This window comes from Schistocerca cancellata, chromosome 2, assembly GCF_023864275.1.
Source record: "Schistocerca cancellata isolate TAMUIC-IGC-003103 chromosome 2, iqSchCanc2.1, whole genome shotgun sequence".
In the NCBI taxonomy this organism is placed as follows: Eukaryota; Metazoa; Arthropoda; class Insecta; order Orthoptera; family Acrididae; genus Schistocerca; species Schistocerca cancellata.
Genome location: NC_064627.1, coordinates 569072095 through 569144183, shown reverse-complemented (window position 1 = coordinate 569144183; position 72089 = coordinate 569072095). Strand labels below are relative to the sequence as shown.

General features: G+C 42.5%; 1 protein-coding gene across 1 annotated transcript; it reads right to left on the bottom strand.

Moving 5' to 3' along the window:
* Window positions 1-36784: 36784 nt before the first annotated feature.
* LOC126162169 (uncharacterized) lies at window positions 36785-43172 on the bottom strand. Its single transcript, XM_049918481.1, has 3 exons — window positions 43055-43172; window positions 39260-39345; window positions 36785-37193 (listed from the first exon to the last, which is right to left on the bottom strand). The coding sequence occupies exons 2-3, from the start codon at window positions 39332-39334 to the stop codon at window positions 36987-36989; spliced, it is 282 nt and encodes a 93-aa protein (XP_049774438.1). The 5' UTR covers window positions 39335-39345; window positions 43055-43172; the 3' UTR covers window positions 36785-36986.
* Between the last annotated feature and the right edge of the window lie 28917 nt (window positions 43173-72089).

Sequence of the window (72089 nt, the reverse complement as noted above, 5' to 3'; positions counted from 1 at the left end):
GAGAGCATCCCCCAGTTCTGACCAAGTTTAAGCTGCTTGTAAGGCAATTGCAGCATCTGGAAACGCTCTCCAAAATATCCCCAATTGGAATTCCCTCTGCTCCCACCTCTTATTCGCCATGAAATCCCCATTCCGTATTAAAGACTTTTAATGTTGGATCAAGTGAATAGCCTTCTCGTTGACGTCGATCATTCCCTGGAAACATGCAGGACACAGCACAGCACAGCACAGCACAGGACTTTGTACCAGAACAAATGCTCAGTCTTCCTTCTTCGGGTAGCCCCATATGAGTACAGTTACACCAGGACAATCCCAACCACGCAGGATAAACTCTCATCCAGTTGTTGTAACGGACCTGAAACTGTAAAGTATCTTTACTGGTAGCCCAATAAGCAGGGTTACCTGCAATGTCTTCATGAGCTCTTCCTTGACCGAATCTTGAGAGCTGATGTTCGCTTCCGAAAAACTTGTGCAACTGGCTTGACTTGTCCTTCACCGGTATTCCAGATGTATTCGTTCTTACTCGAGTGGCAGTGCTGTAATTGGAAGATGAATTTTCTCGTTGGTGTTAGTTTCATTGGGCTTAAGACGAAGTGATGGGCTTGTGACGTTGACGGGGACGGCAGAGTGCCTGCTACGAACTGATCCCAGCACCCGGTAAAAGTGTATTCAACACAGAAACTGAACTCCAACATCTACGGGCGAAGGATTTACGGCTGTCCACTTCAGGTCTTATTTCTGAGTTTGTAGATGATTCGTTTTCGCGAACTCAAAAACTGTTCAAATGTGTGTGAAATCTTATCGGACTTAACTAAGGTCATCAATCCCTAAGCTTACACATTACTTAACCTAAATTATCTTAAGGACAAACACACACACCCATGCCCAAGGGAGAACTCGAACCTCCGCCGGGACCAGCCGCACAGTCCATGACTGCACCGCCTAAGACCGCTCGGCTAATCCCGCACGGCTCTTCGCAAACTGACTTTCTTTTGCCAATAACTGCCAGGTAATGTGGCTTCTCCAGAAAGTGGGTTATAACGCGTTTCAAATTCAAGCAAATAAACATTTATATTTATATTCTGTAAACATAGCATTATTTTTGCTTAGTAGCTATTAAATTTCAGCCATCGCCATCAGGCAGCTTTTCTTTCGCTGTGACCCAAGTCTTTTGCGTCAGCTCCATTGACACGGCGTGCATCACCGTTTTTCCGTCCGTTCCTTCATGTCATGAAGAGTTCTGTTCGTTCTATGTGGGGACTGTGGGCTCCACGTTTCAGACCATCCAACTGAAAACTTTCCTCCGACTCGACTATTTTCCGTAAGTTGTAGAGTCGAGGGCTGTCGAATAGGAAGCACTCCTTTTCTGGAATATACCTTTTTATTTAGAGCAATCCGACGGAGCATCTTGAAAATTTCGCAGTATCTGCCATCATTTAAGTTCTGCTTGAGAAAACTACTTGTCGATCGAAAAAGAACATTGTCATGACTATTTTTAAACGACCTTCTGCATTATGATTTTATTTGTCGACGAGCATCCAGTGTACCGTCAATGAATCGATTATCTTTCCAGTTCCCGTGTGTAAGGAGCCACACAGATTTCATCCTCTATCACAAGAGAGTGCAGAAATTCTTTCCCTTGCAACTCATAACCCACGAGAAAAGCCGTGTTGTGAAACATTTTTGGCACACACTGATCTCATAGTTCTTTCTCGTCTTCATGCAACAGAACTTGAGCGATTTCTGTCTTTGTGCGATTGTTCCGTAGCTGAATGCCTATGTTTGTCAATCAGCCATTCGCGACTTTTACACTTGCGTCAGGCACAGGCAGCAGTCTTCTGATTTTGTTGAGGCTAGCTGGATCTTTAATCTTAAGCCACTTTGCCATATTATCAAATGACATATTATCAAATGGCCTTAAACAGTGACAGTAGAAAACTAACTTTCCATGTTTCGTGAATGTGAGACAGCGGATGAGGATGTACAATTGACATTTAACATTGCAGGTCAGGCAATTGCCAGGTTCACGTTGAAACGTACCTTCCGTAGCGTTGGGCAAAATCTCACTGGCGGGCCACGGCAGGTACCATGCTCTTCCGGCGCGCGAGAAAAATTGTGCTACGTTTTTCTCCGAAGATTAACTGATAAACTTTTACTGATGAGCCCAGATCCATTCTCTGCACTGATACACACAAAATAGTAATAGTCGACAGCCTTGTTTTGACGCCGGCCGCGGTTGTCTAGCGGTTCTAGGCGCTCAGTCCGGAACCGCGGGACTGCTACGGTCGCAGGTTCGAATCCTGCCTCGCGCATGGATGTGTGTGATGTCCTTAGGTTAGTTAGGTTTAAGTAGTTCTAAGTTCTAGGGGACTGATGACCTCAGATGTTAAGTCCCATAGTGCTCAGTGCCATTTGAACCATTTTGATAGGCTTAAACTTGTCACTGATCCACAATCAACCTTAATGCCCTGTAGCTGTCTAAGTGCATTCAACAGATTCTGATGTCACTGGAACGAAAAACGTACACACCTAACAGTCAACAAACCGCCTCCACCTAGCTCCCCACAACTTCCTTCCATGATCTTCACCAAGATCTGAAAACAACACCTTCCGCAAGGTTTCTGGCTAACGAGCAAGAGTTAACTCGCTAAACCGCAACATTCGCCTAGAAAAGTGGAAAAGGATTAAGCTGATTTCAGTGGCCGCACACGCGGACTAAGTTTAATACTTTCCATATTTAACAAGCAATGTTACGCACAATAAAACACCACCTCCGACCTCAACGCGCGACAACTTTCCTTCTACACAGGTGGGCTCTTGCTCATCTACGTCGTTCTGGAAGCTCCAAACAGCTACAACAAATCCTTTTAGCATCTAAGCGTTGCAGCTATTTGTCTCTGGAGCACTCCCAGTCCTTGCTCTCCCTAACAGCACTCCTTTGCAAAGTGGTGCTTGCTCAGCGGACTTATTTCTGGCAAGTGCTGGAAAACTCCTGTCTTCACAGGAAAGCTATAAGCGAGTTAGCATGATAGGCTCAGACAACCTACTTAGACTGACTCTGAAAAGACCTGTTGATCATCTTCAGGCTGGACGTAGTTCAAATGGACTCTGGAAACCGGCTATGGTGCCCCAGTAGCCAAGGGGCCGAACCAACAGCGAAGCTAGTACTCATATCCTACAATGTCCACACAGTCGCCCCAGCCATCAAGCTGCTGACCTCTATCACAACTTATTCTCTGCGCTACCTGATACTTTCTGATAGGAGTACTAGCTTTACTCAAACAGATGTCCATCGACGGTATAGACACAGTGTTACCTTAAAATTGATGAATCCTTTCAACGTCTTGGTTCCTTTCATCATTTGTGTTTAAGTTAGTTACATTGTTCTTCCTCTTTCTATCCGTTAGCTATATTAACATCGCTTTCGAGTGTGGTTGTCCAAACGGAAGCCACACTGTGGCAACATTATCTTTAAGCTTTCCAATGGGGCCACAGGGACATAGGCAGAATCAGTATTCCAGGGTCGACTGGGGTGAGCAGTTGCACGTTAGGAAGCAGTTATCCAGCTAGGCAAAATACAAATAGCTATGCTTATTAACACTGTCGTATAGTCAGGTAATTTTATGAATGTTATCAGCAAACATCTTCGCCACGTGCTAAGAAAGCAAATAGAGGGTGTCTCTCCTAAGAATCGTCAGATGATTATCTCCATTGTTCCGGCTGATATTTGCTATTTTGTTTCTGTGATGTGTAGCTAGAGTCAGTCCAGAAAATACTACTCGTCACGTCTTTCATGCCACGCTCAGTGTCCACGGAAAGCGTCGGTTTCTTTCCCGTTACAAACAAACTGACTTTTAAAGCGGCATTTTACGACCCCATTCGATAGAGCAACCCCATATTAGTCTAGAGCGACAATCATTTTATCGGTATGTGTTTAATAGAGAAGGTAAGACTCGAAGAAAATCCTGGACTCCAGCCGCGATAACGCCGCCCATGCCTCATTGACTGGTACCGCCACACAGCAGCGCTGCTCAGTCGCTGGAGGAGTACTCGTCATTTTTCGAGTTTTACTATCCCTGTTCATAAATACTGATAAAACGAATATCGCATTAGACTAATTTGGGACTTCAGTATCGAAAGGACATAAAGATTCCCCTTTAAAAATAATTTGTTTTATAATGGGAAACAAAGTAATGCTTTCCACTGACAATGACATCGCATGAACATTATAAGCAATATGTGGACCGACTACAGCTACAGATTGCAAAACGGAAATTGCAAATATCTGGAGAAACATTCGGGGTGCATTCAGCCTCATGATACCAATTGAGGAGTTACTCGACCGAATAGTAGCGGCTCCGGTCAAAGAAAACCATCATAACGACCGGGAGAGCGTTGTGCTGATCACACGCCCCTCCTATCTGCATCCTCAGCTAAAGGTGACAGGGCGGTCGGATGGTCCCGATGGGCCACTTGTGGCCTGAAGACGGAGTGATTTGGAGGAACATTAGAAAAAATTCGTCTAACGACTGTTAGGAGGGACACCCTGTAAATAAGATGCCAGTGACGATGGAAATGAGCTCCCAATACTAGTACAAAAATAAATAATTAAAAAGTAGACTCTGTTGATCAATTTAAATATTGAGTCAGTTTGAATGTTAATTTAGTCGACTCAGTATTTTTAATTGTTCTTGGTTTTGAAAATTTATTCAGATCATTGATCGCGCATTTATGATGGCCAAATCGTAGCAAGTTGCTTATTTGAGTGTGACTGTCACTAGTGATATGGCTCAGAATTAAATGTGGCATCCTTCAGGAAATTTCACAGCAAGAAACATTATTCACTTCAGCTTTTCATGAAGATGTGGGTGCTTTCCATCTATCCTGATGTGTACTACTTGATACACAACTGTAAGGAATGGTGAGCTACGTAGTCTTTATGGACGATGTGGTCAGTAGCAAGGATTTAGGTTCAAGTCAGTCAAGCTCTGTAAAACTATTTCCATAGATGGGAAAGGTTTTTTGGAAGATTTTTTAATTATTAATCGCTTTGCTGGCTACTTTGTGCACTTTTGTGTCCTGTTTGATCTGTCCCATGAACATGTTGCTCCTATGTACGTTTTCATGTACATCTACATCTACATTTATACTCCGCTAGCCACCCAACGGTGTGTGGCGGCTGTCACTTTACGTGCCACTGTCATTACCTCCCTTTTCTGTTCCAGTAGCGTATGGTTCGCGGGAAGAACGACTGCTGGAAAGCCTCCGTGCGCGCTGGAATCTCTCTAATTTTACAAAAAATGGTTCAAATGGCTCTGAGCACTATGGGACTTAACATCTGTGGTCATCAGTCCAGTAGAACTTAGAACTACTTAAACCTAACTAACCTAAGGACATCACACACATCCATGCCCGAGGCAGGATTCGAACCTGCGACCGTAGTAGTCGAGCGGTTCCGGACTGAGCTCCTGAACCGCTAGACCACCGCGGCAGGCCTCTAATTTTACATTATCTCCTCGGGAGGTATAAGTAGGGGGAAGCAATATATAAGATACCTCATCCAGAAACGCACCCTCTCGAAACGTGGACAGCAAGCTACACAACGATGCAGAGCGCCTCTCTTGCAGAGTCTGCCACTTGACGGTGCTAAACATCTCCGTAACGCTATCACGCTTACAAAATAACCGTGTGACGAAACGCGCCGCTCTCCTTTGGATCTTCTCCATTTCCTCCGTCAACCCGATCTGGTACGGATCCCACACTGATGAGCAATGCTCAAGTATAGGTCGAACGAGTGTTTTGTAAGCCACCTCCTTTGTTGATGGACTACATTTTCTAAGGACTCTCCCAATGAATCTCAACCTGGTACCCGACTTACCAACAATTAATTTTATATGATCATTCCACTTCAAATCATTCCGCACGCATACTCCCAGATATTTTACAGAAGTAAGTGCTACCAGTGTTTGTTCCGCTATCATTTAATCATACAATAAAGGATTCTTCTTTCTAAGTATTCGCAATACATTACATTTGTCTATGTTAAGGGTCAGTTGCCACTCCCTGCACCAAGTGCCTATTCGCTGCAGATCTTCCTGCATATCGCTACAATTTTCTAATGCTGCAACTTCTCTGTATACTATAACATCATCCGCGAAAAGCCGCATGTACCAGAGAGCGTACGATGTATAAGTACCCTCTTTTCTGAAGTATGGGTGACCTTGATTCACGCTATGATTCCTCATCGTTATTAAAGACATGATTTATGACCTAGCGTACGGATTACTGTGCCAGTTCACGTCACTGGATGTTTAGAGTACGCCGGCCGCTGTGGAAGAGCGGTTCTAGGCGCTTCAGTCCGGAACCGCGCTGCTGCTACTCTCGCAGGTTCGAATCCTGCATTCGGGTTGAAAGGGCACGGCCGATTTCCTTTCTCATCCTACCCCAACGCGAGCTTGTGCTCCGTCTCTAATGACCTCGTTGTCGACCGGACGTTAAACACAAACCACCTCCTCCTCCTCCTCCTCCTCCTCGAATCCTGCATCGGGCAAGGATGTGTGTGATGTCCTTAGATTAGTTAGGTTTACGTAGTTCTAAGTTTAGGGGACTGATGACCTCAGATGTTAAGTCCCATAGTGCTCAGGGCCATTTGAAAATTTTTTGATATTTAGAGAGCACGTATGTAAAAAATAACTTAACCCATACATGGACTGGTAGGAGGTGGTAGGAGAGAGGCCAACGGTATAAGCGACCACCACACGGTACAATAGGGTACAGATCAACAGATGAAGCCTACTCACAACATGAGCACCGAAGCTACAGGTAGCGATCCTGCAGAAGATCGTTTTAACAGATTACGCCAGCACGATGAGTAATATGACAAGTCAATAATGTCTGAATAGAGTACGGAATAAGAAAATCGGCACAGGAACAACTGAATTGACCGCTTCTAACGGGCGAAGTGCTCATTTCAGACCAAGTCAGCCACTCCCTCAGAACAGATTGGTAGACTCGTCTAGCACTGAGAACAAGAATGCATTTTCGGACACAGGCCAAGTTATTTTGTGCAAGTTGCAGCATAGGTTGATTTCAAAACCAGTTTCAGCAAGGTTAGCTGACGATGTGTCCATGGCCCAAGTACATCAACTAATCCGTCGTGCGAAATAAGACTATCATAGAGCCGCACACTCTTACACGTGGCAGTCTTGCCTTCCGGACACGCCTCGCAGGGCTACCGCCTTGTTTTACAGGCGTCACGAGGGAGTCTGGCAGTGGGCGTGCAGCGGGCGAAGAGCGGCGGCACCGCGCTGGACGTCAGCGGCACGGCCAACGTGTGGCGCAGCCGCGACGGCAGCACCAGCCTGGACGCCGGCGCGTCGTGGCGGCGCGTCTTCCACGGGTCCGGCGCCGGCAGGCCCAGCTACTACGCGGGCCTCACCTTCAAGCACACGTGGTAGCCACGTGCTGGGGCAAAGTCTGGCTGGTCACTTCCAGCACCGCTGTTCAGCACCGTCCGTTTTCCTTCCGGAACGGAACGCCTGTTGTCAGGCCGATGGTCCCTCTGAACGCCAAATTATTATGCCCACTTAATTTTCTGTACCTGTTGTTGTAATGTGAACCATTAGAATTCAATAAAACTTGTATGAAATGTTGGAAATTCAATAAAATGGCTCTGAACACTATGGGACTTAACATCTGTGGTCATCAGTTCCCTAGAACTTAGAACTACTTAAACCTAACTAACCTAAGAACATCATACACATCTATGCCCGAGGCAGGATTCGCACCTGAAACCGTAGCAGCAGAGCGGTTTCGTACTGAAGCGTCTAGAACCACTCGGCCACAGTGTCCGGGTTTCTTCGAGGTGCTTCACAATGTTCGAATACAATATATGTTCCAAACCCCTACTGCAAATCGACGTTAGTGATATAGCCCCGTAATTCAACGGATTACACCTACTTCCCTTTTTGGGTATTGGTGTGACTTCAGCAATTTTCCAATGTTTAGGTACGGATCTTTCTGTGAGCGAGCGGTTGGATATAATTGCTAAATATGGAGCTATTGTGTCAGCATACTCTGAGAGGAACCTGACTGGTATACAATCTGGACCGGAAGCCTTGCTTTTATTGAGTGATTTAAGCTGCTTTCCGACACTGAGGATATCTACACTCCTGGAAATTGAAATAAGAACACCGTGAATTCATTGTCCCAGGAAGGGGAAACTTTATTGACACATTCCTGGGGTCAGATACATCACATGATCACACTGACAGAACCACAGGCACATAGACACAGGCAACAGAGCATGCACAATGTCGGCGCTAGTACAGTGTATATCCACCTTTCGCAGCAATGCAGGCTGCTATTCTCCCATGGAGACGATCGTAGAGATGCTGGATGTAGTCCTGTGGAACGGCTTGCCATGCCATTTCCACCTGGCGCCTCAGTTGGACCAGCGTTCGTGCTGGACGTGCAGACCGCGTGAGACGACGCTTCATCCAGTCCCAAACATGCTCAATGGGGGACAGATCCGGAGATCTTGCTGGCCAGGGTAGTTGACTTACACCTTCTAGAGCACGTTGGGTGGCACGGGATACATGCGGACGTGCATTGTCCTGTTGGAACAGCAAGTTCCCTTGCCGGTCTAGGAATGGTAGAACGATGGGTTCGATGACGGTTTGGATGTACCGTGCACTATTCAGTGTCCCCTCGACGATCACCAGTGGTGTACGGCCAGTGTAGGAGATCGCTCGCCACACCATGATGCCGGGTGTTGGCCCTGTGTGCCTCGGTCGTATGCAGTCCTGATTGTGGCGCTCACCTGCACGGCGCCAAACACGCATACGACCATCATTGGCACCAAGGCAGAAGCGACTCTCATCGCTGAAGACGACACGTCTCCATTCGTCCCTCCATTCACGCCTGTCGCGACACCACTGGAGGCAGGCTTCACGATGTTGGGGCGTGAGCGGAAGACGGCCTAACGGTGTGCGGGACCGTAGCCCAGCTTCATGGAGACGGTTGCGAATGGTCCTCGCCGATACCCCAGGAGCAACAGTGTCCCTAATTTGCTGGGAAGTGGCGGTGCGGTCCCCTACGGCACTGCGTAGGATCCTACGGTCTTGGCGTGCATCCGTGCGTCGCTGCGGTCCGGTCCCAGGTCGACGGGCACGTGCACCTTCCGCCGACCACTGGCGACAACATCGATGTACTGTGGAGACCTCACGCCCCACGTGTTGAGCAATTCGGCGGTACGTCCACCCGGCCTCCCGCATGCCCACTATACGCCCTCGCTCAAAGTCCGTCAACTGCACATACGGTTCACGTCCACGCTGTCGCGGCATGCTACCAGACTGCGATGGAGCTCCGTATGCCACGGCAAACTGGCTGACACTGACGGCGGCGGTGCACAAATGCTGCGCAGCTAGCGCCATTCGACGGCCAACACCGCGGTTCCTGGTGTGTCCGCTGTGCCGTGTGTGTGATCATTGCTTGTACAGCCCTCTCGCAGTGTCCGGAGCAAGTATGGTGGGTCTGACACACCGGTGTCAATGTGTTCTTTTTTCCATTTCCAGGAGTGTATTTCTATGTTTCTCATCTTAGCAGTTGCTCTTGATTGGAATTCAGGAATATTTACTTCGTCTTCTTTGGTGAAGGAGTTTCGGAAAATCGTGTTTAATAACTCTGCTTTAGTGACTCTGTCATCAATTTCACCTTTGTTATCGCGCAGTGTAGGTATTGATTGCGTATTGCCACTGGTGCGATTTATGAATGACCAGAATCTTTTTGGGTTTTCTGCCAGATTTCGAGTCAGAGTTCCGTCGTGGAAAATATTGAAAGCATCTCGCATTGAAGTACGCGCTATATTTCGAACTTCTGCAAAACTGGGGATTTTGCTTTCTTTTAAATTTGGCATGCTTTTTTCGCTGCTTCTGCAGCAGAGATCTGACCCGTTTTTGTGTACCATGGGGGATCAGTACCATCACTTATTAATTTATGTAGTATATATCTCTCAATTGCTGTCGATACTATCTCTTTGAAATCATTCCACAACTTTTCTATTCTTACATGATCATATCGGAAGAGTCCAGACTGTCTCTTAAAAAGGCGTTAAGAGCATTTTTGTCAGGTTTTTTAAATAGATATACTTTGCGTTTCTTTTTGATGGTTGTAGGCGTTACGGTATTCAGCCTAGCAGCTACTGCCTTGTGGTCACTAATCCCTGTATTCATCACTATACTTACTATTTTTCCAGATTAATTTGCTGCTAAGAGGTTAAGTACGCTTTCGCAACCATTTTATCTTCGAGTGGGCTCATGAACTAATTATTCAAAATAATTTTCTGAAAAAGCATTCAGTACAATTTCGGATGAAGTTTTATGCCTGTCGCCAGCTTTAAACGTATAATTTTTCCATCACATCGAGGGTAAATTAAAGCCACCACTGGCTGTGTGCTCCGCCTTAGAGGCGGGTGACCTTGAAAGAGGTTCCGCTTGGCGCCACCAGGCCGCGCGGATCGCGCTCTAGTTTTAACAGAGTGCGATCCGCTGGAAAACTCAGCTTCCGGTGCCGCCATTGCGGTTTATCAGCGCGCTATTTCCTGCCGCGCCCATTTTTCTTATCTCTATGACTTCATGGGACTGTATGTCTAATTCGTGAGGCAACAGCATGTTCATTCGACCCAAGGCAGCTGCACGTTGTACACAGCCATGCCGTACAGGAGGAGAAGAGTATATCGTCGTTCAAGAATGCCTGTTTACAAGACAGTAAGCAGTTTTGATTTCACTCCTAACCAAGTGTCTCAGAAAGAACTTCTTACTGGTCCTGTTACTTTTGTTGGATGTAAGATTAATTTTTCTTGCACTACAAATGAGGTACAGACTGGTAATGCTTGGATGACCTTGGCCATGAGTGGGGTATGAGTGGGGTACTTGTTTGAAATGAGACTCAAGTTTTCTTTGAACTGTTCAGCAACTATATCTTCTGGTTCGGGGGGTCGGTAAAAAGACCCAGTTAATAGTTTAGTCCGATTGTCAAGTATACCTCTACCCATACTATTTCGCAGGAACTATCTACTTCAATTACACTACAAGCAAACTACCTCTGACAGCAATAAATACTCCACCACCAATTGTATTTAATCTATCCTTTCTGAACACTGTTAGATCGTTTGAAAAAAGTCTGGCTGAACTTATTTCCGGCAGCTTTCTGTACCTATAACTATTTGAGCTTCAGTGCTTTCTATTAGGGCTTGGAGCTCTGGTTCTTTCCCGACACAGATATGACAATGGCGCAAGTCAAGGAATTTGCAGCCTACAAGGTCATAGATCCGCCTGAGCCTCTGATTCAGACCCTCCACTTGGCTCTGCACCAAAGGACCACAGTCGTTTCTGTGGACGATGCTGCAGATGGTGAGCTCCGCTTTAATCTCGCAAGCAAGACTGACAGTCTTCACCATTTCCGCTAGCCTTCCAAAACCAGAGAGAATCACCTCCTATCCAAAGCGACATACGTCGTTGGTACCGACATGAGCCACCACCTGCAGTTGGCTGCACCCTGTAGTTTTCATGGCACCCGGAAGCAGCCTTTCCACATCTATGACTCCCCTCGGTATGCACATGGAGTGCACATTGGCTTCCTTCCCCTCTTTGGCAGCCATGTTCCTAAGGGGCCCCTTTACGCGCCTAACGTTGGAGCTCCCAACTACCAGCAAAACCACCCTCTGTAAACGCCCAGAACTCGCACAATATTTCATCGATGCAACTGCTCGACATGACCAGGTGATGTAGCTCTTCTGCCACTGCTGCAAGACGCGGCTGATGATAATCGCGCGGTGGCCTCGAAATTTATCATGCCGGGAGCAGGCAATACGGGTACGCGGGAAGGCGCTCGTAACTGGAGGAATGCGGCGCTCCTGGTGCCCCTGCTGGAAGCCGCAGATACGCCATCCGCCTACCTCAAGCTAAGAGAGGATCCGACTGGCAAAATCCAGAGAATAACATTAGATCTTCACAAGGAGAATTCTGTTCTTTCTGAAGTGACCAAAAGCCTACGTCAACAGGCTGCAATTCCCCCATGACTGCACCGTCAACCCAAGGTACATAAGGATGGGACTCCTCTCCGCCCAATATTGAGCAACATTGGAGCTCCTACCTATTTTCTTGCCAAACATCTTACTGCAATGTTGGGATCTCTCGTACGCAAGTGTGATCACCATATCCGAAATTCAGAGGACTTCATAGGACGCCTGACGACACTTAAGCTACGAGCGTCGAATATTTTGGTTAGTTTTGGCCTTGTATCTTTGTTTACGAAAGTACCTCCGCAGGACGTGTTAGAGCTTGTCAGCATCCAGTTGGAGAAAAACGCTGTGGCATTATTTAAGCATGTGCTTACCTCAACTTATTGCTTATTCAATGACCAGTATTGTGAACCACTAGACGGTGTCGCCCTGGGAAGTCCTCTGTCTCCCATGGTGGAGCTCCCAACTACCAGCAAACCCACCCTCCGTGAACGCCCAGAACTCGCACAATATTTCGTATATGATTTTATGGAAGAGTTTGAGGAAAAAGCACTGCAGTCGGCAAATCTCAAACCTTCCTGCTTCTGGTGGTATGTAAAGGATACTTGTGTGGGTGGCCCCACGGAATAGAGACATTACGTGTGTTTCTATGGCATCTGAACTCGCTCCCTACCAATGTATAGTTCACTATGGAAGTGGAAAAGGATGGCATCTTACCATTCCTGACCGTCAGAAGAAAAACTGATGGTACATTGGGGCACAGCACATATCGCAAAGCAACTCATACGGAGCTACATTTGCAGGCCACAAGTTGTCATCACCCTGCGCAACGGGGTAGTGTCCTACGCTCTTTGGTGCATAGAGCATATGTGGTCTCAGCTGCCGACAGTGTACCTGGTGAGCTACAACACCTGAGAACGGTATTCAAACTATTACGATAGGCAGATACGCCATGCATTCCGTTCTATGCAAACTCGAAGCAAGGATGTAAATAAAGATGCGGAGGCACACGCTGAAACAGCACTCTTCCCCTATTTTGGCGGCATGTCTTAGAGAATTGTAGAATAGAAAGAATCCTCAAAAAGCACGACATCAAGTGTGTTTTTCGGCCATCAGCAAAACTGAGGAAATTAATGTACTCGGTCAAAGACGACCATGGTCTTAGGAAACGTGATGTGTATAAAATCTCATGCCTATGTGGAAAATCTTATATTGGGCAGACATCACGAACCATGCAAGAACGTTGCATCGAACACCATCGTCATACATGCTTGGGACAACCCGATAATCAGTGGTAGTGGAACGTAGCCTGGACACCGGACATTGTATGCTTTACGAACAGACGGAAATTTTATCCCCAGCGTCATCTTCCTAAGACTCTGTTGTTAAGGAGGCCATATATAATAGCATGGCGGACTATCTTATCAACAGGGATGCAGGTTTTCTAATGGTACTTAAAATCCGTCTTGATTGCAAATTTTTTATTATTCATATGACCGGTTTCGGTTCATTCAGAACCATCTTCAGATCTGATATTTCAGTTACAGGAGTAACCCGTCAAAATCCAGCAGCTTTCACATGCTGTGACGTAGCATGTGAAAGCTGCTGGATTTTGACGGGTTACTCCTGTAACTGAAATATCAGATCTGAAGATGGTTCTGAATGAACCGAAACCGGTCATATGAATAATAAAAAATTTGCAATCAAGACGGATTTTAAGTACCATTATAAAATCACTGATTGCGGTTATCCCGTAAGACATTATGTCTGTTTTTGCAAATGCAGGTTTTCAACCAAGCGCCTCCTGGAATCCAGCACTGGCTGCCCTTAACTAAAAAAGGGAAAACAAGAATTTTCGATTCAACACGTGACGCAATGCGTCACTGCGATTGAGTACAGCCTTTAACAGCAGGAGCGTCCGACAGCACAGTCACTGCCCATAGCGCACTCTCGGATGGCCTTTCTGTGGCTCCCAGCAGGGGGCACCACGGGTGCCACTTTCCTCCAACAACGAGCGTCTTCCCGCGCATGCGTATTGCCTACTCCTGGCATGATAAATTCCGACGCCGCCGCTCGGTTATCCCAACTCCCATAGTTTCTATCCCTCTGCCGCCGTGCCCCAAGGCTCCATGCTTTCCCCTCTATCTCCTGTACACTGCTGATATGCCCAAACCTCCCCCGCCTCTAGTTTGCTGATGACACCACCTTCCTAGCCCTTTATCCTATCCTTCAACTGTCCCATCGTACTCTGCAAACCCACCTTGACCAATTTACTGCTTGGTGCAACCAGTGGTTCCTCCACATCAACCCCTCCAAGACCCAGGCAATCATCATCATAGGCCGCACCACCCGCTCCTTCCATCTCCATGATTCCTACCTCATCATTTATGGCCGTCCTATCCACTTCACTCGTACCCTCAAATACCTTGGCCTCACCCTCGACTGCCACCTCACCTGGACTCCCCATCTCCTTACCATGCAACACGAAGCTCACAACAGACTCCACCTCCTGAAGCTCCTGTCCGGCCAGACATGGGGTCTGCATCCTTCCACCATCCTTCACATCTAAAAATCCTTGATCTGCCCCATCCTCTGTTATGCTAGCATGGCTTGGATTTCTGCCCCTCCCAGGTTCTATAAATCCCTCCAAATCCTCGAACGCCATATGCTCTGCCTCACCTTCTGCATCTGCCTTCCATTCCCCACGCACTTCCTCTACGACCTCATCCCCTTCCCCCACCTTCTGCTTTTCCTTGAACACATCCGCACACTATATATTGTCTGTCACATTGATCCCCCTCACCCCCTGGTGTCTCCCTTCCTCTCCACGCCCAGCACGTTGCTGCGCCTTTACCGTTGTGTCCCACCCTCTCTCCATCTCCACAACCTCCTCCTCCTTTTGCAACACAACTTCCACCATCTATACCTCCCAGATGATGCACTTCGCCTGACATCTACCCTTCCTTCCAACTCTAACCGCATCTCCCTCCTGCTTCATCCTCAGGGTTCTGTCTCCTCCCCTTCCCTCCTCCTGAGCAACTTTCCCCTCTTACTTCCCCTCCCTCTCTTGTGCTCCCATTCAGTGTCTCTGCACTCCCTCCTGCCTTGTCTTCCCTTTCCATCTCCTGCCCCACCAGTCTCCTGCCTCTTGGTGTACCTGCTGATGCCCCTACTCTTTCCATCCTGCCCTCTCCTCTGCTGCACCTTGCTCTCTCCTCCTTTTCCATCCTCTCCGGCCTCTCCATCAGCAGGTGCCACTTGGCAGTTTTATTCTTCATCGTGTGTGCTCCAAGAGGGTCTAAACTGTGTTGTTCTGGAGTGTTTTTAATACTGTGGCCGACTTTTACCTGTGCGTGTTTGTGTTTTAAGAATCGCCAACTGTGTTTTTTAACTTTATGTCGACTTTTTTAATTGTCCCCGTGAATGTCTCCATGTCAGTGTATTTTTACTCTGTTTTATGTCCCCCATTTTTATCGCCTTATATGTAAAATTTTATTCTTGTTTTAGTTGTCGTGTCACTCGTCTGAAGAGCGGCGGATTGTGGCGCTGACAGCCCTCCCCTGCCCATATGGGGCAGGGGAATGAAATCAAAATAATGAAAAAAAAAAAAAACTCGGTCATCATCAGTCGCATCTTGCAGCAGTGACAGCAGCAGCTACCAGCAACTGAAGATGTCGAGTAGTTACATCGATGAAATACTGTGCGAGTTACACAATACGATTCGGCGGCAAACCCAAGAAGCATATTTGCAACAAATCTGTTGGGAAAGCATGAAAAGTCTATGCATTTTCTATTTATGTGATTTGCTTTCAACCGATCCTACACATGCAATTCACGTAAGAATGCATTTTATGAGCTACATTTATCTCGACCTTAAACAATCGGAATTCAACCATGGATAAAAATTATTTGCTAAATAAAAATCGTTTTGACTGTATCCATTTATCCTCCCTCATGAAAAGTTTGAACCGACTGTACATATTAAAAGTGTGGATGTGGCGCACTTCAAAAGCTTCACAGAAAAAAGTGTTTTCTGCATGTTTTTCCACCTAAAATCCAAACTGTGCACATACAATCGGCGCCATTGGCTGAGGAATAATGTCAGCCCATTTGAAATGTCTTGCAAAAGTAATTAACTCATTCACACAATTAACCTCAGCGCCAGCTTCGGATCGTTGCTCAGTCTTCCTATAATATCCTGTAACATAGTCACAGTAAGGGAAATGTTCGAATAATTATACAAAAGGTACTGGACCAGGCTAAAACAAAAAATATTTACTCCATGTTCCTAGCTCAAACAGGAACCGAGCACGCAGACCCTATCGCAAACGGCGAGTATATACGAGTGTGGCTTTTTCAGATATATTTCTTACAGTGCTCCCACGCTTTAACGATAAAAAAGGGGATCCATAATTAGCAGACCTCATGTTTGTTTGTTCAAGATCTTGAATGTCCGAACGTTCTTCACTAAGTCCACTGAAATTCAGACACAATTTTGTACTCAAAAATACGCGGTGTTACGTACCACTGGAGGGCTATAATGTATCGAAATGTAATGTATATATAATAGTACACTTATATACCATACGGCGCTCCTGTAGGCGTATGAAAATACACGCATATACGAATGCAATGTCGAGTCAAAAGCTTAAAGACGTTTTACCAATTTATCCACTAAGAAATTATACATACAGTAAAGAGCCAAAGGAACTGGTACACCTGTCTAATATCGTGTATGGTCCACGCGAGTACACGGAGTGCCGCAACACAACGTTGCGTGGACTCGTCCAATGTCTAAGTAGTGCTGGATAGAATTGGCACCATGAATCCTGCAGGGCTCTCCACAAAGCCGTAAGAGCACAAGGGGGTGGAGAACTCTTTTGAATAGCACGTTGCAAGACATCCCAGATGTGCTCAATAATGTTCGTGTCTGGGGAGTCTGGTGGCCAGCGGAAGTGTTTAAACTGGCATGGACTCGACTAAAGTCTGAAATAGTATTGGAAGGAACTGACTCCATGAATCCTGCAGGACTGCCCATAAATCCGTAAGAGTACAAGGGGATGGAGATCTCTTCTGAACAGCACGTTGCAAGGCATCGCAGATTTTCTCAGTAATGTTCGTGTGTGGGGAGTTTGGTGGCCAGCGGAAGTTTTTAAACTCATAAGAGTGTTCCTGGAGTCATTCTGTAGCAATTGTGGACGTGTGGGCTATTGCATTGTCCTGCTGGAATTGCCAAAGTACGTCGGAATGCACAATGGACATGAACGGATGCAGGTGATCAGACAGGATGTTTACGCACGTGTCAGCTATCAGAGCCGTATCTAGACGTATCAGGGGTCACATATCACTCCAACTGTACACGCCCCACACTATTACAGAGCCTCCACCAGCTTGAACGGTCCCTTGCTGACATGCAGCATCCATGGATTCGTGAGGTTGTCTCCATACGCGTATACGTCCAGCCTCTCGATACAATTTGAAACGAGACTGGTCCGACCAGTGGACAAGTTTTCAGTTATCAGTAGTCCTTTGTCGGTGGCGACGAGTCCAGATGAGGCGTAAAACTTCGCGTCGTGCTGTCATCAAGGGTACACGAATGGGCCTTAGACTTCGGAAGTCCCTATCGACGATGTTTCGTTGAATGGTTCGCACTCTGACACTTGTTGAGGGCTCAGTACTGAAATATGCTGCAATTTGCGGAAGGGTTGCACTTCTGTCACGTTGAGCGATTCTCTTAGGCGTCGTTGGCCCCGTTCTTGCATGATCTTTTTCCGGCACGGTACGCTCATGAAATGGTCGTATGGGAAAATCTCCAATTCATCACTACCTCATAATTGCTGTGTCGCATACCTCGTGCGCGGACTATCACACTATGTTCAAACTTTCTTAACTCCTGATAACCTGCCATTTCAGCAGCAGTAACCGATCTAACAACCGCTATAGACACTTTTTGTCTTATATAGGCGTCGCCGACCGTATCACCGTATTCTGCCTGTTTACATATCCCCGAATTTGAATACGCATGCCTATACAAGTTTCTTTGCCGCTTCAGTGTATACATATAGCACTCAAGCATATGTATAAAACATGGTCGTATCTGAACGAAATATTATGTCAAAATTAAAAAGCAATCGAAGTGTCTGAGATTTACGAATCTGAACAAGCGGACATTTACATCGATGTAAATAAAATGTAAATTTTCGTTTGTTGAAAAAAAATCTCCACAAATTCTTCAACCATTGCTTTCAAATTTTTACACAACGTTGCATTCTAATATGCGCATATTTTTGTATATCTACTGAAGCGCCACATATAAAATATACGTATTAATTATAGGGGAAATCTATATACAATATAAAAAAATCTCGAAACGTAATTGATCGATTTACTTTAGATTTTTGCACAATACTCTGATGAGCATTCGGACGGGCATAGGCTGTATATTTTTATATATTCAATATAAATATGTATGTAATATATAAAGGGGAAATACTGTTACCAAAACTCTCAAATTACTCGACCAATTTATTTCAAATTTTTACACGGAAGTATAACAAGCGTATAGACACTTATGGACTATATATATAATAGTGAAATGTTGTTAACAAACAGGAAAGCTGTACTGTTGGCTTATCACCTTATAATCAGAACAACTACAAAATCTACATTTGCAATACCAATAAATAAGGTTCACCGTCAATGAATGGAGGAGGAGGGGGGCGGAGGGGGAGAGCGGATGGACAGATGGATGGGAGACAATAGATACAGAAAACGAAAACAGGATATGAACAGCACAGAGATGGGGAAGGAAGAGGTGTTGGACAAAGAGAGAGGGAGGAGGAGATCGACAGAGACAGGAAGGAAGAAGGAAATTATGACATATATCCAATTCATACTAGAAACGTGTGCTTTCTCTTTTCTTTCTCTTCCATTTTAGCAGTCTGATTCACAATAATACGTAGCCGGGAACAGCTAAAAAGGTAATTAGCATCCTATTCGCCCCACTTTATATAATAGTTTCATGTTCATTTTACACAAAGTATGAAATATTATTATTATTTTGTTTATGTAGATCATAATGGCTGTAAATGTGAAATCACCAATCTTTTTAAATAAACCGAAATGCAGCCAAGGCTGCACATTTTTCGGTTTATTTAGATCCTAAGATCATCGGCCTCCTCCAAAGATCAAAGTTTCATTTGAAACGATATGATTATCCACGCTGTAACTACCAGATTAACAAATGCAAGCATTTAGAATTTTTCGATTTCGGTATTCAGAATGGCATTGACTTAAACAAGAAAAGGAATGAAGCTTACGAAAGTGGTTTAGTAAAAAACAAATGACTAGCAGGACTATTTAGTACATTTGATAAGTCCTGAAGCACCTCATGATGGAAAAAAGTTTATTCATTACACGAAAGTACGTAGCTGGTGCGTATGTGATGCTCATACACTACCAGTAAGCCTACTTCCACCTCAAATCGCGATTCCTTAAAGAATCTAAATTCTACGTTCACCAAAGCGCCAAAGAAACTGGTATAAATACAGAGACGTGTAAATAGGCAGAATGCGGCGCTGCGGTCGGCAACGCCTATATGAAACAACAAGCGTCTGACTCAGTTGTTCGATCGGTTACTGCTGCTACAATGGCAGGTTATCAAGATTTAAGTGAGTTTAAACGTGGTGGTATAGTCGGCGCAGGCGCAAAGGTACACGGCATCTCGGAGATAGTGATGAAGTGGCGATTTTCTCGTACAACCATTTCACGAGTGTACTGTGAATATCAGGAATCCGGTAAAACATCAAATCTCCAACATTACTGCGGCCGGAAAAAGATAATGCAAGAAAGGCATCAACGACGACTGAAGAGAATCGTTCAACGTGACGGAAGTGCAACCCTTTCGCAAAATTGCTGCAGATTTCATTACTGGGCCATCAACAAGTGTCAGAGCGAGAACCATTCAACGAAACATCATCGATATGGACTTGCTCAGCCGGAGGCCCACTCGTGTACACTTGATCTTTGCTCGACACAAAGCTTTACGCATCGCCTGGGCCCGCCAACACCGACATTGGACTGTTGAACTGGAAACACGTTGCCTGGTGGAACGAGTCTCGTTCCAAATTGTATCCAGTGGATGACGTGTACGGGTATGGAGACAACTTCAAGAATCCATGGACCCTGCATGTCAGCAGGGAATTGTTCAAGCTGGTGCAGGCTCTGTAATGGTGTGGAGCGTGTACAGGTGGAGTAATATGGGACCCGTGATACGTCTACATACGACTCTGATAGCTGACACGTACGTAAGCATCCTGTCTGATCACCTGCTTCCATTCATGTCCACTGTGCATTCCGACGGACTTGAGCAATTCCAGGAGGACAGTGCGACGCCCCACACGTCCAGAATTTCTACAGAGTGACTCCTGGTACACTCTTCTCAGATTAAACATTTCCGCTGGCCACCAAACTCCCCAGATATGAACATTATTATGGTGTCCAGAAGAAATATCCACCCCGTCGTACTCTTACGGATTTATAGACAGCCCTGCAGGATTCATGCTGTCAGTTCCCTCCAGCACTACTTCAGACATTAGACGATTCCGGGCCACGTCGTGTTGCGGCACTTCCGCATCCTCGCGGTGCCCTATACGATATTAGGCAGGTGAACGATTGTCTTTAGCTCTTCAGTGTCGAAAACAGCTGTAATAGAGATAAACTTCTGAAAAGATTTGAAATTGTGTTTAAAAACCGATGGAAGTCGCTAAATGCTCCTTTCCGATGAATATAATCTGGATTATTTGGTCGCCGTGATTTACCCTGCCTCAAGATATCTAATATTTGACTTATTGTGTCAAACCTTTAATACCCCTTAATGAACATGTTATGGCAGCATTTTAAAACTTTGAATTCGGTCTGTACAGTAATTGTACGAAACAATGAAAATCAAATTTTCGTTGCCGCAGTAGGCCATAAGGCAACTTGCAACTGTGACTTTGACACTGTTTAACTATTTAGTAAGATAGCTTTCGGAAGTCCCTCCCGGGAATTGGACCTACACAATGACAGTTAAAATACTCCACGTAATCAATAGTCCTCAGAAAATGTGACGTGCACAGTACTTGAGAGATACAGATAGAGTCCTAAAATCACAATGAATCTGCACAGGAATGATCCGTACTATAACTCACTATAATATATTTTTGTCAGCTGCTTGAGTGAGATTCGTATAACAATCCATATACGATAGTAATTCAATAATCTTACATAGGCCTCAGTTTAAGCAGCTCCAAATTTTTACTGTAACATCACTGTAGATCTTCTAGCTTATGAAATTAGTTAGTAAAAGCATAAAATTATTTAAAGGGGAAAACAATGTCCGTCCAGAATACATAGGGTGATTATAATTATTAAAATTCCATTTCCAAAACTGCTCAAAATGACGTCAATTTGAACGGAACGTTTTCGAAGAAGGAGAACCATTATGGAAACAAAAAAATTAACGAAAAAAAATTGTTCACATGGATCTGAGCACTTTGGGACTTAACGTCTGAGGTCATCAGTCCCCTAGAATTATTTTCAGCCATAATGGCTATGTTTGTGGACCGTGACTGTGTGGGATAATTATTTATTTCAAGTTTCTGCTACCAGTCACTTTTTATCTTATTTTATGCTTAATCTAACATAACGCAAAGCGTTTCGAACATGTTCTGTTCATTTTCAAGCGTTAATACATAAATACATACATAGATAAATGTTACTTAAAATTAAAGTCTTAAACTAGAACACTTTGCCCATTGTTTTTTAATTTTGTAATGTAGCTGCTGGTGTGGCATTTGGCGGGAAGGGGGGGGGGCAGTGTATATCTAGAAATCGAAATCAGAGATGTCTTCTGCTGGTTTCCTTCTTTGTTGTTGACTGTGTATATTACAGCCTGTATCGAAAGTAGATAGATTTGCTTCAGTTAGGTGTTACGAAAACAGTGTGAAGGGTTTTAATATGACAGTTGAATAAGCTGTATCTCGATTTCAACTTCTGGCAGAAGAAAGTGGACAGCATACTGAACATATCTTGCGCCAGTCGCACGAGGGTTAAAAACCGATTTCATTGTTGCTTTTTATGCGGTTTTTAGACTAAGGACAAACAAAAACAGATTTTTCCCACCTGATATGGTGCGATCTCGCCGCGGTTGATGGTCTTACCTAAATAACAGAGCCACAACTGCTGAATTCCAACTTGTGCGGTCATACACATGACACAACACCATTAGCTTAATGTGCAGCTCACAGCATAGCTGTCGTATTGCAATTCATCAGTCACTGTAGCCGAAACCATTTATGTTATGACGCTGTAGTGGTGAAGTTCTCTTTTAACTTTTTTGTTTTCATTACGTTCCCCCTCCTTCGATGATATTCCGTTCAACTCTGGCGTCATACTGACCAGCAGTTCTTTGTTTACAGTGTTTTGAAACCTGCAATTTTAAGTACAATCACCCTGTGCGAGACTGTCGTCGATCTTAATTTTGTGAGCGCATCCTTATCCACTGTCAGAAACGTGTTCCTTACAGTAAATACACTACTGGCTATTAAAATTGCTACACCAAGAAGAAATGCAGACGATAAACGGGTATTCATTGGACAAATATATTATACTAGAACTGACATGTGATTACATTTTCATGCAATTTGGGTGCATAGATCCTGAGAAATCTCTACCCAGAACAACCACCTCTGGCCGTAATAACGGCCATGATACGCCTGGGCATTGAGTTAAACAGAGCTTGGATGGCGTGTACAGGTACAGCTAGCTGCCCATGCAGCTTCAACACGATACTACAGTTCATCAAGAGTAGTGACTGGCGTATTGTGACGAGCCAGTTGCTCGGCCACCATTGACCAGACGTTTTCAATTCGTGAGAGATCTGGAGAATGTGCTGGCCATTTTCTGTATCCAGAAAGGCTCATACAGGACCTGCAACATACGATCGTACATTATCCTGCTGAAATGTAGGGTTTCGCAGGGATCGAATGAAGGGTAGAGCCACGAGTCGTAACACATCTGAAATGTAACGTCCACTGTTCAAAGTGCCGTCAATGCGAACAAGAGGTGACCGAGACGTGTAACCAATGGCACCCCATACCATCACGCCGGGTGATACGCCAGTAAGGCGATGATGAATACACGTTTCCAATGTGCGTTCACCGCGTTCCTGAACCCACCGATTCAATATTCTGCTAACAGTCATTGGATCTCGACCAACGCGAGCAGCAATGTCGCGATACGATAAACCGCAATCGCAATAGGCTACAATCCGACCTTTATCAAAGTCGGAAACGTGATGGTACGCATTTCTCCTCCTTACACGAGGCATCGCAACAACGTTTCACCAGGCAACGGCGGTCAACTGCTGTTTGTGTATGAGAAATCGGTTGGAAACCTTCCTCATGTGAGCACGTTGTAGGTTTCGCCACCGGCGCCAACCTTGTGTGAATGCTCTGAAAAGTTACTCATTTCCATATCACGGCATCTTCTTCCTGTCGGTTAAATTTCGCGTCTGTAGCACGTCATCTTCGTGCTGTGGCTATTTTAATGGCCAAGTGAAGGCTCTTTGCTCAAGATTTTTCAAACTTAATTTTTCTTTGCTTCTTATAAAATCATTCTACCAAGTATGTTCAATTGTGTCATCTTTCTGTATTTATTAACAACATGTAAAACATGACAAGCTGTATCGCATAGGGGTTTTCGGTTTAAAAAAAAGTCAGCAAACATTGAATTTGCCTTTCGTAGTCTCCAGCTTCTCTCGTTTTCCCGTATCGTAGTTGCTACACCTACGAGTTACTGACCAACTTATACATTTACACACTGACTGCAGGGGATTTTATACAGACCAGCCTGTACTACAGGTGTCATTGAGGCTTTATTATTGAATAATAATTTAGCTACATCGTTGTTATTGTAAAACACAGGTCTGGAGTTGCGATACTGTTTTCTTCATACCTATCTAAAATTTTTATACCAGTTTATCTAGTTTCTGGTTACTTCCTTTTAGCCAAGCGAAGTGGTGTTACTTTACGTATTTTCTTCTTCCATAGAATGTTATGGTTCAAATGACATTATGGGACTTAACATCTGTGGTCATCAGTCCCCCAGAACTTAGAACTACTTAAACCTAACTAACCTAAGGACATCACACACATCCGTGCCCGAGGCAGGATTCGAACCTGCGACAGTAGCGGCCGCGCGGTTCCAGACTGAAGGGCCTAGAACCGCATCGGCCGGCTAGAATGTTATGAATCAGGTCAGGGCTATATCCATTGTTGAAAGTGATGAGTCTGAGGTCCTATAATTCAGTTTGAAATGGAGGAACACTTGTAGCTCTTATAGTTTGGCATCTCTGTCTCAAAAAATAACGTAAAAATAGTGAAAGACAGAGGACGCGGATTTACACGGTTCGCAGATACACATGACACTCCCTCTGCTCATAAGTGACGTTGTGGGGATATCATCGTTGACTATAAAAGTAAAGTAGCGCGAGGTCGACATCGGTGCCCGTCATGACTTGGTTCCCAGGGATTTCTTTTCCTCATTTCCGGCGGATGCTGGGATGGGTCATCAGCGACTGCCGGCTAACAACGGGGCAATGGCGGATTTCCTTCATCATCATCATCGTCTTAGTGCTCTAGTGAAATGGATATCGACAGAAAATTATAAACATTTCTACCTACTGCCCTGATATGTCTTTATGAGACGAATACTTGCGCTGTTGTCGTGGTACATCCCCGCACTTTTGTTTTCTGAATAGTTGTTTGAATGCACAGAGGGAAGCGGTGTGTACCTCCAGAGCTCCAGCTGATAACGAGCAGTATTCCAAGAAGACACGCACACGTCGGGCGGGATGTCACGCCTTTGTTCTTCAAGCACGCACGGAACGGCGCAGCTTCGCAGTCTGCCGATACCGACATGTTTCCTCTTACATTGCTGCCTTCAACGAATGTTTCTCTCTAGAGGGCAATGCAAATCACATTTGTTATTTTGTAAAATTTAAATGGCACGAGATTCTTCTCAAAGCTTTCTGTATTTTGGTGTGTTCCATTGGAACTACGATGTTTTTACCTTTTTCAAACACAATCAATTTTTGCCCCGTGCATCCTATTATTCAAGTTATATCACATTTACCTACAGAAAACTTTCCATGTACACTTTATTTCAGACATAAATGTCTTGAAAATCATCAACGAAGTCTTAGCATACCGTGTAAGGATTCGTATTTTTTTGCATTTCCAATTATCACAGTAAATGAACTGATTCACTGTATGTGAGCGAGTCTCGTAAGCCACATTTTGCAAAATATACATTTCATCGAGTCTGTCTGAAGTCCTGTAAGATCATAGTCATTTCCTTTACATGCTTTACTGTAATTATTTTGTCTGCTTTTTGTATACTTACAGTCCCTTCGCTCGTTTCATTTTTAGAAATGACTCTATCTAAAGTGTCTGTCTGTCAGTACAGCAGTTTTTTTCCCCTTCGTTTTGGAACGGAGGCAGAGGTGGCACATGCAAAATTTCTTGTAAATATTGTGTAGTACAAGATGAGCCTTTATCCAGATTGGATGTCACTACTCTTTCTGGCAGCTTTCTGTCCTTCAACCTTGCAGGCGCTCTTAGGTCTGCATCTTCGAAGGTATCAGCTCTGCTACTAATACTTATCAACTCAACATCTAAACTCCTGAAAGCTTCGTCCAATATTTTCTGTCGATTAAAGTGGAAAATACCACAAGCCTCAAACCCTGTGCAAGCGTCTGAAGGAGTATCTGCTCTCTGCCATGTCTCTTTTAACTGAGGTCCGAAGTGAAAATGTGAAACTTTTCTGTCAGGGTATGATTGCATTGTCGTCACCTTGTAGAAAAACTATTCAAACGCCTAAAGACACACGCTATAGGGGCTGTAGTAATGTGTCGAGTGAGGTGACAGGCAAATCAGTATGACACTGCGATTAATAGCCAGTTCTAGCACATGTGGATCAGTGTTATGAGACCAGCAGCCGTCCCGAATTGTGGTTACCTCAGGATGGATTGCTCTATCAGCCAGAACATGAAGAGGTCAGAGGACCTACACGTAAATATTGCAGCCGTTGGGAGGAGAATCTATCCATTCATGTTTCTTGTTTTCCCCTTTAAAACAAACCTTGTAGTGAGCTATTACTGTTATTGTCTCTTCTTTCTCCATTCGATACGATTATGCAAAATGTCTCTCAGTGTTTACAACATCCAGTCCGTGATTCATTTGAAAACGTTTTATTGAGGAGGTTTGTTTTGGTTTGGATATCGAATGTACCTCAAAATAATTCGAAATCTCACATCTAAAGGAGCTATATATCTGTCTCTACCCTACTTCCTCTCTATGTCAGATAATCGTCCGAAAAAAGACTGGAGTTAATGCCATCCAGTCATTTCCGCATCACGGTTAAAGCGGTGCAGGATACAGTTACGGCCAGAAAAAAGAAAACGCAAATTTTCGCAGAGCTGCCTGTAGCTGGAAATCCTGAAACTTGAGGACTGCTTACGTGGTTAAAGGGTTGCCCCTCATTTTCCGCTCCAAGAGTATACGGAACAGTGTTTTAGTAATGACAGTAAGTTCCGTTGTCAGTACAATATATCGTAGACATTAGCACTATCGTGCCAAGACATATTTTAAAACAAAGTCAGGATCTGAATTGTAAAATGAGGTCAGTATACATTAAGAAATTAGTATTCCTCGATTTGAGTATTTATTATAGACGCCATTATTTTCTTGGAAGAGTAATGCAGTTTTTAAGAGGAAACAAAAAATTTAAAGATTACAAAAATTTTGCTTTTTACTGCAAAATTAAAATGATTTCCTCTGAAACATAAAACGGATTCTGTCCCAACTCTTAGTCTGAAGTCCCGTTTCATGCTTTTTATCATATTTTTCTCTTTGTGTCATTTAAGGTTAAGATAAGACACAGGTAATTTTTTGATACTCTGAAACAGGTCGTACTCTTGTTCTAATATATTGTTCCATGACCATCTGAAGATGTTCTTTACTGTCTGAGACGCCCTCACGTAAATCCGAATCAGTTTCTGCTATAAGAAAAAAGTCAGATTTCGATGTGTAAATACAATGTGGCATCTTCACTAAGCAACGGGGAGAGACGTCTAGTTGTGTCACATGACCAAACATGGCCTAGAACGTCGGTTGCTGAGGGCAATGAAACTTTGACACTCAACCTATATTCTACATCAATAGTTATTTTAATTCCAGTTTTGATTTTCCTTTGTAATAATGGGGTGAAACGTACTCTTTTAGAAGATTAACAACACGAACACTCGGTGGTAGCCCTAACTTTCCCGTTTAAAAGACAGTATAAACAGTATCGATGCAGGAATGAATTTGATAATTTTCTGTTTCGTACTCACTCAGCCACGCAGAATCTTTGAAGACCACACTCTAAAACTCTCAAGTTCACAGTTTTTTACGGCTACGAGATATTTGAAGATCTTAGTAAGATCTTTGTTTCACAGAGTTCAGTGATGACTAAACAAGCAAGCTAAAATGAGAAAGCGTGTGCCTCAAGCAGAAAACATCTACAGATAAAGATGTAAACAATACTGCGAATCGAATAGTGGCTGCATGCCTAAAGTTCAATCCAGCTACGTTTTCTAGAAAATAAAACTAATGATCATCAAATATAAACATAATTCCAATGTGCATAGAAAATGAGATGGTCTTGCACAAATAAAATGAAGAAATAACGGTGTTGTACTCAGGCCTTCTAAGGTCTTATTAAGTGACCAATTAGGAGCAGGAAATTATCATAATCATCCCTTACAAATATTGAAATCCTTTGTAAATATTAATATTGTAATTTATTGTTTGTCGTCTTTGTATACTTTACGTATCCTTCGGCTGAAGAGCGGTTTGATTCTATCACCCATCCCCACACGTATAGTGCGAGGGGGGCGAAATGACAGTTAAAAAATGTCATCTTATTCATCAGTGCAACTTAATTTGAATCAAGATGGCTTATATTTTGTTGGGAGAAGAATGTTATATCACTTGCATAATTACATAAACTAGCAGAATTACGCTTAAATCAATCTGAAAACATGTGTTTTTGACAGTTGCTCAGAGAGCCTCATATCTCATTCCTTTCATTGTTCTTGTTGAATTTAAAAATAAAGTGAACAACATCGCGATACGTAGAGTGTGTCAAGAGCCGTGGATACACATAATACGAAACGGATGCGATACTAAAACGAAGTTTTCGGCAAGTGATATCACGGTATGGGTCGACTGTTTTGTTGTATGAGATGTTGTTGTTGTTGTGTCCTTCAGACCAGAGACTGGTTTGATGCAGCTCTCCATGCTACTCTATCCTGTGCAATCTTCTTCATATCCCAGTACCTACTGCAACCTACATCCTTCTGAATCTGTTTGGTGTATTCATCTCTTGGTCTCCCTCCACGATTTTTATCCTCCACGCTGGCCTCCAATACTAAATTGGTGATCCGTTGATGCCTCAGAATATGTCCTACCAACCGATCCCTTCTTCTAGTCAAGTTGTGCCACAAATTTCTCTTCTCCCCAATTCTATTCAATACCTTCTCATTAGTTACGTGATCTACTCATCTAATCTTCAGCATTCTTCTGTAGCACCACATTTCGAAAGCTTCTATTCTCTTCTTGTCTAAACTATTTGTCGTCCACGTTTCACTTCCATACATGGCTACACTCCATACAAATACTTTCAGAAATGACTTCCTGACACTTAAATCTATACTCGATGTCAACAAATTTCCCTTCTTTAGGAACGCTTTCCTTGCCATTGCCAGTCTACATTTTATATCCTCTCTACTTCGTCCATCATCAGTTGTTTTGCTCCCCAAATAGCAAGCCGGCCGGAGTGGCCGTGCGGTTCTAGGCGCTACAGTCTGGAACCGAGCGACCGCTGCTCTTCCACGTCCTTTGCTGTCTCTGACAGAATTACAGTGTCATCGGCAAACCTCAACGTTTTTATTTCTTCTCCATGAATTTTAATTCCTACTCCGAGTTTTTCTTTTGTTTCCTTCACTGCTTGCTCAATATACAGATTGAATAACTTCGGGGACAGGCTACAACCCTGCCTCACTCCCTTCCCAACCACTGCTTCCCTTTCATGCCCCTCGACTCTTATAACTGCCATCTGATTTATGTACAAATTGTAAATAGCCTTTCCCTCACTGTATTTTACCCCTACCACCTCCAGAATTTGAAAGAGAGTATTCCAGTCACCATTGTCAAAAGCTTTCTCTAAGTGCCAAAATGCTAGGAACGTAGGTTTGCGTTTCCTTATTCTATTTTCTAAGATAGGTCGTAGGGTCAGTATTGCCTCAAGTGTTCCAACATTTCTATGGAATCCAAACTGATCTTCCCAGAGGTCAGCTTCTAACAGTATTTCCATTCGTCTGTAAAAAATTCGTGTTAGTATTTTGCAGCCGTGGTTTATTAAACTGATAGTTCGGTAATTTTCACATCTGTCAATAGCTGCTTTCTTTGGGATTGGAATTATTATATTCTTCTTGAAGTCTGAGGGTATTTCGCCTGTTTTATACACCTTGCTCAACAGATGGTAGAGTTTTGTCAGGACTGGCTCTCCCAAGGCTATCAGTAGTTGTAATGGAATGTTGCCTACTCCCGGGGCCTTGTTTCGACTTAGGTCTTTCATTACTCTGAACTCTTCACGCAGTATCATTTCTTTCATTTGATTTTAATCTACATCCTCTTCCATTTCCGTAATATGTCCTCAATATGACCTGTGCACAGAAGCTCACTGAAGAACACAAGCAGCAGAGACTAATGTTTGCTCAGTGGGCGGAGGATAGGGAAGAAACTCTCAACAACGTTTGGTTTTCAGACGAGGCGCATTTTCATTTAGACGGCCTGGTTAACAAACAAAATGTACGCTTTTGGGCACTGAAAACCCACAAGTGTTTCATGAATGACAACATTATGCTCCGAGGATTACAGCGTGGGCAGCAATTTCAAGTCACGGACTTATTGGACCCTTTTTCTCTGAAGAAACTGTGAACAGCGAGCGTTATTTGAGCATGCTTCGCAATAGCTTCATTCCACAGCTTCTTGCTACTGCCTTGCCCTTCAACACGCAATGGTTCATGCTAGATGAAGCAAGGCCACATACTCCAAACACTGTGTTTGAGTTTTTACACGAGCATTTCGACATGCGGATCATTTCACTCAGGTTTTCAGGTCACTTCAATGACGGTCAAAATTACCTCCCCCCCCCCCCCTCCCCCCCAATAGCACAGACCTCAATCCATGTGACATTTTTTTCTTTGGGGGTACCTAAAGGAAAAAATTTTCCCGAAACGTCCACGTGATTTAATGAAGCTCAGAAGACTTATTCTTCAAGCTTGCAGTGAAATTATGGAAGACATGTGCCACAGGCTAATCACTAACTTCAGTGTTCGTTTGAAGGAAGCTAGGAAGCGAAATGGTGGACATATTCGACATGTGATGAGTTAGAACAAATCTCCATGGACGGCTCTTCATTGTAGTATATGTTCCTTTCAGATTGTATTGACAATAAAGTTTATATTCAAAAACAAAATGGTAACACGTTTCGTGCGCCACCCTGTACTTTAGAATTTTGTTACGTACACTTAACCACCAAAATACTAGTCACGTTTACAAGTCTTCATGTGTGGAAATTGATGGGCTAAATTTGTCGGGATTATTACGTTTATGAACAGAGCGGAATACACAGCGTATCCGTAAAGATCCGCTATCATTAAAAAAAATAACAACTTAGAAACTTTTAGAGATGGGATATCGGGGTTTGAAGTAAAACTAAGCAGCTCTTTAAAGTGTTTCTTCTGTCTCGCCAGAATTTCAATATGTGCCCCACTTGCCGCTCGCCGAACATGAAGGCGTTATTCGTTTACTGCCCATGTGCGGGTCAGTACTGCAGCGTCAACAGTTCTGACTGCTTCACTGTATTGTGTACATGCGATTCCAAAAAAAGAAGTCTATAGCGTAACTTCGGAAAGCTCAGGGGCCGTGCGGTGGAACCATCAAGACCCATTCGCCTCTCAGGAAATGTGTCATTCAGCACATCCTGCACGATGAAACCCCAACGTGCGGACGATGATGGACGGCTGCAGCTCTTCTATCTGTGGTAGCAGGAACTGTACGAGCACGTTATACATCTACATCTACATCTACGTCCATACTCCGCAAGCCACCTGACGGTGTGTGGCGGAGGGTACCTTCAGTACCTCTATCGGTTCTCCCTTCTATTCCAGTCTCGTATTGTTCGTGGAAAGAAGGATTGTCGGTATGCCTCTGTGTGGGCTCTAATCTCTCTGATTTTATCCTCATGGTCTCTTCGCGAGATATGCGTAGGAGGGAGCAATATACTGCTTGACTCTTCGGTGAAGGTATGTTTTCGAAACTTCAATAAAAGCCCGTACCGAGCTACTGAGCGTCTCTCCTGCAGAGTCTTCCGTAACGCTTTCGCGATTACTAAATGATCCTGTAACGAAGCGCGCTGCTCTCCGTTGGATCTTCTCTATCTCTTCTATCAACCCTAACTGGTACGGATCCCACACTGCTGAGCAGTATTCAAGCAGTGGGCGAACAAGCGTACTGTAACCTACTTCTTTTGTTTTCGGATTGCATTTCCTTAGGATTCTTCCAATGAATCTCATTCTGCATCTGCTTTACCGACGATCAACATTATATGATCATTCCATTTTAAATCACTCCTAATGCGTACTCCCAGATAATTTATGGTATTAACTGCTTCCAGTTGCTGACCTGCTATTTTGTAGCTAAATGATAAAGGATCTATCTTTCTGTATATTCGCAGCACATTACACTTGTCTACATTGAGATTCAATTGCCATTCCCTGCACCATGCGTCAATTCGCTGCAGATCCTCCTGCATTTCAATACAATTTTCCATTGTTACAACCTCTCGGTACGCCACAGCATCATCTGCAAAAAGCCTCAGTGAACTTCCGATGTCATCCACCAGGTCATTTATGTATATTGCGAATAGCAACGGTCCTATGACACTCCCCTGCGGCACACCTGAAATCACTCTTACTTCGGAAGACTTCTCTCCATTGAGAATAACATGCTGCGTCCTGTTATCTAGGAACTCCTCAAGTCCCTTTATTGCTTTCTCTGCGCAGAAAAATGGTCCTATAGTACGTTAGGCCACACCATACTTGTATCACAGTTGTGTTCACGTGTATTGTATGGGTTTTCTGAATCGTAAATCCTAATACTGACTTACAAATTCAGAAATGTGATACGTATCTTCATCTGAAAACAGGCATTTTTCATTTAGTCTTTGTCAGCATTGTGGAGGCTTGTATGGAAGACGCGAATGCATACCGCAGGGGTCGATGGTTTGGCTGCATTGCTGGGACCATTTGTACTTTGTACGCAGAAACGCGTAACCGCTGACGTAACGCTTTATGGCCATCTGATCCTGCTTCCTGGCTTCACATGATGCACGACGATTTGACTTCTAGTGGGCGCGTTCAAATGTAGCTTGCACTCTGTGAACACTTGCTTGTAACAAAGGGGCACAACGACTGAGAGTAAGGTCTTTGGCACCACCTGTCTTGTTAAAGTTTGGAAACGACGTCATTATGCTTGTTTATGCAGATACCAAACTCACATTCATCTTAAGGAAATGTAACTCATCCACGAAGGAAGTGGCTTACAAGGCGCATGCTCGACCGATTCTTGAGTATTGTTCATATATCTGGGATCCCTTCCAGATAGGAGTGATATAAAAGATAGAGAAGATCCAACGAAGAGTGGTGCATTTCCTCACAGGATCGTTTAGCCGGCGCGAGAGCGTTACGGAGACGCTCAACGACCTCCATGGCAGACGTTACAAGAGAGGAGTTGTGCGTCACACAGAGATTTACTTTCCAGGAAGTGTCGTGCAACATATTACTTCTCCCCACATACGTCTCGCGTAGTAACCACGAGGAGAAAATTCGATAAATTAGGGACAACACGGAGGATTACCGGCGACCAAAAATATCCTTTGAGAATGGGAAGAGTTACTCAAAATATAATACCATAAGAGATAAAAGAATGAAAATAAGCAAAGTAGACTAATTTTCGTGTCGAACTGCCACATACTTCAGATATCGTTCGAATAGTAAAAATAGCAGCGTTAAGTCTCTGAACAAGATCCTGAACGTGGGCTTGCCACGAAAGTTTACTATCTATCTGAACATCTAGAAATTTGAACTGTTCAGTTTCAATAATTATAAGACCATTCTGTGAAATTAAAACGTCGGATTTTGTTGAATTGTGTCTTAGAAACTGTAAAAACTATTTCTTACTGTGATTTAGCGTTAGTTTATTTTCTACAAGCCATGAACTTACGTCATAAAGTGCACTATTTGAAACGGAACCAATGTTGCATACAACATCCTTTACTACCAAGCAAGTGTCATCAGGAAACAGAAACATTTTAGAATTACCTGTAATACTAGAGGGCATATCATTTACGTAAATAAGGAACAGGAGTGGCCCCAACACCCCTCGGGCACTCTGCATCTGACCGTGCCCCACTCAGAACACACGTCACAGCCATTCTCAACATTGTGAATAACGAATAAGAGATGAACCAATTGTGAGCCACTCCCCATTTTCTATAAGGGTCCAACTTCTGGAGCAATATTTTGTAATCAGCACAATCAAATGCCTTACTCAAATAAAAGAAATTTGCCTAGCGTTCGAAACCTTCTGTTTAATCCCTCCAGTATCTCACAGAGAAAAGAGATTATAGCATTTTCTGTTATTAAGCCTTTTCTAAAGCCGAACTGTATATTTGATATCAAATTATGTGATATAAAATTATCAAATATCCTTGCATACACAGCCTATTCAATAACTTTAGCAAGGAGTGATACCACAGAAATAGGCCTAAAATTGTCTACTTTACCCCTTTCTCACTTTTTATAAAGCTGCTTTACTACTGAGTACTTTAATCGTTCAGGAAACTGACCATTGCTAAGGGAAAAATTACAAATATTGGTATGTACAGGGCTATTATGTGCAGCACAGTACTTTAATTTCCTACTGGGCACTGTATCATATCCATGAGGGTCCTTAGTCTGCAGTGGTTTAATTACTGAATCAGTCTCCCCGTTGTCAGTATCACAGAGGAGCATTTCCGACAGCAGGCTGGGAAAGGCATTTTCCAAGAGAGTTATATGATCTCCTGTAGAAACAAAGTTTTTATGTAATTCGCCAGCAATGCTCAGAAAATGATTGTTAACTACTGTACGTAGATCTGACTTATCAGTAACAGAAGTATTTTTACTACGAACTGACTTTATATCGTCGACCTTGTGCTGCTGACCAGACACTTCTTCCACAATTAACCATATGGTTTTAATTTTATCCCGTGAATTAATTATTCTGTTTGCGTAGCACACACTCTTTGCCTTCCTAATGACGTGTTTAAGCTTCTTACAGTTCTATCTGTAACGGGTTACTGTAGCTTGGTTGTGACTTCTTCTAACATTTGGATATAATTCCCACTTTGTTCTACTTGATATTCTTATCTCACTAGTCAGTCACCCAAGTTGCCTTTTACTACTAGTACTCCTTTTAGAACGTTCTAATGTAAAGCAACTCTCAAAGAGCATGAGAAATGTGTTAGGGCAAGTATTATATTTGTCACCTATGTTATCGGCACTTTAAACGTCCTGCCACTCTTGTTCCTTAACGAGGTTTAAAAAACTCTATATTGCCGTTGGGTTAACTTTGCTATATAGTTCGTAATTATATATAACATTTGTTTGACTACAAAAGCCTTTTAGTATTGAAATTTGTGCATGATAATCTGAAAGGCAATTCACCCTATAACTAACAGAATGCCCATCTAGTAATGAGGCATGAATAAAAATATTTTATATGGCTGTGCTACTGTTCGCCTGCAACCTGGTTGGAAAGAACACAGTCTGTATCAAATCGTGTGAGTTTAGGAGATCTTACAACTTCCTTTATCTTGCACAATCACATATAAAATTAATATTGAAGTCACCACATACAAATAATTTTTGGTACTTACTATAAAGTGAACCAAGAACCCTTTGTAGCTTGAGCAGAAATGCTCAGAAGTTAGGACTTAGGGGACCTATAAACAACAAGAATTATAAGTTTAGTTTCACTAAATTCAACTGCCCCTGCACAACTGTCTACAACTCGGTGTAACGTTCGACACCAGCTGGCAACTAAACTAGCAACTGAACTATAAGAATGGTACCCAGATGGGAATCGCTGAAAACAGCCTCCTGGTGGTCTTCATTCGTCGGCGGCCTGGAGGTTCTTCATTGCTGGCGATGTCCAAAGTACCGCTAGCGGCACCCGCAGGAAGTTTGAGGTGTCGGCTCCGGCAGTATAACACTGCTCAATATCTTGATGTAATAGATCCCCATGTTCCCTTATAATAGTCCCTAGATTCTCCACTTGCTAATCTAGGTGATTGCAGACAATGTTCATCTTCATATATACGTTTTACCGAAGCTCGCATGTCCACAACATTTCTCCCATCGCGTCTGTTTAATTGTTTTTGTTATCAACAAAGTTCTTCATAGTTTCCTTAAAATAAAACCTAACTGCCTCTTCCTTGGTGCTCAAATTCCTAACGAATTCCTTGTCACTGAGAACGATGCTAGTTTGATGTCCGTTGAACACCCTTGTTTTGATATTCTCGAACGGCTAAGCAGGGAAAGAGGAGACTATGGTGGCAGACAATTTTCACTAAAATTCAGTGTTGCAGTCTAATTGCTACATCAAGTCATCCATTGTGTATAGTAGTGGAAATTTTATCCTGCTAGGGCTAAGAACTAGATAATTAACAATAATTGCCATCTCTGCTTCCACATTTTTACGGATGGGTCACTCCTCCTGTGTTCAGTAATTCTGTTGATCTCCGATAGCGTGAACAAATGGTGACGTGTCTCTCTTCTTAAAGTAGGAAACTGAACATTTTTAAAAATGGTTCAAATGGCTTTAACCACTAGCGGACTTAACAGCTGAGGTCATCAGTCCCCTAGCTCTAGAACTGCTTAAACCTAACTAACCTAAGGGCATCACACACACCCATGCCGGAGGCAGGATTCGAACCTGCGACCGTAGCTGCAGCGCGATTCCGGACTGAAGCGCCTAGAACCACTCGGCCACAGCGGCCGGCGAGAAAATTATCGTAAAGTGACAAATGTTACATTTGTGCTCCTGATATTTTAGCAAATTAGGTTTGTGCATCACTTTTATGCCACTATGGATTGTACAAATTAAATATAGATTTTTTTCTCCATAAGTGCAGCGCGTCTGTGTATCATGTTGTGTTTCGTATGACAGAAGATGTAACTAACCTGGTTAAAAATGTTTTGCGTAAGTTTTGCATGACTTGTTTACACTCTTCCTATTTTTTAGGCCAGGAACACATTTCACCTGCTCGTAGAGTGTAGCACGCATTGCTTTACCTGGAGTGATGGATGTGTGACGCTCTGCCGTCTGTAGATCTGGTACACCATCTTGCCTGTCTGTAATTTTTTGGTGGTTTTCCATATACATTCAGGCAAATGCCTATCTACGACTCAGAAAATACAATAAACGAAAAATTAAAATGCGATGACACACAGAACGTATTAGTGAAACAGGCATGGCAGTCGATGTAAATCAGTAAAGAAGTACAAAGTTGATTTTTGTTAGATTTTTATTAAACTAAAAATGAATAAATTAAGCTTAATACTTTGGTTAACGTAATAATAGGCAGTACTTTGGCATTACGAACATAATGTTGGTTCAACAACTGGCAGTTTTCGGCATTTAGTTTCCGAAGAGAGGTGGGACGCTGGTGAGCGGCGATCACCCACACGCGACGCAGCGGCCGTGCTCGGCTACCACCTGTGGGAGAGGCGGACGCCCGCCGAGTACTTCGGCTTGCCGGCCGCCGGCCCGCGGTACACCCTCTGCCAGGAGCCGTCGGCGTCCACGCGGGTCCTGCCGTCGCCGCTCTTCCACACGTTGCCCTGGCCCTGCACCCCCACCACCGTGCCCACGCCCTTCTCCCTGTGCACGTCCACGTCCACTCCGCCACGGTCCTCCTGGAACGAAATGACGTGCCGGTAAGCAGGTACATCAGCTTCTCCGATTTCAAAAAATTAGCTGCAGCATCTGATCCGAAACGGTGACATATTTCTTGTATATCTTATTCGAATATATCACTGGCAATAGTATGCGATGTCAATGAACACAAAATGAATCAAATGAATAAAACAACCATTCGTGAATTTTTTTATCTGTATTACCATCACCATTTTTATTTCGGCTCTGCTTAAAGAACTTACAGACTAACAGTTTGTGTGTTTTTCCACGAGCCTAGGAGGCGGCCAGCAGAAAACAAATCAATCAATAGGATCGCCAACAAGTCAGCTTCTGAAATATCGCGCCATTTGTACGACGCCATCCGTTGCAAAAACACGACCTAATCTACCCGCCCTCCGAATGGATCCCCACCTGCACTAGTTTATAGACTAATATTTCATGCATCACAGCCTATACAGATCAAAATCACATGATAAAGTAAACTAAGAAATAACCACAAAATCAAACGAACGCTGTAGCACACACACGAACTAAACGACATGTTGGAAAGAAAATACACTAACCACATCTACAGCAATAGCAAACTAGCAAAAGCGTCGTATACATCTGGTATGTAGCTTACGAAGTCATGATTCGAAGAATATATCGATGTATCGCGTTCTTTAGTGAAGGCGACTTCCCTCGAACTCGCACACATATAAAAACGATTACTAAACACGTTCGTTTTAGCACACTCCGCCACTGGGTGCCGTTTGTGTGCTGTACATAGAATACGAAGAGGAACCTGCCACTCTGATAGCACTAGGTAGAAACGTAAGTCCCTACAATCTTGAAGAAGTGTCGTGGTGCAAGCCCAGCGAACTTAAGATACGGCCACTAACGCATTGTAGGCATATGAAACGTGTTTACAGCTACACCATAACTTCGCAAGCACTGAACGCATGAAACTCAGCTTCCTCCGTTGATTCACGAGACTCATAAGACTGTAGACAGCGGACTACAAGTTGTTGCCGTGTTTCTTTCGGTTCAATAAAGGCTTCGGCTTAATGGAAAACTCAAATACGAGCTTGCGCAACTCAGGACGGAGATCGATACATTTAGTAAAGATGGTGAGACATTGTCAGGAGCGGAAGTTGCATCTTGTGTGCCTCAAGTTCGCTTGAAAGTTGCTGTCTGCGATGCACAGGAGAGACATGGCAGACGTCGTCTGCAGCTCTCAGAGACTGGTGACAGAGCGCTAAAATCGTCACAGATTTGGTACGTAATAGGGGAAGACTTGGTAACAACTAGCGCTTGGTGCAAAGAATAAATGTAATAACAAGACGCTTAAATGGACGAAAAGATGCCTGTCTCATTAGACTACACTGTTGGCGTTCAGACATTCGAATGAGACACAATCCTCATGCACCGTCGAGTATGTGACCGGCGTGATTGAGGATGAAACGACTAGAAAATAAAGCTGCGAGAAGCTATTTCCACAGTGAGATTTATCGGAAGGAAAAGGTCACTTTCGAGTCACGTTCGACGGTTTGGGGCTATTACCAAATTGGAGCTGCTCAGGTTTGTGTAGTCGACGCAAGATCTTCAAATAAAAACTCATTAAATTCCAATAGGAGATATCACAAGAAACGCACTGCGTATTTTGGAGAGCTGTTCTTTGAGTAACTTGAGATTCAAAACGTACTACGTCCTGCAACATACAATTTACAGCCTTCAGATTTCTGTGACTACACCTTGCATATTGACCACAGCGTTGAAATTAGATAAATTGTGTGTAGAGACACCGACACATACACTCTCCGTGTAGTAGAAGCACATATAGCAGGAAAGAGGGGGAAGGGGGAAAGCGATTCAGGTACGCTATAGGCCCTCAACCAAAAAAGTGAACAACGGCTTACCGAAATTTAAATGCAAATGAGGATTTAAAACTAACACTGCGAAAGAGCCCCGTTTTGTGTTTGTGTTTATTAATAAATTTCATTGTCACACACCACAGTCGATTACTGGAGGGATTAAGAGTTGTTGCTACCAGAAAAAGGAAGTGTACGAAGAATATGGCACTCACCTTGTCCTTGGGTGAAGGGAACGCGCAGCTGAGCGCTATGGCACTGAGTACGACGAGGAGCACCGCTGCCTTCATACTGGTTCAATCTGGAACGGAAACACTTACGGTTAGGATAGGACTACATTAGCAGGTGAACGAACACTGACCAAAAAACGTCCAATAATGATCACTCTTGCTTAAAGCTTAACATTTACATATGTTTAAATGTCCAGCCGTGCTTTGCATCATGCCTAAATATCCACGTTTTAAAGAAAGGAGTATCACAGTCACTATACACTCTATTCGGACACCCTTACGTAATGTGAAACTGAACACTAGATGTCGTGATAGGCGGAACCGCCAGTGTTAAAGGAGGTGGGGAGTAATCGGATATCGCCTGGGCAAAAAACCCACTATGGACATTTGGGCCCTTCTGAAGCTGCCCAAGTGGACTGTTGCTGGTGTGATTCTTAAGTAGAAAAGCAAAGAAACAACCACAGCCACAGCAAGACCAGGAAGACGTACTGGCGGACAGGGACTGCGGAACATTGCGGAGTGCATTTGTAAAAATCGCATGAAAGCAGCAGAAGGAATTACTCGAGAGTTCCAGTGCTACCTGCAGCACAGCTAGAGAGTTAAAAAGAATTGGGTACAATGGTCGAGCAGCTCATCATCAACCACGTACTTACGTAGTCATTGCTGAGGGACGCTTGAGGTGACGTAAAGACAGACGCCACTGGGCAGTGCATGACTGAAAACGAGTGGAGTGATGAATCACGCTGTACCCTGTATCAGCCCGATGGAAATGTTTGGAAGAACAGACATAATGTCTTGTGGGATAACAGCAATCACTGATTTTATAATGTTACTTAAAATCCGTCTTGATTGCAAAAAGTTTTTTATTATTCATATGACCGGTTTCGGTTCATTCAGAACCATCTTCAGATCTGATGTTTCAGTTACAAGAGTAACCCGTCCAAATCCAGCAACTTTCACATGCTACGTCACATAAAAAATGTGACGTAGCATGTGAAAGTTGCTGGATTTGGACGGGTTACTCTTGTAACTGAAACATCAGATCTGAAGATGGTTCTGAATGAACCGAAACCGGTCATATGAATAATAAAAAACTTTTTGCAATCAAGACGGATTTTAAGTAACATTAGGAAATGTTTGGGTTTGGCGAATGCATGGAGAACGTTACTTGCCATCATGTGTAGCGCAAACAGTGAAATACAAATGATGTGGTGTTAGAGGAGGCCGAGAGTACCGTATTGTGTTGTCAGTAGCAGTGACGGCAGTAAATGGTAAGCGGGTGCTGTTCATGGTCAACGTGTGGTCTTCTCATTAAGTTTATGAAGGATATGAAGACATTTTACAGCACTGTGTGTACTGCGTACCGTAGAGATTACAGTTCGTAGACAATGGTAGTTTGTATCAATCCGACGACGCATTTCCTGTCAAAGAGCAGCATCTACGAGGCAAGGGTTTATGGACTGTAACGTTCCTGAGGCAAACCTGCTTGCCGAGAGTACCGACCTGAACAAAATGGAAGGCATTTGGGATGAGCCTGGACGTCGATTTCGCTCCAGACCCCAGCGTCCAACATCACTTATTACTCTCTGGTTTCGGCTTTTGAGTACGAATGAACTGCGTTTCCTCCACAGGCAATGAAACACGTAACTGAAAGTTTCTCCAGCAATGTTCAAGCCTTGTTAAAGGCGATGTATGAACACACCCCACGTTAATACCGACTAATAGGTGACCGGATACTTTTGCTCAGATAGAGCACCTTTGGTCGTGTGTAAAAACTTATAAGCGCATTCTTTAGGTGGAGAGCCTTGTCCATGTGAATAAAAGAACAGCGAACAGCAGAAGGATACGAAACCATGCGAACTCGACAAAAAAATCTACATTCTATGCTGCATAACGGACATAAATCATAAACAGAGTGACGCGTAATAGTTACGGATTGTCCTTTAAAAAAAAAAAAAAACGAGCTGGCAATCACATACATGAAGTTTCCTCCTTTAGTACGAGTTTGCTAGACTCTCGATTGTATATCGATGGACTGAATTGAGGGAGATCTTGCTGTGATGAGAGAGTATTGCACTCGCTGTTGGACATCTTGATTTGGAAACTTAGTAACACATTAAAATTGTATGCCGGACCGGGACTACAGTATGAGGTCTCATCTTTTGTGGATAATGCTATTGGCATCTGAGCTACTCATGCGTAAGTCACGAGTCTCCTTCAACATATCAATTCTTCCGTCACATCTGTGCTTCGTTCCGCAGGCTGAACCAAGCAGAGTGAAAGTTCCACTAAAGAGCGAACGATGGTCAATCATTGTTTTAATGAACCGTTTCACGTAAACGATAGCGCAATTTATCGGTTGACCACTCACATCTCTCCTATATTTCTGTTACTGATTCGTTCTGAATGACGTAATAAATGCCTGGAAGTTAAGGTCGCCTACCACGCAAATGACTCTTAACTTCTCCATCGTCAACAGTGTGTACCAACAATGAAGTGGACACATTAGGAATAAACAAAGCAAAGACTATATTGGAAACACAAAAATACAAGGTCGAAGAAGTGAAGGAATTCTCTTATCTGGGCTGCACGATCAAGTAATATATCCGAAACAAGACAGCCGTCTGAGGCAGCGGAAGATTGGTTGATTTGGGGGAGGGGACGAAACAACGAGGTCTTTCGTCCCATCGGATGAAGGAAGGATGGGGAAGGAAATCGGCCTTGTCCATCCCGGCATTTGTCTGAAGCGATACAGGAAAATCATGGAGAACCTAAATCAGGGTGACCGGACGCAGGTTTGAACCATCGTCTTCACGAATGCAAGTCCATTGTACTAACCACTGTGCCACCTCGCTCGGTCAACAGCAGAAAAACACATTTTCAATGAAAACGTACGCCACGTTCACACGATTTACAGAATGTTTTTATGAAAAACTGACTGTTGGGGAACATTGTATGCAAGTAGTATGTGGCCTATGGAGGCATTCGAGAAACTGAAATTCTAAGCATCCGATATCTGTCGCAACAGAAGAATTATAAGAGTGTGTGTAATAAGCTTGTTAAGGAATGCATCTAAAATCCTATCACGAGAAGCGATTGGTCACAGAAACGCTCCCAAGGCAGTTAGGAATAGGCAATAGTAAGTAACAATAGCTGGACAAATTTGTAGGGAAAGCCCAAGTTTAAAGATGTGTAACACATTAATGAGTTGTACTAGATACAGATAGATGAAACGGTTCGAGCAGCTTGAAAAGACAGTCGGGGGTATCAAACTAGCCACAATATTGTTGACTTAAATGTTATAAAACAGCTACTATTCATAAATCGCCTCGTGTTCTTTAAACAATCGGATTTTCATGTATAAAACACTTTCAGGATCTGATTACGTCACAAATGAGACAATGTGTTAAATATTTGATGTTAAACATGTAAGCAAGAAAAAGTTTAGGAAAGGTTTGAAATTGTGCTTACAGTTTTTTGAAAGTCGCTAAGTGGTCTCTCTATCAAACACTGGACGAATATATTATGGATAATTTGCGCGCCGTTAATTACGCTGCCTCATGATATGTACACAGTTTCTATTGGCTTAAACCTATGTAATAATTTTCAATTTTCAAATTCGATGAAAAATTGTATGAAATATTGAAATTAAATTTTTGTTGTCCCTGGACGCCGTTACATAGGCATCCTACTACTAGGACGATGCCTCGGGTTAGCCGTTTGGTAGTATAGATAGTGAGGATCTGCGTGTTCACAACGTCTAGTGCTATCTGAACTTACCGGAGCTCCTGGTGCTGCTGCTACTGTGTGCGCCGGGTCCGCTGCCTTGGCTGTACTGACGGTGTACTGCGCCTGCTGCCATTTATACAGGACGGCGGTAGCCCGTACTTCCCGTCGGTTCATCCCCGGCCGGTACCTCGGCGGCACCGCTATTCGAGCTGAGCCGCTCTTGCCCGGGACCGCGTCACCGTGACGTCAACGTGTTCCACCAGAGGCTGCGTTTCACCCGGCGCGCTGACAGGGTCTGACTCAAAGAACGAACGACCTTGGCCTCGCCGGCTCTCCGAAAAACTGGTGATAACTACGTGGGAGAGAGGGGGATTACTATCTTATTAACTCCGCTAGTTTCCGGGACCGTATAACATCAAAAAGCCCAAAGCCCACATCGTTGTTCCGAGAATGGCTTGTGAAAGGAAGATAATGGGTTTCTATGTGAGTTTTATAGCTATCTACGCAGATGTACTGCCCTTATGAGAGAATTCTGCAAGATATCCAGGAGTTCTAACCTACCCATGCATAGCGACCTGCCACTTTTAAATCGTAAGAGACTGAAATCACGCCATCCAACTCTGTGCGATGCTGCTGATATGGTTGCTAAGGATTTCAAACCTCTTGAAGAATGGAAAGGTCGGTGGGAAGCAGTGACAGATGTGCGCCTGCGTAACATCTTCTCAGGTGCTAAACTTCCAAGCGGATTCGACCTACCACACAAGACCTGGACTACTCTCAACAGAATCCGTACCGGCCATGGCCGATGCAGGGATGCTCCCTTTAAGTTGAAGAAGCTGCCTAATCCAGCCTGTGACTGCGGGACTCCATACCAAACTGTTCACCACATTGCCAGCGAATGCAGGATTCGAGCCTATCACGGTGCTGAATGTTACTTCCTGCTAGCAACTCCAGATGCAGTGCGCTGGATTGAAGGACTGGATATTCAGTTGTAAAGGCAAACTTAAGTTTCTTGTGTGTCAATATGTACATATGTATATGTAATTTAATTTTATGATGTGTCTGTATTAGCCATACGCTAAATAAATAAATAATGGCTATCGTTGACGTCACTTACTTCCAGTATTCTGACTTCCGAACAAAAAGTTGCTTGCATAGGTTCATCACACCTCAATCAATCTTATTATCAAATACTCATACTTTCTAATCTATATATTTTAATGTTTTAGCAGTTAATCTAAACCGAAGAAACAATTTTAGGTCACCTTCACTGATATTGTGAGACAGGAGAGGGAAGAAACACGGTTGTATATCGAAAGCGTCCGTTTTGTTGCCGCTTAGGTTAAATACTGGCACCCTAAAATACATAACTTTAGATGAATGACCCTCTTGTATTGCGTTTTGACGCTCGAAACCGAAAACAACACGCCTAACAATATTTTAAAGCGGCGGACTGAGGTTTCATCTATTTTGGACATTTCTGAATGCCGTTACTGTGATTACAATTAAATCTACAGACAAACAACTACGAAAAGTCGCTGATGAAACCCACATCTCTAAGAAGCGGAAGCTGAGTCATAACACAAGGGGTAAAGTTTGGAAGTGTAAATTTTCAGCTTATAACATTTTGTAAGACTGCTGCTGGTATCGTCAATGAAATAATGTGGTGACGACAAAAACAACCATTGTGTTTAGTGGCGAACAGAGACTCAGAACCATGAAATAGTGCGATGTAAGTAACTGTGAAAGAGCTGGATGTGTGAGAACTTCAGCAACATTTGACTAACGCTAGCAGTTTTGTTCAGTACATGTAACAGGGGAATGGGGACGTCATACGAAACTTCCAGTCCATTTACGACACACAGTCACATCGTACATCTCTTCTCTACGCAATTCCTTACAGATAAGTAGAAACAAGGCCCCCGGAGTAGACAACATTCCATTGGAACTACTGATGGCCTCGGGAGAGCCAGTCATGACAAAACTCTACCATCTGGTGAGCACGATGTATGAGACAGGCGAAATACCCCCAGACTTCAAGAAGAATATAATAATTCCAATCCCAAAGAAAGCAGGTGTTGACAGATGTGAAAATTACCGAACTATCAGTTTAATAAGTCACAGCTGCAAAATACTAACGCGAATTCTTTACAGACGAATGGAAAAACTGGTAGAAGCCGACCTCGGGGAAGATCAGTTTGGATTCCGTAGAAATGTTGGAACACGTGAGGCAATACTGACCTTACGACTTATCTTAGAAGAAAGATTAAGAAAAGGCAAACCTACGTTTCTAGCATTTGTAGACTTAGAGAAAGCTTTTGACAATGTTAACTGGAATACTCTCTTTCAAATTCTGAAGGTGGCAGGGGTAAAATACAGGGAGCGAAAGGCTATTTACAGTTTGTACAGAAACCAGATGGCAGTTATAAGAGTCGAGGGGCATGAAAGGGAAGCAGTGGTTGGGAAAGGAGTGAGACATGGTTGTAGCCTCTCCCCGATGTTATTCAATCTGTATATTGAGCAAGCAGTAAAGGAAACAAAAGAAAAATTCGGAGTAGGTATTAAAATCCATGGAGAAGAAATAAAAACTTTGAGGTTCGCCGATGACATTGTAATTCTGTCAGAGACAGCAAAGGACTTGGAAGAGCAGTTGAACGGAATGGACAGTGTCTTGAAAGGAGGATATAAGATGAACATCAACAAAAGCAAAACGAGGATAATGGAATGTAGTCAAATTAAGTCGGGTGATGCTGAGGGAATTAGATTAGGAAATGAGACACTTAAAGTAGTAAAGGAGTTTTGCTATTTAGGGAGTAAAATAACTGATGATGGTCGAAGTAGAGAGGATATAAAATGTAGACTGGCAATGGCAAGGAAAGCGTTTCTCAAGAAGAGGAATTTGTTAACATCGAGTATAGATTTAAGTGTCAGGAAGTCGTTTCTGAAAGTATTTGTATGGAGTGTAGCCATGTATGGAAGTGAAACATGGACAATAACTAGTTTGGACAAGAAGAGAATAGAAGCTTTCGAAATGTGGTGCTACAGAAGAATGCTGAAGATAAGGTGGGTAGATCACGTAACTAATGAGGAGGTATTGAATAGGATTGGGGAGAAGAGAAGTTTGTGGCACAACTTGACTAGAAGAAGGGATCGGTTGGTAGGACATGTTTTGAGGCATCAAGGGATCACAAATTTAGCATTGGAGGGCAGTGTGGAGGGTAAAAATCGTAGAGGGAGACCAAGAGATGACTACACTAAGCAGATTCAGAAGGATGTAGGTTGCAGTAGATACTGGGAGATGAAGAAGCTTGCACAGGATAGAGTAGCATGGAGAGCTGCATCAAACCAGTCTCAGGACTGAAGACCACAACAACAACAAAGTAGAAATACTATTCTTTTTCTCGAACACCCTATTTACATTTGTGAAATCACGAGAACAGGTAAGTGACCTACCCATCAAGCCACGCCTCCTAATCTATGATGTCATTGTTTCCTCACAAGCCATGTCCATTTATCGGTAACGTCATTAACATATGGCGGATGGCGGGAACTATTTTTACACTGGTGGGAGAGCCCACCATGTACACACACACACACACACACTTTTATATATATATATATATATATATATATATATATATATATATATATATATATATATATATATATAGCGAGAGAGAGAGAGAACTTAAGATTATCCGAACATTGTGAATATTTATTTGCACCATATTTAAAAGTATTTATCTACATAAAGGGCATTTATCTACATAAGGGGCGTAACTTGTAGTATTCCAAGGTACTTTACTAGCTGCACACATAGAGCACCCTCTCCTTCAGCATGACAATGCCAGACTACACACGGGTGCTGAGACGTATTTAACAATTCGACACCTTCGGTTCACTGTTACTCATCATCCTCCATACCGTTCCGACTCGGTCCCAACCGAGTTTCATCTGTTTGCAAAACTTCAAGAACACATTCGAAGACTTTAGTTTGATAGTAACAAAGCTGTGCAAAGAAGTCAAACATCCCAAAAAAAATGGTTCAAATGGCTCTGAGCACTATGGGACTCAACTGCTGAGGTCATTAGTCCCCTAGTACTTAGAACTAGTTAAACCTAACTAACCTAAGGACATCACAAACATCCATGCCCGAGGCAGGATTCGAACCTGCGACCGTAACGGTCTTGCGGTTCCCGACTGCAGCGCCTTTAACCGCACGGCCACTTCGGCCGGCTAAACATCCCAACGTGACGGTATCTACAAACTGGTCTCTTATTGGGAGAAATGTGTTCGTCGTCAGCGTCATTCTGCTGAGAAAGAATAAAAATTTAGAATTTTAATAACGCTTGTTTTATTTAAAGCATTAAATATTTTCACAAAAAAAATCTGAGGCATTCCTTCTGAGCACGCCACCATATTTGTCAGAAAATCACATAAAGCCGCACCTCCGTACGTACCAAATTCGAACGAAGCACTCGTATTAATTATTCCACATCTAAATTGTTCTGTGACGATTACCTGGTGTCACAAGGTAGGCAGGCAGGCAGCCAGACATCAGTAAGATCGAACTCACTGACTGGGCGTTTTGCTTGTACATACAATTCTTTTCTTACTGTGGCACGCAAAAGGCGTAATATGACATGAACGTCGCACTGCAAAACACACATGGTCACTACTTTTGAGGTAATTTACGACTTAAAATGCGCTTGTAGATGAAAGTAAGCAGTGTTTTCTCACCTCAAAAACTCGTCTCTCATTGCTCACTCCATACTCTTACTTTTCCATATATTTCTGACGTTGAAGTTAGCATGGAAAAGTACAGGCTAGAGTTGACTACGAAATTCTCACTGAATGGAGTTTTTCTGTCAGGTGCTAATGCATTAGTTCTTTATGGAGCAGCATCAAACACAGATAGTTAGTTAGTCACATGTTCCATATGAGTTGTACAGGAGAAATGATTTTAAGTTAGACCTAAAAACTTTTTTGCTAGCTGTCATACATTTTACGTTATTGTGCAAATGTTCAAAAATGTTTGCTTTCCGAGCCAATTTGAGCTTTACCAGTGGGTAATAAAGGTGATTTCTCCCTTTAGTGTTGCAGGTATGGACATCACTGTTTTTCTTAAATTATGACTTACTATTTATAACGAATTTTATGAGCAAATGTGGGTATTGTGACGGCACAGTTAAAATGGCTAATTTCTTGAAGAAGTAGCTACATGATCTCGATGGGTGAACGCCACATATTATTATTACTGTTCACTTTTGTGCAATAACTAATTTCTTTCTAAATGATGAATTACCCGATAAAATTATTCTGTAAGATATTACTGAGTGGAAATTTGCAAAATATGTCAGCAGGTTGATATACCGGGTGATCAAAAAGTCAGTATAAATATGAGAACTTAATAAACCACGGAATAATGTAGAGAGGTAAAAATTGACACACATGCTTGGAATGACATGGAGTTTTATTAAAAAAAATAAAGGTTCACAAAATATCCGAAAGATCTCCTGCGCGCGTCCTTTGGTGATGATCGTGTGCTCAACCGCCACTTTCGTCATGCTTGGCCTCCCAGGTCCCCAGACCTCAGTCCGTGCGATTATTGGCTTTGGGGTTACCTGAAGTCGCAAGTGTATCGTGATCGACCGACATCTCTAGGCATGCTGAAAGACAACATCCGACGCCAATGCCTCACCATAACTCCGGACATGCCTTACAGTGCTGTTCACAACATTATTCCTCGACTACAGCTATTGTTGAGGAATGACGGTGGACATTTTGAGCATTTCCTGTAAAGAACATCATCTTTGCTTTGTCTTACTTTGTTATGCTAACTATTGCTATTCTGATCAGATGAAGCGCCATCTGTCGGACATTTTTTGAACTTTCGTATTTTTTTGGTTCTAATAAAACCCAATGTCACTCCAAGCATGTGTGTTAATTTGTACCTCTCTATCTACATTATTCCGTGATTTATTCAGTTTTCAAATTTGTACTGACTTTTTGATCACCCAGTATTTGTTTAGAAGATTACCAATTATACGAAGATCAAAAGTAGCTGAAATGAATCGTCTGAGAAGCTCGGTATTATGCTTCTTCCACTTCATGTTTTCATCAATATGTACACCTAAAAATGTGGAGCGTTCTACTCCATTTACTGACTCCTGCTCATGTGCTACATCAGTTGCCGTTGTATAGAGCTGTGTCAGTATTCGTTCTACAGAACGGAATGTAATGTGCTTTCAAAATTTAGTTCTTAGGACAAATCATTTACCAAATTTTCTGTTGCTTTCTCATTAATGAGGCTGATTATTAAACTAGTGTTGCTTGTAAAAAGTACCAACTTTTCTTGATGAGCGTTATGTGAATGATCATTCACATATTTAATGAATAAGAGATGACCCAAAATTGAAACTTGTGGGAAGCTCTTTGTGATTTTCCCTCACTGACTAATTTTTTTTACCTTTTCGACATCGTCTGAATTATTCAGCACAACCCTTTGCATTCTGCACATAAAGCCATCAGTACCATAAAACTTGATTTTTTTCTTAGAGTAACATGATCCACATAGTCAAAGCCCTTGGAAATGTCACAGAAATACAGACTGGCGATATATTATTATTTAAGGCTTGTACCATTTGATGAGTGAATGTATACATTGCCTTTACAGTCGAGGGCCTTCTGCAATCCAAACTGTGGTATGCTAAGTAAATTGTGCCACGTAAGTGTGAAACTACTTTTGAGTACGTTAGTTTTTCGGATATTCTGGAAAAAGTAAGGAAACTGGAGGATAATTGCATAAATTTATCTTGTCATCTTTCTTATGAATTGGTTTGTTGATTGCATATTTTAACCTGTCTGGGAAAATTCCCTGTTCCTGTGATGCATTGCACGCATAAGGACATAAATTATTAAGTTGAAAAAACTTTTCAGACACACTGAGTATATCGTAACCGAAGCTTTGTGTGTGTGTGTTCTGACTGAAAAATTTATTTTACTCTATCTTTCAGACATTAGATATATATTAGATATATGAAGTCAAACTCAGAGGCGATTTTGAGGAAAAGGGGTTCTTTAGGGCTTCGTAAAATATTTAGTATTTCAAAAGTTTTCCGTCACTGAAAAAGTTTGAGAACCCCTGAACTAGAAAATTATTGCAGAGACTCCAAAAATAAATAAATAAATAAATCTGAGTGAAGTTTAGCAATAAAAGGGGATCAAAGAAAGTAATATTTATAGACAGCTTGTTGAGAAGCCGTCGTGGCTGACTTCCTCATTGAAAACTTGGGGAATATCGCGAATAACGTTCCTCTCAACTAGAGAGTCAAACTGCTCCCAGAGACACGGCTTAAAGTAAAATTGTTCTGAATGTTTTCTCTGAAAATTACTTCGAGCAGATAGAAAGCTAACGTATGCGGCAACGTCTCAGACCTCCTAGACGCCTAAACTGGGTGATAAAAACAGTGGTAGAATCATTCAACGAATTCTAAGGTCAAAGTATGGTAAACAATTTAAATATTCATACGAAATGGGGTCTTATAAAGATGAATGGTGGGCTCCATGTGGTTCCCAAGTGGTGCAGCGACCGTAAACCATAAAATTACCCAACATGTAGCAACCAGTCGCAAAATCATGTTTTATTTATTCACTTTTGCAAATCGATTTTGCTACTGGTTGTTGCATATTTGGTAATTTTAGTCTTATAATGAGTCAGCAGGAAGATGAAAAATACCTCTTCAGTTGCTCAGTGAGCAAGGTAGCACCAGAAATGAAGCTTACTGAAAAGGCCAAAATAAGGAATTCGGCCTTCCGAAATTATTTCATCGTGGAATTTCGAAATACACTTCCTTCTTAAAAAATCGTCTTTCGATCGCTGAAAACGTTGCTACTGAGATCAGCGATCGAGGAGCAAAAAGTAAACTAAAACTGGTCAACAGTGGACATACCTAAAATGTTTTATATTTCTAACCTTAGGACGTTTTGGAGAACGAAATTCTCCCATAAAAATCAACATGGATTCCGTAAACAGAGACCTTACGGAACTCAGCTCGCTCTGATCCTCCATAATACCCAGAGCGCCGTAGACAAAGGTACTCAACTTGATGCCGTGTCCTTTGATTCCCAGTGAAGTGTTGGCAGAAGAGCCAACACCGTGTTACTAGAGGAGGCCGAAATGCACGCGTTATAGCTCACGCAGGCTGGCGTGAGGTCTGGAACTGTTAAGGGAATTATAATAGCAAATAAAGTACGTAGTTGATGTAATACTTAACTTTAATCCATAATTGGAGAACATCGCTCTTGACGGTACATTAATAACAATCTCAATATAAACTGGTAATGGCGCCTTGCTAGGTCGTAGCAAATGACGTAGCTGAAGGCTATGCTAACTATCGTCTCGGCAAATGAGAGCGTATTTGTCAGTGTAGCATCGCTAGCAAAATCGGCTGTACAACTGGGGCGAGTGCTAGGACGTCTCTCTAGACCTGCCGTGTGGTGGCGCTCGGTCTGCAATCACTGACAGTGGCGACACGCGGGTCCGACGTATACTAATGGACCGCGGCCGATTTAAAGGCTACCACCTAGCAAGTGTGCGACTGGAGTCAGGATTGCCTTATAGGCAGAACTCCACATGGCCCTTTTTTAATGGACAACAACCGATAGATATAGATATAATGTCGGGAGTACCTCACAGGCGTTTTATACGAACGTTACTGTTTCCAACTGATATAAATTGTTCTAGTGGATTGCGATGAAGGCCCTTTGAGGCTATTCGCAGACGATACTGTTGCCCACAGAAAGCTTGCAGCGCCTGAAAATTGTAGCGAAATGCAGGAGAAACTCCAAAGGATGATTTGTTTTAGGAATTCACAGTAGACACATAAATAGGCGATCTGATCGACTACTGTCCAACAAATCACGGAAACAGTAACTACAGTAGAAACTAGGAGAAAGCATCAGGGGCGATCAACGGTGGAATGATCACATACGGGGGCATCTCTCCGAATTTTTTATTCCTTTCTCAATCCGGTTGAGGTCTTATGCATATTACTCGGTCGACTTTGCCACTTCGCTGGAGTCCGTGGGTCGAGCGATAGACGAGCTTACGCAGGGTGATTCAAAAGTAACTGTACACATTTCGTGGGTGTAATGGTTAGATCAAAATAAAAGTAAAATGTTATATAAGGCTTCTTTTGAGACTGCTTAATTTACGAGTTTGATGCGTAATGTCATTTGTGGTAGGCATTACATCACGGGCCATTACAGGCTTAGTCGTGTCATGTTCGCCTGCACATCCACAGACGTTCCTTTGCCACGGTGCTCCTGCACATTTTAGCCAGGAGGCAAGAGAGTACCTCAGAGCTGCTCATCCCGATAAGGGAGCAGGTCGTTCAGGACCGGTTGCTTAGCCCGCCATATCTCCGGATCTTAAGCCCTGGACTGCTCTCAAGGTCCGGTAAGAAGTCGAGCACATCACTGTCTTCGTCTATATTTGATCATATTCTGGGGTAAATGTACAGCGCACACCTGTGTTGAATTTCAGATCCCTTCGGATCGTTGCTTTCTGAGAAGAAATAATTTTGTGTTTCTTGTGTCGCACTTGTGATTCCCACTCTACTGCATCATCCTGAAAAAAAGCAATTTCAGTCAAAACTCTGTTTAACGTTCTCCTCTTATTTTGATACATACATTACACCCACGAAGTGTGTACAGTTACTCTTTAAATCACTGTGCTGATTAAGAAGTGTATATACACTGAAGAGCCAAAAACACTGGAACACGAGTCTAATAACGTGTAGTGCCCCCTCGAGCACGCAAAAGTGCCGCAACACGATGTGACATGGAATCGATGAATGTCTGAAGCAGTGTTGGAGGGTACCGACACCATATTATTCATGTCTGGGGAGTTTCGTGGCCAGCGGAAGTGTTTAAACTCAGAAGAATGTTCTTGGATCCACTCTGTAGCAATTCTGGATGCATGGGGGTCGCATTGTCCTGCTAGAATTGCCCAAGTCCATCGGAATGCACAATGGACAGGAATGGATGCAGGTGATCAGACAGGATGCGTAGGTACGTTTCACCTGTCAGAGTCGTATCTAGACGTATCATGGGTACTACCGTATCACTCCAATTGCACGTGCCCCACACCATTACAGACCCTCCACAAGCTTGAACAGTCCCCTGCTGACATGCAGGTTGCATGGATTCATGAGGTTGTCTTCATATCCGTAGACGTCCATCCGCTCGATACAGGTTGAAACAGACTCATCCAACCAGGAAAAATGTTTCCAGTTATCAACAGTGGAAGGCCAATGTTGACGGGCGCAGGCGAGGCGTAAAGCTTTGTGTCGCACTGTCATCAAGTGCTCCGAAAGCCCATATCGATGTGTTTCGTTGAATGGTTCGCACTCTGACACTTGTTGATGGCCCAGCATTGAAATGTCCAGCAATTTGTGGAAGGGCTGCATTTCTGTCACGTTGAACGATTTTTTTCAGTCATCGTTGGTCCCGTTCTTGCAGGATCTTCTCCGGCCACAGCGATGTCGCGGATTTGATATTTTACCGGATTCCTGATATTCATGATACACTCGTGAAATGGTCGTACAGGAAAATCCCCACTTCATAGTTACTTCGGAGATGCTGTGTCCCATCGCTCGTGCGCCGACTACACGTTCAAAGGTATTTAAATCTTGATAACCAGACTTTGTAGCAGCGATGACCAAACTAACAACTGCGTCAGACACTTGTTATCTTATGTGGGCGCTACCTATCGCAGCGTGGTATTCTGCCTGTTTACCTACCTCTGTATCTCAATACGCATGCCTATGCCAGTTGCATAACATCAATTTATATCTTCTCGCGTCTGAAATTTGTTATTAAAAGCATGAATTTATTTGAAAGGGGCAACAACGTCCATCGTGTAAACATACGATTTATAATTTAAGTTCCATTTTCAAAACTGTTCAGAATGTTGTCAAATTTGAATGGAATATTATCGAAGGAGGAATAGCTGTTATGGAAAAAAAATCTAACGATAGCTTTACCGCTAGATAGTGCTGTAAGCGGAAGGATATCCAAAATAAAAGACATCGGTCATGCGGTTGTTCCTGTCTTTGAATCTGTTGTGTTGGCATGACTGTCTCCATGAAGGATCGCGCGCTGCTGCTAAAGCCGCTTTAGAAGAATGGTGGGTGACTGTGCGCCAGTAGCTCGGCAGAAATTCTGGACACTCCATGTTACGAAAAAGGGCGTTGATCTAATGACTGGTAACGGTCTGGAGAAAATGGTTATAAAGTTTGAGAAGATAGTTTGTTTTGAATTGCAGTGCAGCAGAGGGAGGAAAACGACTGATTCGACATGTAACCAAAGCTCTGCAGCAGAGTCATGCAGTGGTGTCCAAACATGTAGTGCACGTAGAATTGCCAATCTTTGTATATGCCTGTGAGCACGGTGCATAAAATTCTACGAAACATTCTGCACTAGTATCAATGTAAAATTACCCATGCCAGGTGTTGCTTCATGCTGACCTGGCAGTAAGACAAACATTTACTCTAGAATTTATTGCTTGCATGGAAATGGACAATGAATAGCCATGGAACATTCTGTGGACAGAGAAAGCCCATTTCCAAAAATGTTCCATGGCCATTCGTTGTACAGTTCCATTCAACAAAGAAATTCTAGAAGAAATTTTTGTCTCCCTGCCAAGTCAGCATGAAACAGCTCTTGAAATGGGTAATTTTATATTCATAGCAATTTAGGATGTCTCGTAAAATTTTGTGCTGATAATGATAGAAATTCCAAATTCTAACATTATCAGCCATCATTTCCGTGCAGCCTGCCTGCCCATATCGCCTCTTCTTAATCTGTGAAATATGCTGTATGCAGTGCCCCAATTACAAACGTAGCTGAATTGAGGGCACGCAGTGTGCAACGCATTCTGAATGTGACCTATAAGACACTCTGTTGTGGAATATGCTGTTTCTCGATTTTAGCTTGTGGCAGAAGAAGGTTGACAGCATAGTAAACATATCTCGCGCCAGTCGCACGAGAATTAGAAACAGATTTCATTGTTGCTTTTTATGCGGTTTTTGGGCTAAGGACAATCGAAAACAGATTTTTCCCACCCGATGTGGTACGATCTTGCCACGGTGGATGGGCGTAAGTGAATGGCAGTGCCACAACTGCTGAATTCCAACTTCTGCGATCATACACATGACGCAACACCATTGGCTTAACGTGCAGCTCGCAGCATAGCTGTCAAATTGCGATCATCTGTCGCTGTAGCCGAAACCATTTATGTTATGACGCCCTAGTGGGAAATGTTTTTCATTAAACTTTTATTGTTTTCATAGCGTTTCCCCTTCTTCGATGATATTCCGTTCAACTTCGTCGTTATACTGAGCAGCAGTTCTTTGTTTGCGTCTTGAAACTGGAACTTTAATTACAATCACCCAGTACGAGACTATCATCGACCTTTATTTTGTGAACACATCCTTATCCACTGGCAGAAACGTGTGCCCTATTACAATCACCCAGTGGGAGACTATCATCGACCTTTATTTTGTGAACACATCCTTATCCACTGTCAGAAACGTGTGCCCTATAGTAAATATTTTCATTAAGTGAAGGCTCTTTGCTCAAGATTTTTCGAGCTTAAGTTCTTTTCTTCTTATAAAAACATTCTACAAACACTTTTGTATAACACTAATGCTTCTGTATAATACTCTTCTGATAACCTGTAAATATTATTAATAAAGGGAGGTAAGAAGGAAATGACAAGTATTTTGGACAGGTCAGGAGAACTGCTGATGAATCCTGTGGATGCCTTGGGCAGATGGAGGGAATATTTTGAAGAGTTGCGCAATGTAGGTGAAAATGCGATCAGTAATGTTTCAGATTTCGAGGTAGAAAGGGATAGGAATGATGATGGAAATAGGATCACATTTGAGGAAATGGAAAAAATGGTCAATAGATTGCAGTGCAATAAAGCAGCTGGGGTGGATGAAATTAAGTCGGAACTCATCAAATACAGTGGAATGTCAGGTCTTAAATGGCTACACAGGATAACTGAAATGGCCTGGGAGTCGGTACAGGTTCCATCAGACTGGACAAAAGCAGTAATCACACCAATCTTTAAACATGGAAACAGAAAAGATTGTAACAACTACAGAGGTATCTCTTTAATCAGCGTTGTGGGTAAAATCTTCTCAGGTACTGTTGAAAGGAAAGTGCGAGTATTAGTTGAGGACCAATTGGATGAAAATCAGTGTGGGTTTAGGCCTCTTAGAGGTTGTCAGGACCAGATCTTTAGCTTACGGCAAATAATGGAGAAGTGTTATGAGCGGAACAGGGAATTGTATCTATGCTTTATAGATCTAGAAAAGGCATATGACCGGGTTCCTAGGAGGAAGTTATTGTCTGTTCTACAAGATTATGGAATAGGAGGCAAACTTTTGCAAGCAATTAAAGTTCTTTACATAGATAGTCAGGCAGCAGTTAGAGTTGACGGTAAGTTGAGTTCATGGTTCAGAGTAGTTTCAGGGGTAAGACAAGACTGCAACCTGTCTCCACTGTTGTTCATATTATTTATGGATCATATGTTGAAAACAATAGACTGGCTGGGTGAGATTAAGATATGTGAACACAAAACAAAGCAGTCTTGCATATGCGGATGACTTAGTTGTGATGGCAGGTTCGATTGAAAGTTTGCAAAGTAATATTTCAGAGCTAGATGAGAAGTGTAAGGACTATGGTATGAAGATTAGCATCTCCAAAACGAAAGTAATGTCAGTGGGAAAGAAATATAAACGGATTGAGTGCCAAATAGGAGGAACAATGTTAGAACAGGTGGACGGTTTCAAGTACTTAGGATGGATATTCTCACAGGATGGCAACATAGTGAAAGAGCTGGAAGCGAGGTGTAGCAAAGCTAATGCAGTGAGCGCTCAGCTACGGTCTACTCTCTTCTGCAAGAAGGAAGTCAGTACCAATACTAAGTTATCTGTGCACCGGTCAATCTTTCGACCAACTTTGTTGTATGGGAGCGAAAGCTGGGTGGATTCAGGTTACCTTATCAACAAGGTTGAGGTTACGGGTATGGAAGTAGCTAGGATGATTGCAGGTACTAGTAGATGGGAACAATGGCAGGAGGGTGTCCACAATGAGGAAATCAAAGAAAAACTGGGAATGAACTCTATAGATCTAGCAGTCAGGGCGAAAAGGCTTAGATGGTGGGGTCATGTTACACGCATGGGAGAAGTAATGTTACCCAAGAGACTCATGGATTCAGCAGTAGAGGGTAGGAGGAGTCGGGGCAGATCGAGGAGAAGGTACCTGGATTCGGTTAAGAATGATTTTGAAGTAATAGGTTTAACATCAGAAGAGGCACCAATGTTAGCACTGAATAGGGGATCATGGAGGAATTGTATAAGGGGGGCTATGCTCCAGACTGAACGCTGAAAGGCATAATCAGTCTTAAATGATGATGATGATGATGATGATGATGAATAATAAACCTGATTTAGGCTTCTGATGTCAGCGTCAGGTGAGAGTGAAATATCGCAATGGCAGATAAAATGATGTGCAACGAACCTATGTTACTGATAAAGATATAGGTCACATATATGAAATCATGAAATACAGAATGTTAACCAAGGAAAGTATTACTTTTTATTTTGTATGGAAATGAAACATAAAGTTAAACTTACTATTGTTAACTGTCATTTCTATGACAGACTTAATTTAACACGGGCCAAAACGAAATTGTGTTTTGTCATTCTGTGTCAAATCTTTCTTTTTTTTTCAAGTATTTTCAGTTGTATCGTCTTTTGTATATATTAATGATATGTAAAACATGACAATCTGTATCGCAGAGGGGTTTTCTGTTTAAAAAAAAGTCAGCAAAGATTGAATTTGCCTTTCGTAGTCTCCAGCTTCTCTCGTTTTCCCGTATCGTTGTTGCCACACCTACGAGTTACTCACCAACTTACACTTTTACACACTGACTGCAGGGGATTTTGTACGTACGCGTCTGTACCATAAGTGTCGTTGTAGCTTTATTATTGAATAATAATTTAGCCACATTGTTGTTATTGTAAAACACAGGCCTGGCGTTGCTATACTGTTTTTTCGTAACTCTCTAAAATTGTTACACCAGTTTTTCTAGTTTCTGGTAGGCCAAGCGAACAGAAGTGTGTTACTTTACGTATTTTCCTCTTCCATAGAAATGAATCATGTCAGAGCTATATCTATTAGTGAAAGCGAAGAGTATGAGTTCCTATAATTCAGTTTGAAATGGAGTAATACTGTAAGCTCATCTAGTTTCCCATCTCTGTCTCAAAAAGTAACGTACAAATAGTGAAAAACAGAGGATCCGGATTTACGCGGTTCCCAGACACTCGTGACGCTCTCTCTGCTCTTAAATGACAATGTGGAGATATCGTCGCTGACTTTAAAAGTAATGTAGCGCGAGGTCGAGAACGGTGGCCGTCATGACTTGCTTCCCAGTGATTTCCTTCTCTCACTTCAGATGAATGCCGCGACTGGGTATCGGGTATCAGTGACTGCTTGTTTAAAACGGTGCAATGGCGGATTTCCTTCATCATCATCATCAATTTCTTAGTGCGACAGTGAAATGGATATCGACAGAAAGTTATAAACATTTCCACCAGCTGCCCTCATATGTCTTTATTAGATGAATATTTGAGCCGTTGACGTGGTACATCCCCGCACTTTTGTTTTCTGAGCAGTTGGATGTGTCATCTGTTTGAATGCACAACGGGAAGCGCTGTGTACCTTCAGAGCTCCACCTGATAACAAGCGGTATTCCAAGAAGACACACACAGGTCGTTAGGCGGGATATCACGCCTTTGTTCTTCAAGCACGCAGCTTCGCAGTTTGCCGATACCGATGTGGTACCTCTTGCATTGCTGTCTTCAACGAATCTTTCTCTCTAGAGGGCAATGAAAATCACTCGTATCACTTGGTAAAATTTAAATGGCACGAGATTACGCACAAAGCTGCCTATGTTTTAGTGTATTCCATAGCAATTTCGATATTTTTACCATTTACAAACACAATCATTTTTTGCACTTGCATGTATTATTCAAGTCACAAATTATGGCTATTATGAACTGTTGCGCACCGTTTCAAAAATTCAAAAGACCTAAAACTCGAAACCATAAACACAACACACACAATTAGTCGCTATTGATCGTTCGCACTCATACAAGAGGGGAAAAGTCAGTGTAGTGTGAAAGCGCGCTGGCTTCGTTAATACAGCAAGTGAAGGAGAGGCAGAAGCCCCTAAACACATCGCACTGTACTACGCAGATTACAGGAGGAATCTACGTTTCTGAGTGTAACAGGTTCGTTAATATAGTAAATTTAGAATGTGATACGTGGATGAACGGCAGATGTCATACTTCTTCCTTTTACCGAAATTTTGCATTGACTTAATATCTCTTTATGTTTCCAAAGATAGGCTGCTTTCTTCAAAACATTATTTATGAAGTTCACACGACCGCTTTCGGTCTTTATGTTAGGCCATTATGATGGGCATATAATTTTTTTAATAATGGGAGACGTACAGTACAAGTGTAGACATAATATACAACTCCTTTCATATGAAGCAACGTCAAATGATGATAATAGTAGAACTCAAGTGGATTTGAAAAAAGTTTCGTGCCAAATGATATCATGAGGCACGGAAAACTAATATGAAAGGAAATACTCTGGAAGATATCTAGAAACTGTATTCAGTACATAAAAATAAAGCTTCAGTTAGTGTGTTTGTATTGTGACTCTTCCTTACTATACTTTTGTCATCTTATCTCAACAGCGTGGTAATTAATTATACCACATTTACCTGCAGAATACATCTCACGTACACTCTATTTCCAACATTAATGTCCTAAGCATCATCAACTAAATGTTAACATACTATATAAGCATTCGTTTTTTTGCATTTCCAATTATCATAATAAATGAACAGATTCTCTTCATGTGAGCGAGTCTCGTAAGTCACTTTTTGCAAAACACTCATCTTATCCCGTCTGTTCGAATTCCTGTAAGGTCATAGTAACTGACTTTACATGCTGTACTTTAATTATTTTGTCTGCTGTTCGTATGCTTACAGTCCCTTCGCTCTTTTCCTTTTTAGAAATGGGTCTGCCTAAAATGTCTGTCTGTCAGTACAGTTGCTGTTTCTTTTCTTCGTTTTGGAACGGGGACAGAACTGGCACACGCGAAACTTCTTGTAAGTATCATGTAATACAAGATTAGCCTTTATCCAGAGTGGATGTCAATAATCTTTCTCGCATGTTTCTGGCCTTGAACCTTAAAGGCGCTGTTGTCTGCATCTTCGATAGATGTCAGCTCTGCTAGTGGTACTTATCGACACAACATCTAAAATTCTGAAAGCTTCATCAGATACTTTCTTTGGATTATACAGGAAAACACCACAAGCCTCAAATCCTCTGTAAGCCTTTGAAGGAGTAGCAGCTTTTCGCCAAGCCTCTTTTAAATGGGGACCGAAGTGAAATCGTGAAACTTTTCTATCAGGATAAAATTGCATCCAAATTCTCGTCTCCCTGTAGAAAAACTATTCAAAGGCCTGAAGACACGCCTCTCTAGCGGCTACAGTTATGTGTCGAGTGAGGTGGCAGGCGAATCAATATGACATCGCGATTTCTAGTTAGTTCTAGCACATGTGGATCAGTGTTGTGAGACGATCGGCCATCCAGAACCAGTAACTACATTGTGGTTACCCCAGAATGGATTGCTCTATCACCTGGAACATGAAGAGGTCAGAGGTCACTCACGTAGATATTGCAGCCGTTGGGAAGAGAATCTATCCATTCGGTTTCTTGTTTTCCCTCTTTAAAAAACACGTTGCAACAAACTATCACGGTTATTCTTCCCTCTTTCTCCATTTGATACAATTTTGGAAAATGACTCTCAGTGTTGACAACATCCAGTTTTTGATTAATTTGAAAACCATTTACTGAATAGGTTTGTTTTGGGTTGGATATCGAGTAGAAACTCAAAATAATTCGAAATATTCTCTCTAAAGGAGCTATAGATCTGCGTCAACCCAACTTCCTCACTAAGTCGGAAAATCGCCTAAAAAAGATCGGAGCCAGTTCCATCCAGCCATTTCCGCATCACGGTTAAAGCGGTGCAGGATACAGTTAGGGTCAGAAAAAAGAAAACGCAAATTTTCGCAGAGCTGCCTGTAGCTGGAAATCCTGAAACTTGAGGATTTCTTACGTGGTTAAAGGGTTGCCCCTCATTTTCCGCTCCAAGCGTACACGGAACAATGTTTTAATCATGGCAGTAAGTTCCATTGTCAGTACGGTATATGGTATGCATCAGCAGTATAGTGTCAAGACATATTTTAAAACATAGTCAGAATCTGAGCTATAAATGGAGGTAAATATAAACTAAGAAAATAGTATTCCGCGATTTGATTATATTCTATAGACCTTACCATTTTCTTGGAAGAGTAATGCAGTTTCTTAAGAGGAAACAAAAATTTAAAGACTACAAAAATTTTGCATTTTACTGCAAAATTGAAACTATTTCCTTAGAAATGTGTTTCATAGATTCTGTCCCAACATTAAATCGGAGGTCTCATTTCTTGCTTTTTATCATATTTTTCTCTCGGAGTCGTTTAAGGCTAATTAGAGAAACAGGTTATATTTTGATACTCTGAAACAGGTCTTACCTCTGTTCTAATAAATTGCTCCGTGACCCTCTTAAGATTTTCTTTACTCTTTGAGACGCCCTCACGTAAATTCGAATCTTTTCTGCTATAAGAGAAAAGTCAAATTTCGATGTGTAACTGGAGTCTTATCGTAAATACAATGTCGCATCTTCCCCAAGTATCTGGGGGAAACGTCTTGTTATTTCACGTGACCAAACATGGCGCAGAACGTAGGTTGCTGATAGCAATGAAACTTTGTAACTGGACCTATATTCTACGTTAATAGCTATTCTAAATTCCAGATCTGACTTTCCTTTGTAACAGCTTCAGCGGGGTGAAACGTACCGTACACTTTTCGAAATTTAACAACACGAACAGTCGACAAACGGTGGTAGCTATAACTTCCCCGCTTAAAAGACAAAAAAAAATCTAGTATCGATGCAAGAATGAACTTGAAAATTTTCTGTTCTCTCTCCCTCATTCCCGCAGAATCTTTGTAGACCACACCCTAACAATCGTAAGGTCATAATTTTTTACCGCTACGTGATATTTGTAGAACTAAATAATATCTTTGTTTCACATAGTTCAGTGCTGACTAAGCAAGCAAGCTGAAATGAGAAAGCGGGTGCCTCAAGCAGAAAACATCCACACATAAAGATGTAAACAACACTGCGCGTGGAGTAAAGACTACAGGCCTAAGGTTCAATCCAATTTCGTTTTCTACAAGATAAAACTAGTGATCATCAAATACAAGCATAATTCCAATGTGCGCGGAAAATGGATGGTGTCGCACACACAAAATGAAGAAATAAGGGTGTTGTACTCAGGCATTAGAAGATCTTATAAAGTGACCAATTAGGAGCAGGAAATCATCATATTCATCCTCTACAAATCTTGAAATCCTTTGTAAATGTTAATATTGTAATTTATTGTTTGTCTTCTTTGAGTATTTTACATATCTTTTGGCTGAAGAGCGGGTTGATTGTATCGCCCACCCACGCACGTATAGTGCGAGGGTGGGGAGGGAGGAGTGAAATGACAATTTAAAAAATGTCACTTAAGCGTCAGTACAAGTTACTTTGAATCAAAACTCCTTATATTTTATTGGGAGAAGAATGTTCGACCACTTTCATAATTACATAAAATAGCAGAACTGTGTTTAAATCAAACTGAAAACATCTGTTCTTGACAATAGCTCAAAGAGCCTCCTATCTCACTGCTTTCATCGTTTTTATTGCATGTAACAATAAAGGGAACAACATCTCGATACGTAGAGTGTCTCAAGAGCCGAGGATACACATAATACGAAACGGTAGCAATACTGAAACGAAGTTTCCTGCAAGTGATTTCGCGCTATGGGTCGAGTATTGTTTTGCATGTGATACAAAGCATTTTTGTCATCTGAGGTAGTAATGCAATGAGAATATTCTGTGTCTCTTTTTCTATCTTGGATTTGTTTTTAAAGTGGTGTAGGATTTTATTGACCCTCGTGATAATACATGTAGTGGATATTTTTGCGCTGGTGACTCACACATGTGCTCATATCCAAGCCCGGGCCTTTCTATGCAGCACTGTATCTGTTAAATTTTCTTGCAAACAAAGCCCAACTGAACTTAACCGCACGTTTCATGTGTATGTTTGCGAAAAATTTCAGTGGTTGGCTTTTGCTGTATTGCTAAAGTTTCCTGTCCATAGTTTCTCAAAGATTTAAGCACATACAATTGTTTCAGTATCTCGTCAGTTCAAAACGAGTAAGAGAATCAACACAGTGAAATACTCATCTGTTTGCCTGTTACCAGTTACTGATAACTAATTTCGAAATCTGGAACTGATAAGGAGAATACTTATTCAGCACCTTAAAACTTCTTAGGAACAAGAGCACGTAGAGAGGCGCTACCACGGTAAGAGTCTCGAGTTGTGTTTACCTGGACTTACTTGTACATCTGACATGAATCCAGGTACAGAATTTCCATGCATTTCTTTAAATAGAGATACTCGCCCTGAAGATGTACCATGACAGAAAAACAGAACACTATTATAGATCCGCAGGAAATAAAGGCGAACAGGAAACGAGCAAATGCAAACCATCCAAACTGAAAAGGAACTAACATCACGACTCAGCAGCACTAACTCCAAGAATAAGGGAACTACGCTGGCGGAAAATGAAAAGTGATGCGCCATGTATACCCTGACTAAACGCTTCCAAAGTGATAGTCCAACAATGCCATGGTTGGGGGATATGGTGATTAAAATTTCATCCACACGCGCATTTATTTTCAGTAGAGAAAGAAGATCCACCTACAAATAAGGAATGAGATGATGGATATTGAGAAAGTCTAACGTTACTGGAACTTCTCAGATGGATATTGCGACACAGCTTGTCCAGGGGACGTTCACGTGCAGCTTATCTCCATTTTTCGGACTTCGTGAAATGTAGAATCGTGTATGTGAGGAACGTGGGGACACCATACCGACAGATCACACAGTTTGCAGTATGGTAGTGACCGCAGAAGGAGTGGTGGCGAAGCGGGCACAACACTGTTGCAAGAACACCGAGCAAGAGTTTTTCCAGAGGGACCCCACCGCAAGAACGTTGCACGATTGTTCGACTGGTTGTGACAAATAGACTGGTGACAACAGCTGAAATCATGGCAGAGGTTAGAGCCAAAGTGTGAACCAGAATTTTCGGGGACGGTTTATAGGAGGGTGGTTTTTGGTCTCTAGATGCCATGCGTCGTTCATCGGTGACACTATATCAGAGGCACCAGATGCTTTCACGGTATAGTGCTAGAGTCGAATGGGTCACTGAACAAAATTTAATGGTGTTCAGCCCTGAGTCTCTCTTCCGCTTTGAGGCGTAGGCCATTACATCGCGCATTTAACGACAGCAAATAGCCTCATGCAGATATGACGCATGGTTCTATCACGACAGATTTTCGCTTACAGCTCCGTGTAATTGGCAGCTTGCGCAGGCTCATGCTGCGGGCTCTGTGTCGCCTGTCATCACTGACAACTGCACGCAAACGCCAGTGATCTCTGTCGTTAAGTGAAGGCTGTCGGCCACTGCGTTGTCTGTGGTGATAGGTAATACCTGAAATTTGGTATTCCTATCGCACTCTTGACACCGAGGATCGGGGATTTCCGCACTGGAATGTCCCATGCGTCTAACTTCAACTACTATTCCGCGTTCAGAAACTGTTAATTCCCATCGTATGGCCATAATCACGTCGGAAATCTTTCCGCATGAATCAACTGAGTACAAATGGCAGCTCTGCTAATGTACTGCCATTTTATATCTTGTGTGTGTGAAACTATCGCCATCTGTGTATGTGTATATCGCTGTCCTATGTCTTGAGTCACCTCCGTGTATATTAAGGGGCTCCGGAAAGGCTCAAAATCATGAAAAGTTCAATTTTTACTTTTTTGCGTTTTATGAATCTGCAGACTATTACCTTTTAATAGATATATAATTTATTCAATTCCGAAGACTACAAATATTTTTAAATTTTTTTTGAAATGTGTTCTACATGGGCGTGACACACTGTGGCGCTGTTAAACTGCTGTCAAATGGTGTTATTATTAACGTCCGTGTTCATCAGGTACATTTTAGTGATGTGAGATAAAGTATGTGTTGTGGCTAACCTATTTTCAGAAACTTAGCAGCACCTGAACTGTTGAAAAAGTGTATTCACGGAAAAACTCAAAACCCCAATGTAAGTGTAAATAGTGTTATATGGTCGAGAATCCCCAAGACTGTATTTGTTGGAATAGAAACACTTCACTTTGGTGTGTATGATGGTGTTGCTACTTTCAATGATGGCAACATTGTAAGGTGCAAGGTATTTAGAAATATGGGAATGAATATAGGTTCTAACATGGTACGAGCGATGCTTGCTTTAGACAAGGAACGCCTTCGGGCTGCAGACAGGACTGTAAAGAGTCTAGAAATACAAGCAAGAGTAAACAGGAGGAGGAACAAGAGGAAGCTGGAGGAGGAGTTTGCAGAGGATGAAGATAATCCATCCTATGGACCTGGAATGCACTAAAAAGTTAATCCAATCTTTGTCGCTTGATTCCCAAAACTTTTATTTTCTCATACTAATTACATGTTTTCTAAGAATCTTCCGAACATATTTGTTTCAAACTTTCAGTAAATGTTACACAGTACCTTCTGCATAATTTAACACAGCCTTTTTCCAAAAAACTGTATATTTTTGAATATATAAATAAAAAATTGCAAAAAAAAATGTTATGAATTTTCATTACAATTGAAAAAAAATTATCTTTAATAACTGAACCAAAATTTTGTAAAATCCCTGTGTTAAGTTGTAGCCCATATTCCAATAAATAATCTGTAAAAACTTCAACTTCCTACCTCAAATACTTTGTGAGGAAAGATGTAATTTATAAGCGTTATTTTAACATTGCAAGTATAGGGCGTTCCAGAGCCCCTTAACACAAAGTCTTTCACGGTATTACCACAAAGTCTTTCACGACGGATTTATTTAATACATTTTATTGGTGCACATGTCGCGTTGAAAGCATATTGAACGAGAACCATTTCGATGTCGAAATAAACCTATAAACCCCTATCTTCAGACAAAATGGCCTTCTTGCACATGAAATTAAGTCAGCTCTCTTCAGTAAACGCAAACCAAAATCCAGCCAATCGACCGAACAAATTCAGCACACTACGTTCCACGTGTGGACCAATATCAAACAAAACTGGGCGAATGCGAAATAGATCTGGAATTAAAACCCTCTTTCGGGCTCCCTGTGAATGTCAGACATGACTTCTGTTGCTCCGAACGGTCAGTGTGAATGAAGTAGTCTGTTCAGACCCTTTCCCCAGAGCTGTACCGGACATCAGTCACACATCAAGTACAGTACTGTAGAAAAATCGACTGTTACCGAGCTCGGACTTACGAATCACAAGATCTTATTTGAACTGCCACAGCGCAAGCTTCCCGAAAACCTTGGTCGGAACCGGGTGAGTGGAACAATTTTTAATTACTTTCTGAGGCAATTTTGTCCATTATCCTAGACAAACGTAAAAAAGGTGTGTGTGTGTGTGTGTGTGTGTGTGTGTGTGTGTGTGTGTGTGTGTGTGTGTGTTTGTATGTTTAAGAGTACGTCCCGTATTATTGATCATGATAGGAACAAAGATACTGCGAGTCGTCAGTATAATCTCTGATAATACCGGGTACTTCTACATCCTTTACATCTGCGTAATTCCGTATTTTCTTCGATCAGCAGTCCTGACGAAGACAAGGGTGGATTTTGTCGAAGAGCAGCAAGCCCCGCCTAAGAGTGCACTCTGCCATGGGGAACCTGCCGTAGGTGGTTCTCGGATACAGTCGAAACTTGATAGGGCAATAGCAGGATGAAAATAAATGTACACCTATTTTGATTTTGGTGACAACATGCATTTGCTTCCGAGAAAATGACTGTCAAGTTTAGATTTGACTTCATCGGGCTACTCGCGCGGTGTAAAAACAACTGCACTGATAACACAATGGCTAAAAACACAATTTTGACATTTTTTGCTCCGTGTTAAATTCTAATCGTATGCTTTTTCTTTTGTTGTTGCGGAAGTATGTGACATAATTATTTTCATGACATGGTGAATACAATGGAATAGATGAAAAAAACAGCAAAGATTTCAAATCTAACTAAAAATAGATTTTATCGTCACAACTGACTTTGTAGAAAACCGCTACCAACGGTTTTCGTTAGTCTCCAAGAAATTAGACAAATTTGGTCTTCGAGTGCATCAAGACATTTAACTAGTTAATGCAACGACATGAGAATAAGCGCACAACATCCAAAAAATCTGGAAATCTCACGAAAGAAATCTATCATCTGTTTCTGGACAAAATTTGTGACCTTACTTAAAAATGGCGCCGTTTCTGTACGTTGTTGGCTCATGAGGTGGGCAAAATTATACACCTTAAACACTAGGTTGTTCGTCACTGAAACCCGAATACCGACATGTAAATTAAAATTAATTCCTCCAAAATGCATGCTACCATACAAACCCTGTGATGTATACTTCTTCTAACAGGTGAAGAAGTATATTCGACGTTTACAGAACTGCCCTTCTCTCATCATATTGCAGAGGGAAATCAGATGTAGGAACGATACAGTTAAAATACACGTCTTGATCCGTAATCAGTTGCACGCTCCAGCTTTCGAGAAAATGTTTCGAAGGTGTTGTTTACCGTGCAATTGTCTCCAGATTGCGAGGTGGTTTTCCTAATGATCTATACATAAAAAGGTGTGTGACTGTTGTATATCTACGTTCGGGCGGTGCTCGTCGTGCTACAAATGTTTACGCTTTGAATGTTTTTATGAGTGCACTAGTTCTCTTGAAGCACAAACGTAATAAGGAGAGCTGAAATACTTGAACTATTTGTTTTTAATGTTCAGTTTCTGTTAATTATACACTGATTCGGCAAAGAAACTGATATAGATATGCGTATTCAAATAGAGAAATATATAAACTGGCAGAATACGGCGCTGCGGTCGGCATCGCCTATACAAGACAAAAAGTGTCTGGCGCAGTTCTTAGATTGGTTACTGCTGCTGTAACGGCAGGTTAGCAAGATTTAAGTGAATTTTAACGTGGTGTTATAGTCGGCGCACGAACGATGCGACACAGAATCTCCGAGGTAGCTATGAAGTGGGGATTTTCCTGTACGACCATTTCACGAGTGTTCCGTGAATATCAGGAAAACGGTAAAAACATAAAATATCCGAGATCGCTGCGACTTGAAAAAGATCCTGCAAGAACGGGACCCACGACGATTGAAGAGAATTGTTGAGTGTGAAACAAAAGCAACTCTCCCGCTAAAAGCTGCAGAATTAAATGCTGTGACATCAACAAGTACCATTGGACCCTTGGGATGACTGAAACCTTTTGCCTGGTAGGACGAGTCTCGTTTCAAATTGTATCTAGCGGATGAAAGTGTACGGTTATGGAAACAACCTCATGAATCCATGGATACTGCATGTCAGCAGGGGACTGTTCAATCTGGTGGAGCCTCTGTAATGGTGTGCGGCGAGTGCAGTTGCAGCCCCTGACATTCTAGATACGACTGACAGGTGACACGTACGTAAGCATCCTGTCTGATCACCTGAAACTATTCATGACCATTGTGCATTCCGACGGATTTGGGCAATTCCAGCCGGACAATGCGACACATCACACTTCCAGAATTGGTACAGAGAGGCTCCAGGAACACTCTTCTGAGTTTCAACACCTCCGCTGGCCGTCAAATTCCCCAGACATGAAAGTTATTGAGCTTATCTGGGATGCCTTGCAACGTGCTCTTCAGAAGAGATCTCCAACCACTCGTATTCTTTCGGATCTATGAACGGCCCTCCAGGGTTGATGGTATAAATTCCCTCCAGCACTACTTCAGATATTAGTCGAGTCCATGCCATTACCTTTCGCTCTTCAGTGTATAATACGCACACCAAAAAAAGTTTTGCATCGTCCCAGTTCCCAGAACTCCTGACGATAAAAGTTGACTCTGGATATTGTATCACAGACACAGTCCATTTGACTGTTCAAAGATGTCACTTAACCCACCCAAATTTGTAAACAACCATGCATGAGCAGTCCCTATTAGGCGGAGGTGGTCGGACAGCTGATCAGTTCCAGTCATTACACCAGGGAGGACGTCCACGGCTCGTATTGTCTGTAGTTCAACCATGCCTAGACGGTCAATACCGCGGTTCGATCGCGTACTTTGTGCCAGGAAGGGAGATGCAGAGAGACAGGAACTGTCGATGACATGCCTCGCTCAGGTTACTACTGCAGTGAATGACCGCTACCTACGGATTATGGCTCTGAGGAAACCTCACAGCAACGCCACCATGTTGAATAATGGTTTTCGTGCAGCCACAGGACGTAGTGTTACGACTCAAACTGTGCGCAATAGGCTGCGTGATACGTACCTTCAATCCCGACGTCCATGGCGAGGTCCATCTTTGCAACCACGACACCATGCAGCGCGGTACAGATGGGCCCAACAACAAGCCGAATGGATCGCTCAGGATTGGCATCACGTTCTCTTCACCGATGAGTGTCGCATATGCCTTCAACCAGAAAATCGTCGGAGACATGTTTGGAGGCAACCTGGTCAGGCTGAACGCCTTAGACACACTGTCCAGAGAGTGCAGCAAGGTGGAGGTTCCCTGAAGTTTTGGGGTGGTATTATGTGGGGCCGACGTACGCCGCTGGTGATCATGGAAGGCGCCTTAACGGCTGTACGATACAGGAGTGCCATCCTCCGACCGTTATTGCAACCATATCGGCAGCATATTGGCGAGGCATTTGTCTTCATGGACGACAATTCGTGCCCCCATCGTGCACATCTTGTGAATGACTTCCTTCAGGATAGCGACATCGCTCGAGTAGAGGGGCCAGCATGTTCTCCAGAAATGATCCCTATCGAACATGCCTGGGAGAGATGGAAAAGGGCTGTTCATGGACGGCGTGACCTACCAACCACCCTGAGGGATCGACGCCGAATCGGCGTTGAGGAGTGGGACAATCTGAACTTGTGGGTAGTATGATATGGCGAATATAGGCATTCATCAATGCAAGAGGACGTGCTACTGGGTAAGAGATACCGGTGTTTACAGCAGTCTGGACCACCACCTCTGAAGGTCTCGCTGTGTGGTGGTACAACATGCAACGTGTGGTTTTCATGAGCAATAAAAAGGACAGAAATGATGTTTATGTTGATCTCTATTCAAATTTTCTGTACAGGTTCCGGAACTCTCGGAACTGAGGTAATGCAAAACTTTTTTGATATGTTTATTGTATAAGACTGGAGCTGATACATCTATTTTTATAATATTTGAAACATATATGTCTTTTGTGAATAATTCCATTATATTTTACGATGTTACAAAAAATATTGATGCCTCATATTTCCACAACAGCAAAAGAAAAACAAAACACTGGATTGGATTTGAACATGGGGCGCGAAATTTCGGAACTTTGCTTTTTTTAGCCACTGCGTTACCAATTCACTAGATTTTGTGATGCGCGAGACGATTGATGAAGTCACCTAAACCGAAATAAGTCTCACTTTATTTTCACCTCTCACCACAACAAGTTTCGATTGGATCAGAGAGTCACTTATGGCGGGTTCACAGATAGTGTACCGCAGAGCAGCTTGGACTCTATAACTAGTCTCTGGGAGTCTAGTAGTGACTTGTTTGTCTTGTGTTTGGAGGCCAAGACTGATATTGTGTTTCGCTTCTGTCAGCATAAGGCACCGTTGAAGGATATGCGCTTTGGACACTAATTGAGGAGATCCCAGCCGAACATGCTACAATCTGAAGGGTCGGGCTGGTTGCAGACTGATGGCAACTTCGTGCAGCGCAGAGCAAGTGGAACACCGAAGAAGAATTAAGCTGGTGAGAAACATTCTGAGGCGAACGTCCCGAACTTTCTCTTTACCACATTGTCGACCTCAGCTAACTATTGTCACACATTTAAGTATCTTCCGATCTGTCCCTGTTATCGCAGGATTGTTTACCTTTGAGGTGTTGTCATTCCTGTAGCTCCCTTGCCAGAATAACGAAAAAAGGGTTACATGTACTACATTATCACTGATTCGTCGGACATGTTTATTATTTATTATATTCCACGCTTTGAAATTATTTATTGTTATTGGATTTAAGGTACTGTATCATAAGGTTAAAGTTTTTAATATGTAATGTTACTAGCTTTATGGATTTTAATATTTTCTTATTCGGAATTATGAATGATTCTTGTTGTCGCTTTGGTAGATTATTTTTATTGACTTTGCTTCATCTATTTGCAAGCTCTATAACAACATTCCAAATGTTATACCAATCCTCTGTGATAGTGTATTGCGCCCATTAACACACGTTTTGGCAAAATTAATCTAGTGCAGCTGGAGGACGTGACTAGTATTTATGACTGATGCCTCGCGGTAATAATATTGTGTAGAATCTATGGTTTTTGTGCAGTAGTCACCTAATAAAGGTTGTTTTTGATCTGGAAGCTTCCACTCCAAATTCCCTAGCTCTCTAGCCCTCCACTAACTTGTCAGTAGCAATTTCAAACGAAGGGAGTCCAACTTCCATTGCCATAAAGTTACAGAGCCCAGATATATTTTAACCGAATCTAGTGTTCTCTCAGTGTCTAAACACCGTCGACGTTGCGAATAATGTTCGGCAGTTATACACCGGTGTATGTGTAAGTGCGTATTACTGAAATAGGAAGCAACTGAAAGATGAATGAAAGACAGCTGCATCATACAAAATGCAGTAGAAATACTCACACTGATGATGCCTGACTGTATGAAATCAGATAAATATACATACAGCCTG

What these genes read in the sequence shown, in the direction of transcription:
- LOC126162169 (XM_049918481.1), bottom strand. Translation starts at nt 39,334, where the DNA reads ATGAAGGCAGCGGTGCTCCTCGTCGTACTCAGTGCCATAGCGCTCAGC. An exon ending in TCCCTTCACCCAAGGACAAG is followed by an intron (nt 37,194 to 39,259) that starts GTGAGTGCCATA and finishes ATTTCGTTCCAG; the next exon opens with GAGGACCGTGGCGGAGTGGA.